This window comes from Dipteris shenzhenensis, chromosome 2, assembly GCF_047967505.1.
Source record: "Dipteris shenzhenensis isolate YYH24624 ecotype China chromosome 2, Dip_SZ_1.0, whole genome shotgun sequence".
NCBI lineage: Eukaryota > Viridiplantae > Streptophyta > Polypodiopsida > Gleicheniales > Dipteridaceae > Dipteris > Dipteris shenzhenensis.
The window spans coordinates 62,382,261-62,454,349 of record NC_141597.1 but is presented as its reverse complement, the minus strand read 5'-3'; the positions used below and the strand labels follow the sequence as shown (position 1 = coordinate 62,454,349).

Genomic DNA, 72,089 nt, shown 5'->3' with positions numbered 1-72,089 from the left:
TGGTCTCGATCCTATAGTAATGACGATGGCTGCACGTAGCCTTGGAAATTGAAAAGCTTCAAAGTTCAGACCCGTAGCCTTCACAAGCTTGCAGCACTCCGGAGTCCCACTGCACAATTGTATTTAGCAGTAGTACTTATAAGAGATTTGAGTAATGTGAGGGAGTTGGCTCTATCTACCGTGCACAGCAACTGCAGCCTGTCTACTTGCTATCGCGCCGATTCGCGAACCCTTCCTCCTATATGCAAGTGACTTCGTTGCACTCAATCAAGCTTCGACTGTCGTGACTTTGCTGTGCTCAAGTACTAGTAGCCTAAGTCCAGTATTACATTCAAGTGTGCATGGTTCTCCATAGCTCATCGTCCTGGGCTGCATCAGTGAACTAATGCTGTAGGTCGCACAACAGTCGACTCTTCATTTCCACTGTAGCCGCGCTCCCAAATCATCAAACTCTAGCTCTAATACCAATGTTAAGTCTCCTCAAACCTCGAGGGCTTCTGCTCATCCTGTTCCACCCGACCACGGATTCCTTTCTCTTGGAGCCTCCTCCCCCTTCTTTCTTTTTTTTGGCTCCCTCTAGAATCCTCCCTCCTAGCCCAATACCTCCCAAGTGGCCAACCCTCATGGTGCCATGTGTCCAAGTGGACCTTACCATTAAATCCCTCTTTAGGTTCAACTAATGCACCCTTCCATTAATTAACTAGGCCTAGGATTTCCCCCTAGACCCTATTAGCCACATAGGTAAGTATTGTCAAGCCCTCATGGTTTCCCCATTATACCGATGTCACGGTATTATAGTTGACGTAACAAGACCATGAAGCATAGCAGAACATGTCCATTATCTTCTTGAAAGACACCATCCCCTTCTCATTCTCCTAAACAAACGCCATGATGTCATCAGCAAACTGTTGGGAAGACAACTGTTTACCTCAAGGCAAACTTACATCCTGCATATCACCTTGTTGAACTATTCTTTGTTGTCTCTGTGCTAACATGGACTTAGGTAGTACACAATGTGTGTCTAGAGTAGTGGCAAAGCTCCGTTGTACTTGCATAAAGCTAGGAATAATCCCTCTTTAAAATCCAACTTGCATGTTCTACATGCAAGTTCTACATACGATTTCTACATTCAAGTTCTACATGCAACTCCTACATGCGAGTTCTACATGCAACTCCTACATGCAAGTTCTACATGCACTCCTACATGCAACTCCTATATGCGAGTTCTACATGCAACTCCTACATGCGAGTTCTACTTGCAACTCCTACATGCAAGTCCTACATGCAAGCTCTACATGCGAGTTCTACATGCAACTCCTACATGCAACTTGCAACTCCTACATGCAACTTGCAACTTCTACATGCAACTTCTATATGCAAGTTCTACATGTAGAGAGAGAATGTCTTACAATTCCTACATGCAGAGAGAGAAGCTCTCCAACTTGTATAAATACCCCATAATGGAATGAAGTCCACACTCTTTGGGGCATTGTGTTGAGTTCTACTTTGGTATTCCAAGCAATTGTCTCAAGTGTCCATGCTTCCTTGCACTCCACATCCAAAAGCATGTCCTAACCTTGCAACTCCTCCTCCCCTCTCCTCCAACCTTGCAACCCATCCTCTCCCTCTCCTCCTCCCTCCTCCTCCTTCCTTCTCCTCCTCCCTCCTCCTCCTCCCTCCTCCTCCCTTCTCCTCCTCCTCCTCCTCCTTCTCCCTCCTCCTCCTCCTCCTCCTCCTCCCTCCTCTCTCTTCTTCCCCCCATGCTCTTACACCTTCTTCCTCTCCCACTCCTATGCTCCCCCTAAACGTTTAGTTCCTCAACCCTTAACCTCCATGATCTACGAGGGAGAAGAGTTCTCCACCATGTACTCTACCCTGAACCTTGGATCCTCCTTCTAACCCTGGAACCTCTTCTAAACTTTAGAACCTCTCTCTCAACCTTGGAACCTCCTTCTAACCCTTGAACCTCTTTTAAACTTTGGAACCTCTTTCTAAACCTTGGAACCTCACTTCTAAACCCTGAACTTCACTCTAATCCTTAAACTCCTCCTAAACCCCCTCAACCCCCAATGAAGTCGAAAGCCTTAATTACCTCAACCATGATGATGTACGATCCTTTTACACATGCATGCACTATGTTTGCTTACCACACTTAAGACTACGTCTCTCACTGGAATATGACTCGAGGTCCTAAGCTACACGTATACTACAAACGACAACCCCGATATATCTATAGGTGACAAAAAGCCTCGGAACCCTACATATTGAGAATACCCTGCTCTTTCTACAGAAGCCGTGGGAAAGAGCCAACATTGAGCACCGTTGCCAAGGAGACTAGCATCTCAAGTAATGAGTAAACATACGCAAGTATGTGTAAAAAATAAACTACTTCGAACTTTCACAAACATATCACCCAAGAGCTAGGAGAGCTAAAATTTTTCCAACTCTAGTAAAAAAATAATTTAAAAAAAAATTTAGTTGAAACTCTTCGTTACCAGTTTAAATGCATGTTTTTTGGAAAAACAGCACCTTAAGTCATAAATCAAACCATGTGATGGTTGTCAAAGTGTAGAGCTTGAAATTTTGAACATTTCTTTTTTTTGTGAAAGCACATTCTGACACAACCACCAAAAGTTATGGGCAATCAATGATTAAAGGTTCTAAATGCCATAACCCAAAAGAAAAATTGAAACCACCTCCCTAGTCAAACGTGGACAAATTCAAAGTTGCACATGTATTTGACTACTCAAACGTGTACAAATGCAAAGGTGCATATATGTTTGACTAATTCTACATCTCCCCCTCCTTCCCTATAAAAGTGCATGCATCCCTCTCATACTTTTTCTTTCACATCTTGCCTTCATCCTCTTCCCCATTCCGAGCCCTATGCAAGACACTCCTCCCTCTCCAACGACCACCACCCTACTCCCATCCTCACACAGTGAGTTACTTTGAGCCCATCTCGTAGCAGCGATAACCTAGCCATCCACCCACCATCCATTTGTCCTCAACAATCCTGTTACATCAAGAAAGACTTGGAGAGCATTCATGTGACCATCTCTTTCTCCCTTTGGATTTTCGTCAAAGTTTTTCATCCGTCGAGTTTTTTTTTCCCCCTCCCCCTCCACCCCACCTTCCACCACCACCCCGTCCCCCTCCACCATTCCCCCCTCCACCCCCATTCCCTCCACCCCTCACCACCTCCACCCCCCCCTCTCCACCACCATTCCCTCCACCCCCCACCCCCTCCACCCCCCCCCCTCTCCACCACCCCCCCTTCACCCCCCCCCCCTCTCCACCCCTCCCCCTCCACCACCACCACCCTTCCCCCCCCCCTTCCATCTCCACCCCCCCCTCTATCTCCTCCACCCACCCACCCCTCCATCTCCACCCCCCCCCCCCTTCCATCTCCTCCCCCCCCCTCCATCTCCCTCCTCCACCACCCCTCTCTCTCTCTCTCTCTCTCTCTCTCTCTCTACCCCCTCTTCTCCCTCTCTCTCTCTCCTCTCTCTCTACCCCCCCTCTCTCTCTCTCTCTCTCTCTTCTCTCTCTCTCTCTCTCTCTCTCTTCCCCCCGTCTCCCCCCTCACTTGCTGCTCACACTCCTCTCCCTACCCTAAATCTAACTAAAGGGCTTTAGCCCTTCTACAAAGCACAGGCTTATAATCCCTTGCAAGCAGCTAGACAATTCGTAGTGATCACCATCGTGACGGTGCCTGTGTGCAGTGCTCGCCTCGCTTGCATACTCTGCCTCCCTCCTCTATAACCTCTACCCCCGTTTTGCTCGCAACCCCTCGCTCAGCCTCCAAAACCCCTCCCCCGCCACGCGACACCCGCCCCTCCTCCCTCAAATTTTTTAAAAAAAAATAATTTAAAAAAACCTAATCTAACCTTAGCATTAACCCTAGATTATATTAGATTACCTTAGTTTAGTTAGTTGCAACCTAGGTTAGGTTAGCACCTTAGGCTAGGTTAGTCTGATAGGTTAGGTTAGTGAACTAGGATTAGTTAACTTTAACCCTTCTAGTTAGTTATAGTTACAGTTAGGTTAGCATAACCTAGGGTAGCCTAGTTACAGTCTGGTTAGGTTAGTTAAACTGACCTTCAGTTAGTAACTAAATACAACTAGTTAGGTTAACCAAAGTAACTATCCAGTTATAGTAACTAGGCAATTGGGCTAATTAGCTAGTTAGACTAACTATAATTAACTTGGTTCAAACCCCTCAGTTGGACTTAAAGTCCATTTACACCATCCTTAAGACAAAAAGGCCAATTTTAATCCTACTTTAACCTTAATATTGTGCCCGTTTGGGACCCAAACTGGACCCCGTTTGAACCAAAAGTTCACACATGGAAACGCCATGCTACTATGCATTTTTCCAACCCATTGCACAACATTTTGGAATCCCTAGCACTTGCTTATTCATGCCCTTGTGTGGGCCTCGTTTTGCATTGATTCGCTCGTATCTTTACGTCGTGACCTTCAATTGATGATCCGTCTGCATCGGCACATTTCCCTACACACGTGGGACAATCTTAGGCACATTATTAACATGATGGTACCTAAAACACTAACACCATTCTAACCCTCCAAACATAAATACATTAACACCCACACTTGCGGTAGAGACACCCTTTGTAACTCTCGCCCAATCTGCATGTAGCTACGCTTCTGGCCAACACTTCCGACTCCAACGCTCGCCAAATCCACATACAACTCTAGTGTAACCACCACCTCCGATAATCCTCCCCCGATTCCCCCCCTGAAATTCAAGAAATCCCTTTAACTCCTCCACGCCACAAGATGGTTGGACGTCATCGTGGTGATGATGATGGGGATATTGACCTCGATGCAAAGGCTAACAATTTCTTTAATCGCAGAAATAATAACAATCAAGGTAGGTGCCCCTTGGGAAAACTGGAACTTCCCAAATATAATGGTAGGGGAGATCCAACCTGTTTCCTCCAACATTTTGATGCCGCATGCCGAGTAGGTGGAGATCAATCAGAGGTTCCTCCTCAATGGCTGGAGGTTCTCTGCCATCTAAAAGCTGCTTTACCCACTTCGGGAATGGCCGTTGCCATTGTGGTTCTGCAGGCTCTTCTTCATCTTCTTTGTCTTGAATCCTCCCAAGCACCATTGGGGGAGTTTGGTCTACTACTGGTGGCAGTACTGGATGGATATCCTAGTCGTGGTTGTCTGGGAAGGAAGCATCCTCCTTCAATTGATGCGGCTATTCTGAGAAGACCACATCACGACTTACAATTACCTTTTTGGTAACAGGGTTATAGAGACGGTAACCCTTCGCCTCTTCACTGTAGCCCAAGAAAATACACTTCTGGCTCTTCGGTTCCCATTTGGTCTTGGAAGCATCAGGGACATGCACAAAACAGTCACATCCAAAAACTCTAAAATGTGCAGCTAAAGGTTTCTTACCAAAAAAGGCTTGCAGTGGAGTCATCCCATTCACAGCCTTCGTGTAGCTACGATTCAGGATGTAAACTGCAGTGTTACATGCTTCAGCCCAGAAAGTCTTTGGCAAATCTTTCCCTTTCATCATACTTCGGCCCATTTCGTAGATGATGCGCATCTTGCATTCTGCTACTCCATTTTGCTGTGATGTATGTGGCGGGGGTTTCTACCTCTTGATTCCGTGACTTTTGCAGTAACTTTCGAATTCAGTTGATGTGAACTCTCCACCTCTGTCTGATCTCAACTTCTTCACCTTCCTCCCCGTTTCTTTCTCGACCATTACATGCCATTCCTTGAACCTACTAAAAGCCTCGTCTTTAGTCTTCAGGAAGTATATCCATATCCTTCTACTGTAATCATCGATCAGCATCATGAAGTAGTAGGAACCACCCAAAGCTTCTGTCTCCATCTTTCCACAGAGGTCCGTGTGAACAAGCTCTAGAGGAGCATTTGGCCTGCTGGCCTCTTTAGGAAAGGGATGCCGATGCTCCTTGCCCATCATGCAAGCTTCACATACATCAGGCAGATCTGAAATTTCGGGTAGGCCTACAATCATTCCACTTTTATGCATCTCCCTCAAAGAACTAAGGTTTAGATGACCAAACCTCTCATGCCACAGCTTAGTGTTCTTCACATCCGCTCGAGCACTGAAAGCTGAGAGTTCGTAAATGTTGTTGTGCTGTGTACCTTTACCAATGACCTTCCCTTGAAGATCCAGAATCTGTGCACCATTCTTATCGAATTGAACTTTGAGGTCCCGATCCGTCATCGCGAAAATGGTCAAGAAGTTCCTCTTGATATCTGGCACATAAGGAACATCAAACAACTGTTTTACAACTCCATCTGACTTGAGAGCAATTGTACCTTTTCCTTTTGCTGGACATTTTGCATCATTGTCGACTGCTACCAGGATGTCATTCGCTACCGGTTGTAGAGAGGTATACCAATCCTTCCGACTGGTCATGTGGCGCGATGCACCACTGTCAATGATCCACGATTCATCCGTAGGTACATGAACTACCTCCGTCCAAATCTCCTCAATTACGATGAATAGCTCTACTGGTACTGCCTGCGCGCTATTGCTGGACTCTTTCTTTACTCCGTTCTTCTCATCTGCAATCTTCTTTCGGCACTCATTCTACTTGTACCTTGCCTTGTTGTAATAGAAGCACTTGATCTTCTTCTCTCTCTTTTTATCATCAGAAGAAGATGGGTTACCAGAGTCCTTACCCTTACCTTTCTTTGATCCAGCATAGAAAGCTGAATCTTCTCCAGTCCTCGTCTTTTGATGCATCTCCTCCTCCAGAAGCATCGCGCTGAAATCCTCAAAGTTGAGGGGCGGATTTTTGTTCTACGTATTCAGCACCGTAACAAGACCGTCGTACTTTGGTGGGAGAATCCGTATGCACCTTCATGCTAGATTCTCGCTGGTGATGGTGATACCAATTGCAGTCATCTAATCACACAGATTCTTCACCTTGGTGATGAACTTCTCTGCCGCTTCAGACTCAGACAACTTCTCGTTCGCGAGTTGAGTCTCCAGATTTTGAATCCGCGTCTGATACGTGGTCTCGTACTGATTTTTCAAGACCATTCACGCCTCCTCCACTGTGGTGACATGTTCAATTAACGCTATGATGGAATCACTAGTACTGCAGACAATAGAACACAGCGCATCTGCATTTCTTATTGTCCATGCAAGAATCTCATCCGCAATTGGTACTATCTGTTGTCTTACATTGGCTAGATCCGGTCTCGCAATTGGCCTTACGCCCACCCCAGTAGTAGTGTTCCAAAGATCGTATGCGCTTAGGATGGTCCTCATCTTGAACTTCCAGAGTGGATAGTTAGAGCCGTCCAACTTTCCACTTTTGCCGAACGGTGGGATTCGCAGTCTTGCAGGCTGGGCCATCCCTCACAATCTGCTCGCAAACAGAAACACACTACCAAATCTTCTTGCTAGAGTCCAGGCTCTAATACCATGTAAGAAAATAATACAACGTCTGTGCTCAACAGATAACAGGATCTCGTACACAAGAGAGAAAACCAGATAGTATGGAGAATCAAAAATTTGATTACTGTAGAACTGATACAATAGATGGCGCTGCCTCCCAACCGTGCACTCCTGTGAAAGAAGCTTCGATGGTGTGCTAGAAACAGTAGAAGATGGAGGCTGGATGCTGGATGCTAAGGAATCAGGGTTGCTATAGCCAGTGATGAAATGGGCGTCACGAGCTTGCTCTTAATAGCCACCAGTTGTAGTCGATTAGGCTCAATTGGGTAACCGACCTAGTCTGCCCAAAAAGGTCGACTAGGGGTCGGTCCCGAAATAGGCCACCGACCATACGATAGAACCGGTGCACAAAACAAAGCAGCTAACCTATGGTTTTCTGTTCGGCCCAGCCATCCGGGATCATTTGAGACTCTAAACGAGCCCCGCAACCCGAGAGTGGGCTACCCCGAGAAATGCTTCATCTACCCTCAGTGTGGTCAGTCAAGAGATGCCTTCCCACACTTGCATGTAGCCTAGTTGGCGGTGTGCCAACTCTATCTGAAGCCATCCAGCCATCAGGCCACACATGGCCCCCATCTGGTGTCCAAACCAGGACCTACCGGATAACCAAGCTACTCAAATGCCTTCTCCTCATATGGGGGGCTTACAAGTAGAGTTAGCTGGTTCCTGTGTAGTTACACGAGAGTGGAGCATTGATATCTAACATGTTCTTGGAATGGTTTCATCTCAATCCCAAATATTCCTATGTGCTTTCCTATCAAAAATGTCAAATCATAACAAATCACCAAAAATTTAAAAGTCTCCATGTGAATATTTCAATTGTTACTTTGGGATAAATCGCATCGGTGATTATCACTGCACACATTCTCTCACCACATTGTTGAAAATGATACACATTCACACGATCAAGATTAAGTATTTGTCCAAAGGATACCATTTTTTTTGTTTCCATATAACACGACATTTTTTTAAAAAAACACGACATTTAAACCCTTTTTTAGAGTGAATACCTATTTTATAAAAAAATGATTAGCAATTGGGGAAAAAATGTAACAAATCTCTAACTTGCATCCCTAACCTTGGAAATCCTCAATTTCTACACAGGTTCCAAAAATAAATCAATTCTTGCAACATGTTTTTAGAAACCCTAAGCTTTTAACATAATTTTAAAAACTATCAAATGTGAGTAGAACGTTAGCTTGCATCCAACTTGTGGCTTGAAAAATAGATCAAGTCTTTTTACCAACTTGTTGCTTCAGTAACAAGTTGGGGTGTAGCACCACCTCTTGCTACAATATTGAGGTTTTGTTGATCTAAGCAATAAGTTTTATTTCACTCCAAGTTGTAGCTTAGTGGCTCAATAGTGCCTTGTACTCATCATAGATAATAGAGGCTTACTATATTATTGAGGTGATTGGGCAAAAAATAACAAAAGAACAAGTGCATGCCCTTTCTTCCCATTCCTTTTTATTTCCTCACCCAAGCTTTTCATTTTAGCCCTTGTGAGTCACTATATGAGGGTAAGAATATGATATAGCTTAAAGAAAAATAAATGGGGTTTTGAAAAGTATAGTATGTTGATTAAGGAAATCCCCTTTCTTCTTTAAGGAAGAAAACAAGTTTTTTCTTTTGTGGTAGAATACAAATGACAATTTGGGACTAAATTCTCAACCTAGACATTTTTAAGATTTATAATTGATAATCTAGGAATAAAATAGCATCGTTCAAATGAGGGGTGACATAACACAAGTTCCTAAGGGCCATAAGAAAATGAAATAGGTCTTAGAATATGAACTCCTAATACTAACTCCTTATATGTGAGGGACTCAAATCCTACTCTAAAATCATTCCTTACAACCTACTTATTCATTTAATATTTGTGAGAATTGACCTTGTCTCTTGGATTGCACATAGGTAGAAAGAAAGGCTGTTTGCTTGCTTAAATATGACAATTTTATAGGTGGTATTTATGGAGATCATGGCAAGCAATATGACATTGGGGGGTGACATTTGAGTCTTTTAAAAGCATCCCATGGAACCTCATTTATGAGAGGGAACAGGGAATTACAAAAAGAAGATCTGACCAAATGATGAAGCTCATATGCAATTTAGGGCCTTGTGTGTTTGGATCAATCTTGACTATCCTTTATGAGAACTTGTTGAAGCTTCACTCTCATTGAGCACAACTTTAATCCTAAGGGTGTGACTCTAGAAGATGGGAGAATAGAGATATTAGAAGATGCATGCAATTTAAGTCCTTAGCAAAGAAGGAAACATCACCTTAGGTGACATCAAAATGGAAAAAGGTGCATAGCTATTATTATCTAGTTAAATATATTTGCCACTAGGATAAAAGTAAAGATTGACTATTTCTTGATTTTAACTTGGTTTGCTCATTTTTAAGGATCTTGCTTTTGAATTAACAAATCATGGAAGAGATCTGTTTATTGAAGGTCATGATGTATCAACCCTCATTAATTGTATTTTAATATAGGATTTTGAAGAATGACACTAGGCAAGATCTCATTTAGTTGTAAGGCACGTCTATTTAAAGGGAATAATTTGCCATTAGATCTAGATGGATTCTAGATTTGTGATTGGTCTACAAGATACTAGAGCAGCAATAACATGAGAAAAGCCAAGTACTCATGTATTGATGATACTTATACAAAATAGGTAACTTTAATTCTCATGGGTGCATGACTAAGAATAATCCCTCAACAAAATTTCCCCTTAATAAAGCCACTCCTCTTTACTTATGAACTAGTGCATTTTTCTAAGATTTGAATTCAAAAACCCCTCATTTTTTGTAATCCTATCACATTTTGTCCTAAAGTTGAATTTTAAAACAACTCCTTTTGAATGCATGTGGTACACTAACATTCTTTAAGGTAAACGCCCCAAGCTTTTAGTTGTAGATATGGTAATGTCTTAGTTCACTAGATGATTGAAAGAGACATGGAACTAGTGTTTAGCAAGTTTGTTGCACAGTCTAAGAGTTGTACAATCCAAACAAAATAATTTCAAAAGGTCCCAGCTCTCATATAAAGCCTTGAAGTTTTTGAACTTGTCTTTTGTCTTGAGAACAAAGCTAGCTTGAGTTCTTGCAAGCAATCAAAGAGGCTTGCACTTTGAGTTCTTCTTCACATGTTGGGGTACTTAAACCTTCCTTCACCTCTAATAGGGATAGAGGAGGAATGGTGGAGAGGAGAAGAAACCACCACAAAAACTAAGATACAAAACTATACACTTGCTTGAGTTCTTGCAAGAAATCAAAGAGGATGGCAATCTGAGCTTAAATCAAGATCTTTGTGAGATACTCAATCCTTTTTCCCCCTCTAGTAGGATAGAGGAGTGAGGAATGAAAAGTGGACAAGTAGCCACCACAAGTCCCAAGATAAAAATAATAGCTTTTCTATTCCAAAAAGCTAACTTACAAGGCATTGGTACTGTTGAAGTCAGGAATTTGGTGAGGTAATTCCACTTCCATTGTATGATTGTATAAGCATTCAAAACTCTATCTTCATTTAGGAAATCATACAATATAGTAGGCCAATAAGATTTGATAAACATTGAATAGAAAAAAGCGCTCATAAGCTCTTTTTCCATGAGTAACACAATGTAGTAGCCCCACTCAATGAGGAAGTGAAAGACGTAACATCATAGAAATAAAGGATAAGGGGAGCAATACACAAATATTTGAATTTAAAATCTCGTTGAACGATCTAAAACAATCAAAACAAAAATTTACGTGTTCACATGCGGATGTAAGACATGTACACTTGAAATGAAAAGTCCATAAAATTTTGTATCTTATAAAACGACCCGTAGATCATGTTAGGTGTATCCCACTCGTTAGTGCATTTAAAGAATTTTGGCATGTGGGCATCCAAAGGTAATCTATATCATAATGGCGAATGTATTGTAAACTATCGGAAATGCTTGAAGGAGAAAAGAGTAGTGTTAAGTTCTTTAAGTTCTTACATAATGGATCCAAAACATGCAATTGAGAATGTATACACATAAATGTTTGAAGGAGAAGGTGAATGATAAAATTGTTAGAAATTTGGGGTTAAATTGTTATATTGAAAAAGAAAAGTTAAGAAATGAATTGTTAGAGGATTGCTCAAAGTCAAAGACACCTAAAATCTTGTTTAGATGGGCATGTGTTACTCTTGCCATCCAAAGATGAATTGTGAATAGGCCAACGGTGCAAAATCATCTCCCACATCCTCAGCACAAACAAAGCCAACCTCAATACGAAACCATCCTTTCACTCTTGTTAAGCCACACACTTTGTTCTACCCTCCATTAACGTAGTGTAGGGGCTAGAGCTTCTAAATTATTGCTCTTGGGATTTCATGTATGAAAAAAATCCTTGTTTCAAAGCCAAAAGAAATGCCCAATTGTCCCATTCTTCTCAGTCCTTCCTTTTTTGAACATGGTGCTAGCACACGTATAAATGGACCCCCTTTTTGTTTGAATCACATTTCTAGCACAACTATTAGGGACTCCTTTTTTTCTTTGAAGAATGGTGCTAGCACACTCCTAAGGACTCCCTTACAATTTCAACACCACCTATGGCTAGAAGGAATCCAAAGCATGAAAACATGTTGTGTGTGTGTGTGCGCGCGCGCGCGTGCTTCATATTGCCTAGTTTGCAAGAATCTTTCAACAACCTCTTTGTCATTGTCTACAATGTATGATCTTCCAAGAAAGGTGGTAACTTCTAACAAGCTATTCAAGATCTAAATGGATATAAATCATCATCATTCTCACCATGTGGCCTCAAAATAGGTAAAAGTTGTGTGCAACCCTATTGAGACTTACATAACTTGTATGTAACAATTTCAATTTTATATTTCCCAAGTTGTTTGATACAATGCTAGTTGTAACAAACCTCTGCAAGCATGAACCTAATATAATTCCCCATGGAGTCTTTTGGCTTGGGATCTAGTGTAATATCTTAAGTCCACATTCAACTTTGACTTTGCACTATGTTTTGCTTTGAGTTTTCTTTGAGCGAGACAAAATATGCATTAGTAGCATACCTTAGAATAAGTATACCATAAGCTTTTATGAAAAATTGATGCCAATACTTAAGCCTCCTCTTTAGTGTCTCATCCATGTGAATCCCATTCACCATGCAATTTTTTACAAGTGAATTTTTATAAGGAAACAACTTCATGGATCTCAAACCATGGACATTAACATTACACATCATTGGGGGAAAATAGAGTCTGGCAGAGAAATCGCAAAGTATAAAAACAAGCCATGCAAAAACATATGTATTGAGAAATACTTAAGCTTGTGGTTAACCCATGCATAATCATAAGCACTCCCATTTTGATTGCAAGCATTATTAAGCAAAACATTGAATGGATATTTTTCAACTAATTGCAAACTACCATCCTTTCCTAAGTGGAAAAATACTATCCATGTCAAACATCATATACTTCAGCCCAACAAATACAAAGTAGCTATCAATGCCCCCAAAAAAAACCAAAGCAAAAAGAGGCACTTGAAGGTGCACTCATGGGGTAATGTCTAGGCCTTGACAAAGCTTGGTATAACTCTAGCTTTTCCAAAGAAACCTAGTGAATGAATTCGTGTACTCCTATTCCAACTGTCAAACAAAAATGAGGCTGATGGCTTTGCAGGGGATGTATACCTCCCTCCTTATCTCCCTTAGGGAGAAATCCATGCAAGAGCAATTAGAGAAGTCCTAACACTTGCAGTGACACATTTTTCAAAGGACCTCTTCATCTTCAAGTAAGAGATGGCATTGTCATGCTTTGTCACCATACTATGAACCTCTTCCTTGTCATTTACTAAAGCACCACATCATGTTTCTATGGCTCAAAGAAATCCAAAGCAGGTAGCCATGCTTCTTGGTTGTATCCTTTCATTCGCCTAGTTTGCATCATGAACTAAGATTGCTCTCCTTATAGCTCTACAACCCATATCCTCCACTTTAGATAGCTAATATTTTGTTTCTTGCTTGCTCCCACCCCCACACACACGTAGAGACACACACTCACCTACATGGGTTGTCATACATGTGCATACTCAAGTCTATGGATAACTTGTTCATGATGCTAGGGTCTTTTGTACTGTTTGTATGTCTCAATGCCCTCTCCTTGCCAGCCTTCCCCACCTATGATTGCTCATTTACAATCACATGCACCACCTTTTAGGGACCCATTACCTTTGTGGTGTAGGTGAATGCCTATTCTTGAAGTATCTCTTACGACCATAGCCAAGGTTCTTACCCATGAGATTAGACATTGCACTCTCCTATTAAATAGATGGAGCCACACTAGATGTATTCACGTCATACAAAGAAACTAATTCCATGTATCCTAACCTTACCCTCATGCTACTGCCTCAAGAGTAGGTATCTTGCCTTCCTTTGCATGACTATATCTCCACCAAACTCTTAGAAATTGCTCATTCTTAGTAGCCTAACCTCCACTTTTGACTTAAGTATGATAAACCATGCTCTTCTCCCCACGAAAAATGAAAGATCTTTTCTGTACCAACTAAAACTATTATTATGTCCCTCCAATTTGCTTGTGCTTCATTCACCATAAACCCATATTCTTCTCATAGCCATCTAAATATTGCAATTGAGCCCTAGTGTTTTCAACCTTAAAGAGCTCTTTTGGCTGCTCCTTTTGGGCATTTCTAACCACCCTACATCATGCATACCTACAACAGCTTATGTGATGGTTTGCCCATTGATGATGCCTAGCCTAGCCATCATGGCTGGATGGCCCCCAAAGGAGAAGTGCTAAAGGATCCTTTGATGGGGGGTAGGGGGCCTTAAATGCCATGAGACGGAATTTTTGGAGCCTCTTTTCATATAATTAGGACAAATGGGGGCCATCAAGGCCTCGCAAGCACTATCAACATATGCTCTCACACATGCAAATCCACACACCTGCACATACTTGAGCATCCATTTATACAAAGGTCTTCGTACAAAGTTTTTGTTGGCACTCCGAAGGTGAAGGGCAAACTTAGCCGTGACAAAGGCTAGCACTAAAGGAGAAGGCTAATAAAAAACTAGTCCACATTCTCTTCATTCAAGCTACAACTACTTGTAATGCTATACCATTCATTTTACCCTCTCCCAAACGAGCATCCATGCAAAAAAATGCTTAGACCATCTAGCTTATAGGGCAATGAACCACTTAAGATAGATAGAATTTATGGCAATATCAGCACGCCGCAACATGGACGAAAACTTCACAAGGTGAAATTTGCATGTCCGCCCAAACTCGTCCTCTAAAAACACAATGCATAGTGCAGTTTCAATCTCATGATAGTCACTCATAAGGCTGAGAACCATAAACTCCATCACGCATAGCAAGGACTAGCTACTATGACACCCCCACTGACGTCATCAGCGCCCAACAGTGGGTGTAGACCGTAGTATAAACATATGCTCTCACACATACAAATCCACACACCCACACATCCTTGAGCATCCATTTATACAAAGGTCTTCATACTGAGTTTCTATTGGCACTCCGGATGTGAAGGGCAAACTCAGCCATGACAAAGGCTCGTTCTCTTCATTCAAGCTACAACTGTTTGTGAAGACTATACGATTTCAGTTTAGTCTCTCCCAAATGAGCATCCAAGCAAAAAATGCTTAGACCATCTAGCTGATAGGGCAACCCACCACTTAAGATAGAAATAATTCATCGCAACATCAATAGGCCGCATCATGGACGAAAACTTCACAAGGCAAAATTTGCAAGCGCGTGCGCATGTGTGTGTGTGTGTGGAAACAAACTTGATGATTTGGAAGAAATTTTAAGGAACATAAGTGAAATTTTAAGGAACATAAGTCTCAAATCCTTGTAAATCTTATACACTTAATTATCATTAGGGCATGGTTCATGGGGGTCTATGCCTGCTTAATGAAGATAATCCTACTTAGCTTCACACACAGGACAGTAATACATCATCCTTGCTGGAGTTCGAGGTACCTTGGTACTCTACTTATAAGAAGTTCTGCCTGCTGTTCTCACCTTCAACTAAGCAGTAGAAATTTGTTAACAGAAGAACCACAAAGTTAAGCCCAGCTTTTGACACACTGCGATTGAGGCCTAGCTTGCCTAGTTCAAGGACATTTAACACTTTGTTATTGACCATTGCCAGGTATGTTCAGTCGCAATCAAACTGCCCTTAAATGTTGGTCTGGCTATAATTATCTGCGCCGGCAAGGCACAACAAGACTAGGACTTGCATCACAGTTGCCTGAAGTAATTGTTTTTTTTTTCTAAGGGCAACAAAATTGGCATAATATTCTGTAAGTTTTACACTCTCACAACAAATTCAGTCCCTACGTGACAACTAAAGGCCTCGGAACTAGGATAGGAAAGGTTTGTATATTTTTACACTTTTATAATGAGAAAATTCCATTTCTCATTCTAAGCTCATCCTAAAACCCACGGGCCATGTAATGGAAATAGCCATTTTTCTCCCAAATTTTCAACCACCATGGGCCATGTAATGGAAATAGCCATTTTTCTCCCAAATTTTCAACCACCACCTAGCGGTCTAGAGGAATCCGTATTAGGAAGGGAAATTTGTGGTTTATCCTGACTCTATCCCTACTGTTCTAAACCAGCTGGTTTAGAGCTTGGAAATAGAACAGAAATTGTAAACCCATCGTTGCTTGCCTTGGAGAGAGTTTTCTATTCCCATCCTAAATCCATCCATGTGCTAAGGCCCTAGCATAATATATTGGTAGCAGAACAGATGCAATTATTAATGCCGAGGAATTTGGTAGAACTTTGAAGCTTTGCACAATGTGAGTTTGAACATGTAAGACCAAAAAAGGCACTTGAAGTATGCATATCAACCCACAGCAACAGACAGGGCTCTTTTTCGCAGAAGTGTGCACCTTTGGACACAAACTACAAATAAAAAGAAATGAGTCACCCAATGAAAGTAAGCATCCTCCACAACCGTGATTTTTTTTCTGTTTGTATGTTTTCATAATTGGAACTTTTGTCCCATGAGAAGACAGCACTCGAATAACTATCTGTGTTCACGGCTATCACTTACACTGTCAGTGCCTTCATCTGAATCCACAGAGCATCTCAACTGCAGTTTTTCATGCCCTCTAAGCCCACCTATGACATGAGAGGGATGGCCACAACTATCATCATCACTCTCACTACCCTCAGAAAAAGCTAAGGACATACCTGCCTCATTTACCATTGGATATTGTACTGGTAACTTGTGTATTCCCACAACAGTTCCTTTCTTCTCACTGCACATATTGCCATCAGCACAAGGAGAAGAACCTTTGGTTGTTGCAAACGCTTTATGATCTCTCACCCAGACATGAGAGCAATTATCATCATCACTTTCACTACCCTCCGAGAAACTTAAAGACATGCGTGCCTTATTCGCCATCAGATTGTGTACTGGTAGCCTGTGTTCTTCCAAAGCAGTTCCTTTCTTTTCATTGCAAATGTTGCCCACAAAGCAAGGAAAATGCTTTTTGGTTGGTGCAACTTTTTCCTTCATACTGCGCCTTTCCAAAGCCGAGAAAATACTTGGCTTGCAGTGGGACTCTTCGATTGTGTTCAGTCCATCTAAGTCTTCACCCCTTATTGCGTTCTGCTCTGCAGGGCCATCAGACCCTGATTTCCTTGAATCTTTCCAAGTTTCCTCCCTCATACAAAATTTCATATCCAATTCACCAATCCTAGGTTGGTCAGATTCCTTTTCTTGGCCAGACAGACCATAGCTCTTCGCAGTAGGTTTTCCTTTGGGCTCTGGGACTATTGCTGCTTGGTCATTAGCATCCGCAGTTGTACAAAAAGACGCAAGAGAATTTGGGATAATGGATGCCGCAACTGCCAAGACCACCCTCGGCTGTATGTCTCCCGAAGCTAAAGAGACAGAACCGTCTGCTGAGTTATGTGCACCATCTGCTTTGCTGTGAAATAGAGCTGCACCATATGCAGTATTTTTACTGTCCTCGTGTGAACTGACCTTCACATGCAAGTTCTTTCCGGGACTTGAAGACACTGACTGAAATCCTTGTCGCAAAGCAGACTCCAGGATTCTCTCTGGACAGATTCTCTTTGAGTCTCGTTGATCTTCCTGGTCGTCTACGTTGTGTACCTGTCTTTCGTGTTTAAAGGGAGATGCAGGATGTTGTGTGCATGACGATAGCGTCGCTGAAAGGGCCTCTGTGACAATGGTCATAATAGATTGCAAAGACTCTTGAAGTGTTTTAAGCGGTGCCATAGTTGCTGCAGCAACCACAGGGATTCCAATGTCTGTGGCTCTGCTCTCCACTGAGGATTCCTTTGCCTTGCTACAGCTTACATCAGAGAGCTTAGATCTTAACAATATTGGGCCTTCTTGTACACAGTCTCGAATGTGACCAGCACACACCTGCTCAGACAATAGCGGAATATCAGCATCCCTGTTATTAAGAGAAGCTTTAGATTGCCATTCAGTCCCTCCCACAGTCGGATTGACCTTGTCAGACTCATGTGATGGAAGATCAGACTGACTGCAAGTCCCATTTGCAACCAACCGCTCAGATACTTTGCCTCCTTTGAAGTCACCTTTGCTTATGAGAGGACTACAACACCCATGATTAGGAAATAGCCTGTCAACATCTTCCATAATTTGATTTGCTTTGTCAGGAACAAGATGACCTTTTCTTGCAATGTCTGACCCCTCCTCAAAATGGGAACCAACCTGGCATGCATTTGAAGCCTGCAATGTGGATTTTACAACTGAGATGCTTAATTCCCTGCTATCCAGACTATTTTCTTCGCTACAACCTTTTGCAGGTAGCTCATCTGAATTGTACGGATAGCATGTTATTGATTTGCCTGCAAGCTGAGGACACTTCAAGCTAAAAACTGATTCATTCAATATTTGAAGAGGTGGTTCTTTTGATGGGCAACCCTTCGGCTTCCCACATTTAGGAACAACAGAGCAACCATCGTTAAAAGCTAATAATCCACAATTTCTACACCAATCAAGGCCATCAGGAAAAGATGCCCTCGCCATTCTCCAATGATGTTCAAAGAATGCCTCATGGACCATCAGTGAGAAGGCACTATTGAAGCTTAGAGAGCAAAGGGAACATTCAAAGAGATTTGCTGAGGGGGCGAAACACAGAGCCTTCAGTGGGTGTGATTTGCCAGCTACTGGGCTCCTTTCTAAGCCATGTTCCTTTAAATGGAGATCCGTTGCCTCTGGACCAGACAGTATCATACCACATCTATGACACCATGCACTCAGTCCAGCAGGTTCCTTTCTCCATCTCCTCCAGCTACTGACACAAGAGTTGTTGCAAGAAAATGTAGCTTGGCAGCCTATTTCTGATATGACAGAAGAACTGCTCTTTCTGGAGGACTGTTTCATCCTTTTTTCAATAGCAACTTTGGTATGGTAGCTATCTAGCAGATGCAACTCCAAAGCATACCAGCTGTTGCACCACACCATGCAGAACATACATGTATATCCTCCTCTACTTACAAGAGATTTCCTTTGCCCTTCCTCTAAAAGAACGTGCACACTTTTCTGCAGCATTGACTGATGTTTGGCACCGCTAAGATGTGCTTCACGGTCACTAGCATGAAGGAAATCCTTCTTACAAACAATGCATGAAGAAGATCTCAAATGAGAAAGGTGTGCAGAAGAAAACATATGTAAGACCAAATCATCAAGACAATCAAACTTCTCACCACAAATGACACACAAAGGGTCATAACTTCGTGTTGATAACTCTACTGGCAAGCCACTGACTGATTTCAAAAGTTCATGCAGTTTTGGAAGGTAAGGAGGCAGCACCAAAGATCCATGTGAAGGCATTGTGCAATGCACTTCGAAGGCAATATCATTTGCAAATGAAATGCCACAACTATGACACGTGAGCCTGTCACTCCTAACAAAGCTGTCTAGCGTAAGTAATTTTGTCTGTTGCTTGTGACCTGGTTCTTGCAGATGAGCTTCTACCAGCTTCAAATCTGACAGACGACATTTGCACACCAGGCACACGCCTGAGAACCCCCGCTCAAAAAATTCTCTTTTAACCTTTTTCAGATGGGGGGTGCTCACCCAATGGAGCACAAAGTGCTTCTGTGAGGAGAAGTCAGCAGCACAAAATTTGCAGGAAAATCGTTGCCCAACAACTTCTTGACAATCCTGTCATACAATAATTACAAAGAGCTTGGGTCAATAGTGAAAGTCCTTTCTCATTTCCATAAATGATCTTCCTAAAACAAAAGGCAAACTTCGCTCAAGTCAGCTACGTAGCATTCTTCTGTTTCATATACAATGCAGTGGCCAAGCATATATATCGATAATAGGATGCACAATGGACATGTTGTGTGTAACCCACTCGCTCATAAAAGACAGCAATTACAGCTCATAAAAGACAGCAATTACACTTTTCATAAGCTCTCCCTCACTCCCTCTCTCTGTAGATGCACTAGGGCCCAGGACAAAACGTCGGGCTGGACCCCCCCGGAGGTTTTTATTCATGAGAGAGAATTCGAGTACACAGTTCAGCGTAGAGCTGCCCATACCAAAATCCAAAACATGAATCCTTACAAGAGCTTCAAGCTCATTTCAAATTGGCAACATGCCACTTGTCTAAAATCTAGACTAAGTCCTATTACATGCCACTAAGGGCCATTCTGGAGTCTTCAAAGCACTTGGTCACACGAACCGCCTCCTAGATGCTTATTAGGCTCCCGTAACACTTAGGAAAATAACTCTTCCTAGTATTTCTTTTGGCCAGGGATGCGGAAAGATATACATCAGTTTGTTACTGAATGCCTTACGTGTCAGAAAGTGAAGTATGATAGACGGAAGGCACCTGGCCTACTTATGCCTCTTCCCGTGCCTCAGGCACCATGGGAAAGTATTACAATGGACTTTATTTTTGATTTGCCAAGATCAAAGTCAGGGAATGATGGGATTTGAACTATCATTCATAGATTCAGCAAGCAAGCTCATTTCATTCCGGTTCGCAAAACCATAAAGGCAGATCATATGGCTAAATTTTTTGTGGCACGGATCTTTAAGCATCATGGTATGCCTAAGTCCATTGTTAGTGATCGAGATCCCAGAATGACCAGTCTATTCTAGGAGCTTTATTTGATAACATGAGGACGAATCTGAATTTTTCTTCTTCTTTCCATCCCCAGACAGATGGTCAAAGTGAAGTAGCAAATTCTACAGCATTAGATATGCTGAAATGCTACGTGGGTGACCAAGGTTCACACTAGGAAAAGTACCTACCATTGGTAGAGTTTGCTTACAATAATACAGTGCACAGCTCTACAGGGAAAGCCCCCTTTGAGGCCATATATGGGAAGGTGATTTTGCTACCTATATTGAGGACCAAAGATGAAATATTTGCAGCTGATCAGTTTGTGAGAGACCTCCAGACAGCTTACAGCCAAGTCCGGACAGCAATCGAAAGGTCTCAAGAGAAACATAAAAGAGCTGCAGATAAGCATAGGAGACAGTTAAATCTCAAGGAAGGGGATTGGGTACTTTTAAGGTTTGAAAAAGCTAGGCTCCCCAAGTTTAAAGGCAAACCAAAAGTGTATGCAAAGTTATCTCCTAGATACTATGGCCCTTTCACGGTTACAGAAAGAATAAATGAGGTTGCATACAGGTTAGCATTGCCAGAGCATTGGAGGATTCACAATGCATTCCATGTGAGTCTTCTAAAGAAATTCCAGGGACCAGAGCCTACAGAACCAGTATCAGAGGATCCACCAGAAGTGGATGAGCTGGAAGAGGTCCTTCAGCCAGAGCAAATTGTGTACCATACTGTACGTAAAGGCCCTCAGGGTAAGGAATTTTACAGGTATCTTGTTAAATTCAAGAACTATACGGCATTAGATGCCAAGTGGATGGACGAAGACATGTTATCCGATCATCCACAACTTTTGGATGTTTACAAGGAAGCTTTTCAGTTGAGGTCAACTGAATAGAAGCCGAGGGGATGTCACCACAATGTAAATATCCTAAGTCAAAATACAGTTGATCATTTATTTGATCATAATTAAAGAGTTTTATATGTGTTAATTATGGTCAAAGAGTTCTTTTAATGGTCAAAGGATTGACTACGGTCAAAGATACTTGACTCTAGTCAAGTAAACCTGACTTCGGTCGGGGAGACTTGGTTTATTACCAAGAGGGTTAACTGCGGTTAACCAAAGAACCACAGAGCTGACTACGGTCAGAGAGTGTTGACTTCGGTCAACAAGACTTGGCATGCGCCAAGAGGGTTAACACCGGTTAACCAAGATGTGCCAACTTCGGTTGGAGAGTTATGCCAACTTCGGTTGGAGAAACTTGGATAAAAGACAGCAATTACACTTTTCATAAGCTCTCCCTCACTCCCTCTCTCTGTAAAATGCACTAGGGCCCAGGACAAAACGTCGGGCTGGACCCCCCCGAAGGTTTTTATTCATGAGAGAGAATTCGAGTACACAGTTCAGCGTAGAGCTGCCCATACCAAAATCCAAAACGTGAATCCTTACAAGAGCTTCAAGCTCATTTCAAATTGGCAACATGCCACTTGTCTAAAATCTAGACTAAGTCCTATTACATGCCACTAAGGGCCATTATGGAGTCTTCAAAGCACTTGGTCACACGAACCGCCTCCTAGATGCTTATTAGGCTCACGTAACGCTTAGGAAAATAACTCTTCCTAGTACCTGCAACAATTAATTAAAGCGCACCACCATGGCACCCATTAATTGTTAGCGCTTTGCATGCAAATAACACACTGTGGACTAATTCTAGTCACGGTGGGCGTCCCCACTGAACACATGTGCACACCTAACAAATATAAAAATATATGTTTATTCTCTGGTTGACCAGAGTCAACACTCTTGATTATAATTAAGGAGCTTTGACCAAGGGTCGAGGCGCCTTAATTATAGCCAAGTCTCTCCAACCGAAGTTGGCACATCTTGGTTAACCGGTGTTAACCCTCTTGGCGCATGCCAAGTCTTGTTGACCGAAGTCAACACTCTCTGACTGTAGTAAGCTCTGTGGTTCTCTGGTTAACCGCAGTTAACCCTCTTGGTAATAAACCAAGTCTCCCCGACCGAAGTCAGGTTTACTTGACTAGAGTCAAGTATCTTTGACCATAGTCAATCCTTTGACCATTAAAAGAACTCTTTGACCATAATTAACACATATAAAACTCTTTAATTATGATCAAATAAATGATCAACTGTATTTTGACTTAGGATATTTACATTGTGGTGACATTGTGTTAGTCCCCTAGCATGATGTAGATAAAACTTTCCAATGTTAAAAAAACTTCCCATTACTACTGCAAGATAGGACCTTGATATGTCTAGACATAGGACACTTTTAGAACTCTTTTAAGGGTGTCACCTCCTCAAAATTCGGGGGAGCTTCTAGCCCCAAAGAAGAAGGAAGTTAAATATATACTTGCAACCAGCTTGGCTACTTCTAGCAAAAAGATGCACACAAATTATACCTCATACCTAGATCACCAGCAGGACAGAAAGTCGTTCCCAAAGAGTAGTAAACAGATAGGACAAGAAAGGGAGTGACCTTAAAGAGGTGCCAAGAAGAAAATAAAGGGAAAGGGGGGGGGGGGGGGGGGGGGGGGGGCGCACTTAGTAGAAACAGAGACAACGTGTAGTCAGAATCCAATTGGCAAAGAAGTTGATCATGAGAAGGTGCTCTCTCACACTGGAAAACTCCACCAAAGCCACTGCAATTGAAGCAGGATTACAATGGCTATTGGTATATATGGCACAAAACTAAGCCAGTGAGGACTTACTGTCTTTTTTTTAAATTGCAGAGAGCACAAGAGCAGTTCAGCAGGACCTGGTCTGTAGGTCAAAGCAGTACCAGCACAAGAAATAGAGCCAGTGACACATCTACCAAATGCAGGCCCAATGGTAGAGGTTCCGAATTCCCTGCCACTAAGGATTTCTGATGCACCCACAATAGCATCTACACCATCCCATACTACGCAGAGCACCCATTCAGATGTTTGTATTCGGTCATATATGATGTAGACCTCGGTAGGATCCAAACATTCAAGTTAACATCTACTGAATCCCCTAAGAGATTCCAGAAATCATCTCCCAGATTTTCTTCTCACTCCCCTCTTTTGAAAAGGGATCCCAGACCTGTCTTTCATAACCTTGGCCTTGTGGGAGAGGTGCGGGTGGAGACTCAGTCAGGTATCCATTGGGCTGATTGATGTCATCCAACATCTCAAAACCCTGTTCATAAGGATAAATCTATTGAGAGTTTTCCCATAAGCCGCCAGAAGAAATCCTCATTCCAAGGATTGTACTTCTTGCATTGCTTCTCTAATAATCATGAATTCTCACTTTGAGAACCCATAATTTCTCTGTGTTCACAGGAACATAGAGTCTTAGATTGTGTTCCCTTCTCGTGCTCAATCCAAGCATAAGCTCAACTTGCTGAGTTCCTTTATCAGCTTGCCACAATGCAAGTGAATCCTCACTTTAGGATATCAAGCATTGAAAGGTCTCATCCAAGATTCATAAAAAGTAGCATGATCAACCATACAGTATTCCTTCAGAACAGTAGGTTGTCAAACCTTTCACTGTTCAAGATTGTTTGCCAAATCCATGGCTAGTTAGTCTAATCAAATCATTCATTGTGCCTTGTCAAGTAAGACTGTGCATCCCATATTACGCAGCCCCAGCCAATCCGGCTATCATTAGGGAGACATGGATCTGAACAGGTTTTAGGACCATAGAATGATTTAGGTTAGGGATACAAGTTGATCTCAATAACAGCTTAATTTGGAACACATATAATATTCAAAAGCAATGGAAATAGCACAAAAGCTTCCATTCAAAAGAGAAGCAAATAAGATATTCAATGCAAGTAGTATCAAACATGGACAGCAAAAGTAATCGTCAATAAAATTTGTGGCATATAAAAACAGAAAATTATAGTTTTAGAGCAAATATACTATGCTCTATTCCACCCTTAAGAAATAAAGTGGTGGTTTACAAACATCAGAATCCAATCCACCTATGGTACCAAACAAAATTGGTGGATGAATACATATAAAAGACCTCATGGACTTACAATCCAATATACAGGCTTGGTTTCTGCTCTATACCATAAGTTCCAAACATCTAATAAAGCTCAAATCTTCAAGCTTTTCCTTAATGCTGGATCATCCAGCCTAAAGATGCCATGTACTTGGAAAGAGCAGTCATATTACTCTTTGCCTTTCATAAGCTGGGTTTCCAATTCAGTAGCCACACGTGAATGACTTTCTTCATTGTCTCTCTGCGGTGCAAAGCCTCCTTTGCTATCTTTCCAGCCAAGGGAGGAACCCCGAAGTAATGGATGGACCTCCAAAACTCTTCCTCCAGGTTCTCCCATTTTCATAGTATCACATCAGGCCGACAAGGAGTCCACTCCGACTGTACCTCATCAAAGGCTCTAGTACTCAAATTGTCTTCTGCCATGGAGCATCCTTCCGAGCAGATTACCGATCCGTACGTTCTCCTTTCTTTGGCGCTACCCGAAGACTTGAGTGTGAGGATGAACAACCAATCCTTAAATTGAGCTTATCGGTTAATAGGCTGGCTAGTTGACTACGATTCCTTGAATCACGGGTCTATTGCAGAAAATAAGGGGACGCCAGTCCAAATCTTTGAAGGAGAGGGTTGGCTGCAACTATTCTTTGCAAGGGGGGAAGAGGGGGGGGGGGGGGGGGGTGGGATTGATGGCTGACGCTGGAGATACCTTGCCAAAACAGCCACTTCACTATAAAGCCATCGATTCACCTCATGGCTTTTCCCAAAAGCCACTCCCCAAATCGGGAAAAGCACTACTAAAAATATAATACTTTTGTCCCAAAAAAGCCACCCTTCTTGAATTCGGACAATGAGGCCTCTATTAAGGCCGTCAGCATTTTTAAACAATTGCTTATTTTCTTCTGCCATGGAGCATCCTTCCGAGCAGATTACTGATCTGTAGGTTCTCCTTTCTTTGGCGCTACCTGAAGAGTCAAGTGTGAGAATGAACAACCAATCCTCAAATTGAGCTTATCGGTTAACAGGCTGGCTAGTCGACTGTGATTCCTTGAATCATGGGTCAACTGCAGAAAACAAGGGGACGACAGTCCGAATCTTTGAAGGAGAGGGTTGGCTTGGGGGTATTTGATGGCTGACGCGGGAGATACCTTCCCAAACCAGCCACTTCACTATAAAGCCATCAATTCACCTCATGGCTTTTTCCAAAAGCCACTCCCCAAATCAGGAAAAGCACCACTAAAAAAATGATACTTTAGTCCCAAAAAAGCCACCCTTCTTGAATTCGGACAATCAGGCCTCTATTAAGGCCATTAGCTTTTTTTAAGTGATTGCTCTTTCTCCCCGAATAGCTCAAAAAGCTATTCCAGAGGCAAAACAATCTCGGACAGGCTAATGCCCCAAGACATAAGTTCGAGGATTGCAAGCCAATCTCTACTCCAGTGGACCCTGGCTTCAAATTTTCAGCTCATGATGGGAGCCCACCATGTGATATCGCTCTTTACCAGCAGGCTGTTGGATGTCTCATTTACTTACGTCACACCAGACCTGACTTACAGTATGCAGTATCTCAGCTCAGCAGATTCATGCACATGCCCAGTTCACAGCATTGGCAGGCAATGAAGAGAGTTTTCAGATATCTCAGAGGCACTCAGGATTTAGCTCTCTTCTATGGTGATCAGGGTTCACTTACCATGCATGCTTACACGGATAGTGACTGGGCAGGTTGTTCCTACTGGAGCTGCAGCCAAAGTGTGAGGCACTAAGTGTATCTCCCTGCTGCTGGGATTGCAGCCAAGAACTGAGGTACCAAAGTCTGAGAACTGCCCCCAGTCCAGGGGCCCTTTCATACGGCTGGACTGCCCTAAGAATAGACCGATCAGATCTGCAGACTGGCCCCACCAATACACTCAAAGTACGAGGCACAACAATGTTTCACCAAAGCCCATGCGGGCCTTTGGCCCTGAAACATCAATACTTAGGGTTCCATCCAATTAGGAGTGGCTTTGATACCAATGAGACAATCCTCGCCAAGCCTAGTCAACCTTAGACCCTGGTGGGGTATCCACGTCAGCTCCATAACTAGAAACCCTATCAGAACATAGGCCAAGCCTACAAGCAACCCATCCGGGTCAGGGCATCTGCTCTAGACTCAACCCACAAGGGTTGGCACTAGCAGCTCACCTCCTAGCCGTAGGTTCATTCGAGCAACCCCCAAGCTAGAGGTCTAAACCACTTGGATACGAGAGTCAGCCAGCCTCAGGATCCAAACTTGTGTCCCATACGACAAGCCCTTCACCCAAGCTGCTGCCCTCTGCCAGCAGGTCCTGGTCACTGAGGAACGCATCCTCATGATCGCTACAATTGAGCCCCTAGCTTATACGTATAAGCTAGGTATCCTACTTTATTGGTTTTAGCCATAGTTTTAGCTAGGCTACTCTAAAGCAAGCATTCCTTGCTTTATGCTCAAGCCTCAGCCCAATCTGGCTTACCCCGATTTGGCTAGCACTCCACTGCCAAGAATAGCAAGCTAGCTCACTCCTAGTGATCTAGACCTCCACTACTAGCTTAGGTCTATCCTTAGGTTAAATCCTAAACCCGGTTAGACCCCATGCTGACTAAATGGCCAACAGCACCACCATCTCCAAGGAGCAGCCCTAGACCTCCGTATGAGCCTCTCACGTACCCGAGCCTCTCACGTACCATACCACCCAGGTGCTTCCTCCTCCTTGCTATTTTCCCCAACATGCACGTAGGGGAGGGTTTGCATTTGGAAGGTGCCACGTGGCACCCTCTTCCATTTGCCCCTAGCCCCCTCTAGTGGGGCTCTTTTAAGAGCCATACCAATGGCCCAACTTGAAACCTAAGGGTACTTTGTGCCCTTCTTGGTCCAAACCACTAAGTCCCCCCAAGGCCGTAATTCCTAGGGACCCTTACGGCCCTGTGTGCTTTATTTCTTAGGGCCTAGCCCACATGCAAGCCCAAAAACTCATGACCTCGTGACACACAGCCTCATACATTCAATTGTGGCACATCACCCTCAAAATTGAGAGTCCACAGAACTTCATAGCTGTGACCGTTCACGCTTAATGCCTCAAGTGTGGGTTATGCCCTTGAGATTACGCATGGGCCCCTTGCAAGTCTCCCAAGATGCAAGATGCAAACCGGGGTGGATATTACACGTGTTGACTTTCCCAATTGATCAGACGCCATGTGACGGACTTCAACCACTACCTAAAACGACAAGGTTTATAAATACCCTTCATGGGTAGCTGGAGCCAGCAGAGGATTGAAATGGGAAGCGAGGTATTTATCACTATATGACTAGTACGAGTTCAAAAATGCCCAAAGCAAATGAGACCCCCAATCAAGAATATTGAAAAAATTCAAAGAATGAGGGGAGAGAGAAGAGGAATGTGGTACTGCTGAAACCTTTCCAAATGGACCAGCTAGGATGGATAGTCATTTGAAAGTGGAGTCCTTCGTGAAGTAGCGTAAACATTGGATAGGCGGCTAGGAAGGCAAACCAGGGGGAGTAGATAACTCCCTCATCAACTCTCAAGTTCAAAATCGGAGTAGGAACGAGAACAGGTAACCCAAGGGTTGGATCCTATATTGGGAACCATAGGGCAAGTCCTACTTCTAGAGTTTCTTAGAATGTTCTCCCACACAAGCCTATGAAAACTACTGAAAGCCTGAGGTTTCCCGTTGAAGCAATATATCTATGGGATGGCAACGATCATTGATCAGCTCATGGATTTTCCAAGGTCGGCTTGCATAGTTCTACTAAGACACCAAAGGCGAGGAAAAATGGCATACCACTGGGATTTTCCCTCACAATCATCCCCTTATCTTATCGGTTGTGTTTGCTATTTATTCACTCCCTATCAACTTAAGATCACGAGCCATATGCAAATGTCATGCTACATGTGTGCCAACTTATCCATTGTAGCCATTGTCCTCTAAATGTTGCACGTTTGCCACATGTGGTTAGTAGACCAACAAAGTCTCGAGCTCTAATACCATGTTAAGACATAAGGACCTCTTGGTAGTTGCCACATGTCATGCTCTAGGCCGTGTGCCAATTAGACCACCTAGCCACCCTAAATCCTCCCTTAAAGGGAGCCCTAGAGTTATGAAGGCTTCATGAACTCATAGTGACAAGAGACCCTTTGCATGTGGGAGTAAAGCCATGTATTATCATCCACGACCGCCCCCATCGTGCACAACTTGCAAGTTCGCTGCTTTTTGGGTATGCGTGCAGCTCTCCCTGCCTCGATCCTTAGCTGATGGGATGAGACCCGCATCTGTCCGATGGCAATCCTCTGTGCGTGTGAGACTCCTCTGTCCTCGAGATACTGAGGTCTAATAATAAGCCCATCCTCCTAAACTCTCAGAAAGTGGTCATAGTAGAGCTGGGTCTTGGTGGGGAACTCCTAGTCCCCCCCCCCCAAGTGCGAGATGTGTGGAGCTAGAGGAGATCTAGCTGTATGATGCCGTTAATCTCATCCCGTGGGATCAACTTGAGCGGGGCATCCATGCTATACTGAAACGGGGGAAGCCAATCCATCTAAATGCCGTGATTGGCAAACCATGCGGTGATGCGTGCGAACCATGCTGTACCTATCCCACTCTCTGCTAGTCGTATGGAGGACTCTAGTGCCAGCCTCGGAAGTCTCTCGCAAGGTAGGTCCCAAACTCTGTGGAGGAAAGTCACTGTTTGAAAAATGGTATCAACCCGGAGGGGGGTCATGGGAAACTCTGCCTGTACTATCTGATGGGGGGCCAAGGGCTTACTCCGAATCATCCTAGAGCCCATAATCACCTATAGCCACTCAAATCTCCTCCATTCTGCTGCTGAAATATCACACCCCCAAAAAGGTGCCGCATACATGGCAGTTGGCCTCACTAGAGTGTCGAAAAGCCAATACTTCGTCGGTGGATCCTGGAAGTGCGCCTGGAAGCATTGTCGCTCTAGTCGGGCCAAAGCACCGTGCCCTCGTGTGAGTCGTGCTCCGGCTGCGTGGGTCATCGTGAAAACTGGCCCTGTGAAAACTGCACCCAAATATGTGTAGGACTGCACAATCTCCACTCGCTGACTCCAGTATGTAAAGCTATGTTGGTGGAGCACTGTGTAAGAGGTGTTGAAGATCATGACCTTGGTCTTCCCAAGGTTAACCATCAGGTCTCTCTCTCTGCAGAACACGTCTAGGGCATCTAGATGTCACTGTAGTCCCTTTGCCGAAGATGACAGGAGGACTATGTCATCCCCGTATAGTAGAATCTGTATCATCAAGTCTGCTAGTGGTGCTCCCTCGCCTTCTAGACTGTCTATGAAAGATGTAATCTCATCAATGTAGAGCCCGAAGAGAGTCGGTGAGAGAGGGCATCCCTGCTTTACTCTGATCGTACTCTCAACCCAGTCTGATAGGCCTCTTGGGACACGAACTCTCCCTTTGACGGACTCGTATAGGCTCACCACTCTGCAGATCAGAACCTCTAGAATCTGCATATCCTGTAGATCATGCGGGATCGTGGGACAGTGTTGAAGGCCTTCCGAAAGTCTACAAAACAAGCGTAGACTTTCTTGCGTCTTGACCTCGCCTCCTCAATGATAGTCCCTCAGGGTGGAGAAGTGGTCTAGAGTGGAGTGCTGTCTTCGGAAACCTGCCTGCCCTAGAGCACGCTGCCCATGTGCCTCTGTATGGCTGCTAATCTCCCTCTCTAGTATCGATCCATAGTTCTTGGCCAGTGTGTGGCCAATCATGAGGGTGCGATAGTTCCCAGTATCCATGGGGTCACCTGCCTTGTGTATCGGTACTGTGGTGGTGGTACTCCATGAGGGTGGGAAGCCGTGACATATGGCGTGGTTGAACATCTGTGCTAGTACCGGAGCCAAAACCTCCTGTCCATAATCGAAATGCTCAGTCTGTAGCCCCTCATGGTTCTGTGCTCTCCGGTTATGAAGCCGGCTGAGTGCAGCCTGCACATTTTGTGCAATGAACAAGTGGGAAGTGGTGGGCCTGGGCATAGTGGACATATCAGGTGGTGCCTGCATCGGGACATCATAAAGAGAGCATGCATAAGTGTGCCAAACATCTGGGTCTGTGATGGGTATAGAAGGCTTCACCTCTGATAGAAGCCCCCAACCAATGGTGGGATCCCTCCCTCGAAAAGAACTGATCACCTCATCCATTCTCTGGGTGAGGAAGGCCCGCCGCTTACGACGTGTATGATAATCCAATCCCCAATGGAAACTTCAAGAATCTGTGGTGAACAACTTCAAAATTTTAACTAATAATCAAGGCTAGTACATTACAAACATCTAAAAAAGATATCACAATCAAGACAGTAGTTGGATATAGGAATGCTTTCATATGCAAAACCACCATGATTGATCAAACCCCCAACATCATAGATCAACCACTATTGTACCAATAAGAGGGTCATAGCTTAAACTTTTCTATTTATGTAAAATTACTCAATTTTGGGTTCCTCTCACTTGACGTCAGATGTTACTCCGTGGCACGAAGAATTGATTATGGCTTGAAAACAAACCCTCTTGCTTTATAGTATACTGCTTGACAATCAAGTCTTCTACAAACAAACAATACTCCTTTTGCACCCACCTTGCATAATTGGGTTAAGCCCATAAGTCTAGCAAAACTTTTCATTTTGTCTTAGGACTAACATTCCACTGATCAAATAGCAAATTTGCATAGCAAACAAGTCAGCTTGCCATCACAGCACTTGAATGTGACCCTATCATGTGTCACGTTCATGCTCATTAGCCATGCATGCTGAATGGTGAATTCAATAAAGAAGAATTAGGCTTTTTGATCGGTTTTTGGGTTGCCGGACTGTGACATCATGATACCCCCCTCAACATGACCAAACTGAATGCCCAAATTATAGTGGAGCTGTCCCATGTCTGACATTTCAAAAACCTGCTGCAAATCAACCTTGAAAGCTGCAATATGCTGAGTATCTGGGCCCGTGATGAGCATATCATCCACATATAAAATCAGCACTAAAAAATCAGATCCACTCCCACGGACATAAAGAGTGGGTTCTGTGGAGCTATTCTGAAAACCAAGGGATAGTAAGTGTGCATGAATTTTGGCATACCATGCCTTGGGTGCCTGCTTCAAGCCGAGTGCACACTCAAGAAAGTGACCATGCATCTGTCTATTCCTTGCTCTTGTCCGGGCAGCAAAAGGCCGATCTTTTTGCTGTCCCTCAATGTATCAAGAAGCCATCTGGGAACTTGCCTTCGTTGTCTATTGACAGCTCTTTCTTCAATCACTGCATCATGAATAGTGGGATCATTTTGTGCTGGAAGAGAAACCTGCAAATCAGCATGGGGCACTAGCTGATCATTGCTTGTTGGAGGGCCTGCAGGAGGCTCATGTTGCTGGTCAAAGTCCAACTTCTGGTTTAGCTTTGCAGTCCACAAGAGGAGAAGCCAAATGTTCAGCAAAGATTACATCTCTACTGACAATAATCTTCCCAGTATTTGGTTGGTATAACCTATACCCTCTGCTCTCCTGGCTGTAACCAATAAATATGCATTTGATTGCCTTGTCATCAAGCTTATGTCTCAGCTGAGATGGTACATGAACATATGCAAGAGACCCAAAAACTCTCATGTGTGAAAGTGAAGGCTTCCTGCCTTTCCATGCTTCATAAGGTGTAATAGTCTTCAATGCCCTTGTAGGTGATCTATTCAGCACATAGTTGGCACACATTACTGCATCAAGACAAAATTTATTGGGCAAGGACTTAGCCTTTAGCATGCATCTGGCCATCTCCATAGTGGACCTGTTCTTCCTCTCAAGAACATGATTATGCTGAGGAGTGTAAGGATTAGTGCATGAGTGAACAATGCCCCGTGAAGACAAAAATGCATCAAACTCCTTTGACATATACTCTCCCCCCCTATCTGTGTTGAGGGTGACAAGCTTGCATCCTGATTCATTCTCAACCATATTCAGCCACCTTTGAAAGCATGAGAACACTTCACATTTAGCTTTTAAAGCATATACCCAACAATATCTTGTGAAGTCATCAATGAGAGTCATAAAATATTTGTACCCCCCCAATGGCATTTGTCTTCATTGGGCCACAGACATCACTGTGCACTAGCTGCAATTTCCTTTGTGAGAGTTTTGGACAATTCTTTTGAAAAGGAAACCGATGCATCTTACCCAAAAGACAACCCTCACACACATGTTTGGAAACTGTGTGAGTTTGAGGTACATCATTTGCCATGTCTTGTGAATGTAACTTGGCAAGAGCTCTATAATTGAGATGACCCATTCTCTCATGCCAAAGATGAGTTTCAGCAAGCTGTGAATCTGAAATAGCAAATGCTTCAATAGAGAGTGCAGCTGAGTGATCATCAAGGTGATAAAGACCCTTTTTCAAAGTGCCAGTGAGAACTATGGCATTGTCATCACAAAGATCATATACTAGGCATCTGTATCCATCAAAAATCACTCTGAAACCTGAAGTGGCAATTACTGAAATTGAAATCAAGTTGACTTCAATTCCAGGCACAAAGAGAACATTTGTCAAAGTGACAGGATGGCTTGAAATGGATGTGAGTTGCACATCTCAAATTCCTTTCACAGCATAGGAGGCATTATTAGCACATGTGACAATTCCCCCACGAGGTGCATTAGCTAAGGAATGAAACAACTGTCTGCAAGATGTGACGTGCTTGGAAGCACCACTATCAAAATACCAAGACTGAGCATCATATGTGCATGTGAAGCATCTGCTAGCTCGTGGGATTCAATTGCATGTGTGGCATTAACTGTCAATCCTGCTTTCTTGTTCTACCAAGCAATGCGCTTACTACATTCTGAAATGTCATGTCCACGCTTGCGACAATAGTTGCATCTATTCTTCTTTGACTTATCTGCTGTATTTTTAGATGCATTGGAGGAATTGCCACTGCTATGCGCAGATTTAGGCTTGCCCATGGGCTTGGAAGCCTTGCCTCTTCCTGTCTGCTGTGAAGCAAATGCATGATCAAGAATAATAGCTTGTCTATTAGCTCGACTTTGCTCTTCCTGCAAAAGCAAAGTGACTAGCTGATCAAAAGAGTAGTGGTCTGGATTACCCATGGCCACTAATCTAAGGGTTGTAGCAAACCCTTGATTGTATCTGGCAGTCCATTCAATGTGGTACTGACAAGCTGAGAATTGGGCACCACCTCATCAATATTGGCAAGTTGTTCCATGAGGTCCTTGACCTTTGTCAGGTATGCATCCATAGAGTCACCTTCATTCATATTGACTTCCTGCAATTGCCTTCTTAAAAATGCAACACGTGCCTTATTGCGAATCTGATAAAGAGAAGCCAATTTGTCCCAAGCATCCTTTGCTGTCCTGTAAGACCGGATGTGTGGAATAATGATTCTCTTGCATGATAAAGCAATACAAGAACATGCATTTGCATCTCTTGCATCCCATCTTGATTGTTCCTGAGTTGGGGGAGCAACAACAGGGGTGCTAAAAGATAAGGCATCAAGAGGAGTACCCTCTGCAGAGGGACCAGCAGTAGAGGCAACCATTGTAGTATTGGCTCAACCCCAGAAACAATATTCCAAAAGTGCCTTGCAACAAGAATATGTTTCATGAGATAAGACCACATCGGATAGTTGGTGCCATCCAACTTATCATCTTCACGAAGAATGCCAAATAGATCATGATTGTTGCCAACCATTGCAAATGGGATACCCTGAAAAAGACCTGAAAACCCAAAAGCCTCAAGGCTATCACTGCAAAGAGCTGGCTGTCCAAAAATGACAGCAAATATCTGCAAATAAATGTTCTGCAAATTTCCAACCCAAATCAAAGGGCAAATGCAGATTTGACCCAAATGTGACTGTGTCAGGCAATGTTCACTGCAAAAAAACAGCAAATATGGCAAAAGCCCCAAATTTAATGAGGGCAAATAGGCCAAAAAGAGGGCAAATACAGAAAAGCCCCAAACTTTTGCTGAGATTTTTGCAAATGTGACCCAATGTATGATAATCTGACCCAATGTCCTACAAATGTGACCCAATGTACTGCAATCAAACAAGGAATTGCAGACAAAATCCCAAAACTCTAGTGTTCTTGCAAGAAGTTGCAACTAGAGGAGATGAAAGGTATTAAAAGCCCCAAAATTTTGCCAAAGTCCTGTAAATGACTTCACACGTGCCAAACCTGTACGGAACTCCCGGAACAAGTACGGGTTGTACGGATAGCTTCTATGTACGAACGGTACAAGTGTCCAATGTAGGGTGTACGTACAACGTACGAAGCAAGTACTATGTACGATGTGCGACACAAGTACGACATACGGTGAAAGTACGTGGCTGTATGGAATGCATGTGCGAAGCAAATACGATGTACGAAGTAGATACGTAACTGTACGAAACGCAAGTACAATGTATGAAACATGTTCGAAGCACAGTACGAAGCAAAGCGTACGGCTGTACGGAAAGTGTACGACACAATACGGAGCAGGTACAAAACCTTCTGTACGGTTGTACGTCCTGTGTGCAGGCTGTGTGTACGGGCGTCCGTATAGTCGTACGGGCTATACGAATGAAGGAGTGGATGCAAATCCGGGGGTAGGATACAAGTCGAACCAAGCTCTGATACCACTGTAGGATCGATAAACGAAAGTAGAGCAAGTACAAGGTACAAGAGTCGATGGATATCAGCCGGCACGTCAACTAGAGTAAAATGAAAAGAAGAGTACATAGTACTTGTAGCTAGACCCTAGGACTAAGTGTCCTAGGTGTCACATAGGACTAAGTGTCCTATGTGGCATAAGAGGCACAAAATAAACTAAGTGCCTATAACTATGCCTACAAGGCACATACCAGGGCCCATAGGGCATCACTAGAACTGGGAGAAGATGGCCTACAGCTAGCAGAGATCCTAGTGATCAATAAAAAATCTACACCATACTATCCTCAAGCCAATGGGCAAGCAGAGAGCATGAATAAAATCCCATGTAACATTCTGACTCGATTTGTGACACTAGTCGCTCCAATTGGGAACATAAATTGACAGCTGCACTGTAGGCATACCGCACAGCCTACAAGGCAGGGACAAATAGCACACCCTTTAGCTTGCAAGGTCTATGGGGCAGAGGAAGTAATGCCTACAGAATATTCGGTGCCAAGCTTGAGAATAGCGGTGTGAGAGGAAGGCTGTCGAAAAATGCTCTTGCCGAGAAGCTTGTCACTTTATGCAGGCTGCCATGAGAGCATCAGATATGTCTGCATGGAAGGGCTGCCTTGGAGCAGAATAGGGCCTTGGAAGAGGGCTGGATGTTTAGACAACAACAGGCCCTGCAAGGGCAGTCAACATGGGCTGCCAGGGCCACTTTATAGGCGGTGGCAGCAGCGACTGCCAGTCGGCAGTCTGCAGCATCAGGACAGGGCAGCAGACTGGTTGGCCAGTCACATCCGGTGTATTGGTTGGGCCACTCTACAGTCTGCAGATCTGGTCGGTCTATTGTTAGGGCATTCCAGCCCTATAAAAGGGACCCTGGATGGGGGCAGTTTCAATATTTGATGCCTCAGTTCTTGGCTGCAGTTCCAGCAGCAAGGAGGTGTGGTAACAGTGAGCCTTGTGACTCACGATTTGGCTGCAGACAGGAGCAGCAAGGAGGTCAAGGATCAGGGCTCACCATTGGCTGCAGATTGAACTAGGACACATCTAGGCAGCATCATATGTGCTAGATGGTGGCACATTGTGCACACTTTTGTACAAGGTTTTGTCCATCTTTGAAGTTTGGAGTAATACATATTTACTGTTTCTACTCTCATGAGCATGGTTCATTAACTGTCTAAATCTATCCCTACTCACGTGTATGCATAATAAAGAAAAGGAGTGAGATAGGAGTTAGCACTGAGTGATTTCTGGGTATGTTTACACATCTTGCGCTGCCGTAATGGATATGTAATCTATAATGGGTGTCACAGCTATTTAGAGATCATATGGTGGAGCTATGTCTGGTTGTTCCCATAGATCCTGTTGGGTCTCTGAAGGATATTTCATCTCATAGAAACTGCACGAATCACATCTAGGTGAGCAACAGCATGTATGGATCGGAATAAATACTCAAATTCAACTAGTCCATGATGTGCCAAGTTTCTAGTCTTCCGTTCCATGTTCTCTCCCAATATCTAAACATTCACACTAAAGCTTGAATACTTGTAGAATTCATTCTACAACCAGAACACAGGCTAGTAAACTTATCCATGTGATCAACCTTTCATCGGAGCAAGTACTAGCCCAAGGTATACCGTATAGCTATATGTGCTGCAATAGAGGGCATCTTGCAAAGTAAAATACTTGCTCCGAAAACCTTCCCTCCACCACACTTATCTTTGATGACAGGCAAGAAAGATGAGCAAGCTTAGATTTCTTAAGCTCAAGTCCAAAAAATCCAAAAGCGGTACAACTAAAGGAATTATGGGCAATAGGCTTGGGAAAATGGCAAAGACCATCAATCTTTTACGGTATGAAGGCAAGCTTCATCCGTTGAAAGCACAAGTGTAGACTTCAGCGCTTAGGCAAGGTACACGGTCTGTATCTAGAGCTGCATTTCGAAATAGACACACCTACAACAACATAAGCCGTCTCCAAAAAAGAGAGAAAAACATACAGTCCAATCTAGAACAAGCACACAATCTACCTAATATAAGAATCCAGCTCTAATCTCAGAAAATTGTTAAGGTGGTCCCAAAGGTAAGGGTCCTTATGCTTGAGGCATGTCCTCGAAGTTTTCAAAGTCATTAGAGGCAATGTCTTTTCTTTTCTTTTTTCTCTGCTAAAGAAAAAGAGAAATGTTATAGTCGTTTCTTTTCGTGTTTCTTCGTTTAAGAGGTGAACCTAGGAAGTTAACGTTAGGGCAGTGCAAAGAACTTTGGAAAAATCTTTCTAGATTTGAAAAAAAACTATTTTGGAGGGAAGCGAATTACCTCTAACATGTAAGAAGCATCCTTCACAACCCCCGCCCAAACGAAAAAGAAACAAAAGGTGAAGACTCTATCGCATAAGAGGCGTCCTAGAAAGACTTAAGGACGCAAAAGACACTTCTGGTAAGTTGGGACTCTTAAGAGTCCTGTGCTAACAGTAACTTAGAAACACAAGGAAAGTTAGCTCCAATTTCAAGAAATATAAAAAGGGTACTTAGAAGCTGGTAGCTACTATAGTGTAGGCCATCCTCTGGTGGTTCTAGTGATGCCCTATAGGCCATGGTATGTGCCTTGTAGGCATAAATAAAGACACTTATAGTGTTAGTGTCTTTAAGGCCACATAGGACACTTAGTCCTATGTGACACCTAGGACACTTAGTCCTAGGTCTAGGTACTTGTACCTTGTACTCCTTTGTTTTTTATTATCTAATCCAATTTTTACATGACGGCTAAGGCTTGTGCTACGTTTTGCTATCTGTACTCTCTCTCTCTCAATCGATCCTACAGTGGTATCAGAGCCACGTTCGACTCGTCTTCTGCCCCCGGATTTGCATCTGCTCCCTATACCTTCATCCGTACAGTCCGTACGACTGTACGGACGTCCATACAGATCCTACGTCAAAATCTGTACGTTCTCCACCCGTGGCTTCCATACTTAGTTGCGTCGTACAATCTACATTAGACGTCCGTACATTGGACACTCGCCGTACGGAACATCCCGTACCTACTCCGTACTGTCGTCGTGCACCTTCCGTACTCACAACCTGCTCCGTACATGCGTCACCGTACAATCGTACTTGCTTCGTTGTATAACCGTACAGATTCGAGTATGCATCGCCGTACATCGTACACCGTACAGTTTGGTACTTGCATTTCGTACACCGTACAGCTACATACTTGAGCAATTGTACAAATCCGTACCTGCACTACGTATCTATTTCGTACAGGATACTATACTGCTCTCCGTACCTATATTCCGTATAGTCAGCATGCATGTCTGTACTGTGCTTCCGTACACTGTACTACGTAGTACCTGCATCCGTACGACCGTACATTGGATTCAGTGCTGATATATGTACTGTTCCGTACATCAATTCAGTACACGCGTTGTACGTTGTACTTGCATTGTACTTGCTCCGGGATTTGGTGCACTTTTGCAGACAATTTGTGGACAGTAGTCCTAATTTTGCAGTTGCAAGCCTTGAGGCTATTTTCTTTGGGATTTGGTCTGCAATTTCTTGTTTGTTTGCAGTACATTGGGTCAGATTGCAGGACATTGAGTCACTTTTGCAAGACATTGGTGAACATTACCTGCCACAGTCACATTTGGATCAGATCTGCATTTGCCCTTTGATTTGGGTTGAAAAATTGCAGATATTTGCTGTCATTTTTGGACAGCCAGCTTTTTGCAGTGATAGCCTTGAGGCTTTTGGGTTTTCAGGTCTTTTTCAGGGAATCACATTTGCTATGGCTGGAAACAATCAAGATTTATTTGGAGTTCTTCGTGAAGATGATAAGTTGGATGGCACCAACTATCCGATGTGGTCTTATCTCATGAAACATATTCTTGTTGCAAAGCATTTGTGGAATATTGTTTCTGGGGCTGATCTGAGGCCTGAGGCCAGCCAATGCTACATTAGTTGCCTCTACTGCTGGTCCTTCTGCAGGGGGTACTACTCTTGATGCCTCTTCCTCTAGCACTCCTGCTGCTGCTCTTCCAACTCAAGAACAGTCAAGATGGGATGCAAGAGATGCAAATGCACATTCATGCATTGCTTTATCAATCAAGAGAATCATATCCACACATCCGGTCTTGCAGGACAGCAAAGGATGCTTGGGATGAATTGGCTTCTCTCTATCAAATTCGCAATGAAGCTCGTGTTGCATATTTGAGGAGGCAATTACAGGAAGTCAGTATGAATGAAGGTGAGTCTATGGATGCATGCCTGACAAAGGGCAAGGACCTCATGGAACAGCTTGCCAACATTGATGAGGTGGTGCCAAATTCACAGCTTGTTAGTACCACATTGAATGGACTGCCAGATACATATCAAGGGTTTGCTACAACCCTTCGATTAGTGGCCATGGGTAATCCAAACCACTATTCTTTTGATCAGCTAGTGACTTTGCTTTTGCAAGAAGAGCAAAGTAGAGCTAATAGGCAAGCCATTATTCTTGATCATGCATTTGCTTCACAGCAGACAGGAAGAGGCAAGGCTTCCAAGCCTATGAGCAAGCCAAAATCTGCCCATAGCAACTGCAATTCCTCCCATGCATCTAAAAATACAGCAGATAAGTCAAAGAAGAACAGATGCAACTCTTGTCGCAAGCCTGGACATGACATTTCAGAATACAGGAAGCACATTGCTTTGGAGAAAAAGAAAGCATGATTGACAGTTAATGCCTCACATGCTATTGAATCCCATGAGCCAGAAGATGCTTCACATGCACATGCTCTTCAAGATGATTGGGCATGGGCTGTCCATTGCTCATTTGATCCCTCCAAAGCTGATGCATTCTTTACTGCTAATGATGCTTAGTCCTAGTACTTTGATAGTGGTACTTCCAAGCATGTCACATCTTGCAGACAGTTGTTTCATTCTTTAGCCGATGCACCTCAAGGGGGGGCTGTCACATGTGCTAATAATGCTTCATATGCTGTTAAAGGAAATGGAGATGTGCAGCTCACATCCATTTCAAGCCACCCTGTTACTCTGACAAATGTTCTTTTTGTGCTTTTGTGCCTGGAATTGAAGTCAACTTGATTTCAATTTCAGCAATTGCCACTTTAGGTTTCAGAGTTATTTTTGATGGCTACAGATGCCTAGTTTATGATCTTCGTGATGACAATGCCATAGTTTTCACTGGCACTTTGCAAAAGGGGCTTTATCACCTTAATCATCACTCAGCTGCACTTTCTACTGAAGCATTTGCAATTTCAGATTCACAGCTTGCTGAAACTCATCTTTAGCATGAGAGAATGGGTCATCTCAATTATAGAGCTCTTGCAAAGCTACATTCACAGCAAATGGCAAATGATGTACCTCAAACTCACACAGTTTCCAAACATGTGTGTGAGGGTTGTCTTTTGGGTAAGATGCATCGGTTTCCTTTTCAAAAGAATTGTCCAAAACTCTCAAGATATTGCTGGGTATATCCTTTAAAAGCCAAATCTGAAGTTTTCTTATACTTTCAAAGATGGCTGAATATGGTTGAGAATGAATCAGGATGCAAGCTTGTCACCCTCAACACAAATAGGGGGGGAGAGTATATGTCAAACGAGTTTGATGCATTTCTGTCTTCACGGGGCATTATTCACTCATGCACTACTCCTTACACTCCTCAGCAGAATCCTGTTTCTGAAAGGAAAAACATGTCCACAATGGAGATGGCCAAATGCATGCTTAAGGCCAAGTCTTTGCCCAATAAATTTTGGCTTGATGCAGTAATGTGTGCCAACTATGTGCTGAATAGATCACCTACATGGGCATTGAAGACTGTTACACCTTATGAAGCATGGAAAGGCGGGAAGCCTTCCCTTTCACATATAAGAGTTTTTGGGTCTCTTGCATATGTTCATGTACCATCTCAGCTGAGACATAAGCTTGATGACAAGGCAATCAAATGCATATTTATTGGTTACAGCCAGGAGAGTAGAGGGTATCTGTTATATCAACCAAATACTGGGAAGATTATTGTCAGTAGAGATGTAATCTTTGCTGAACATTCAGCTTCTCCTCTTGTGGACTGCAAAGCAAAGCCAGATGTTGACATGTTTGATGCCTTTGAATCTTGGTTACCTCTGCCATCATCAGAAGAGAATTTTGACAAGCAACATGAGCCTCCTGCAGGCCCTCCAACAAGCAATAATCAGCCACAACCTCATGCTGATTTGCAGGTTTCTCTTCTGGCACAAAATGATCCCACTATTCATGATGCAGTCATTGAAGAAAGAGCTGTCAATAGACAGCAAAGGCAAGTTCCCAGATGGCTTCTTGATACATTGAGGGACAGCAAACAAGATCAGCCTTTTGCTGCCCGGACAAGATCAGGGAATAGACAGCATGGTCACTTTCTTGAGTTTGCACTCCTTGCTACAGCTTGCAATGAAGAGCCTCCGTGCCATAAAGATGCTTTTGACAGCAAAGAGTGGATGGATGCAATGAGAGCTGAGTTACAATCTATTGCCAAAAATGATACATGGGAATTAGTAGATCTCCCTCTCGGCAAGCATGCCATCGAAACGCGGTGGGTCTACAAATTAAAAAGGAAATCTGATGGCAGCATAGATCGATACAAAGCCTGTCTTGTTGCAAAAGGGTATGCCCAACAACAAGGCATTGACTTTGAGGAGACATTTGCTCCCACATCCAAGATTACTACCATTAGATGTGTCATTGCCATTGCAGCCCATCATCATTGGCAAGTGCACCAACTTGACATCAAAACTTCTTTTCTTTATGGGGATCTGCAGGAAGAAGTCTATGTCACACAACCTCCTAGCTTTGAGGTTGTTAATTCTGAAAATAAGGTATGCCGGCTTAGAAAAGCCCTTTATGGTTTGAAGCAGGCACCCAGGGCATGGTATGCCAAAATTCATGCACACTTACTATCCCTTGGTTTTCAGAATAGTCCCACAGAACCCACTCTTTATGTCCGTGGGAGTGGATCTGATTTTTTAGTGCTGATTTTATATGTGGATGATATGCTCATCACGGGACCACATACTCAGCAAATTGCAGCTTTCAAGGCTGATTTGCAGCAGATTTTTGACATGTCACACATGGGATGGCTCCATTATTATTTGGGCATTCAGTTTGCTCATGTTGAGGGGGGTATCATGATGTCTCAGTCCAAGTATATTGAACAGCTCCTTGATCGTTTTCAGTTTGAGGATTGCAAGCCAATCTCGACTCCAGTGGACCCTGGCTTCAAGTTCTCAGCTCATGATGGGAGCCCACCATGCGATATCACTCTTTATCAACAGGCTGTTGGATGCCTTATTTATTTATGTCACACCAGACCTGACTTGCAGTATGCAGTAGCTCAGCTCAGCAAATTCATGCACATGCCCAGTTCACAGCATTGGCAGGCAGTGAAGAGAGTCTTCAGATATCTCAGAGGCACTCAGGATTTAGCCCTCTTCTATGGTGATCAGGGTTTACTTACCATGCATGCTTACACGGATAGTAACTGGGCAGGATGTTCCGACACCAGAGTGTCACATACTGGCAATTCTTTTTTTCTTGGCAATTCATGTATCTCTTGGCTCAACAAGAAGCAACCAACAGTTGCCACATCTAGCTGTGAGGCTGAGTACAGGGCAGCTTTCACCGCTACAGTAGAGTGTGTTTGGCTTCGACGATTACTTACAGATCTTGGTATTCGCCAAACATCCTCCACTATTGTCTACACTGACAACCAGACTGCTTTGGCCATTGCGCGTAACCCAATGTTTCATGCGCGTACCAAGCATATTGAAGTTCACTATCATTATGTTCGGGAGCGGTTGTCAGCAGGAGACATAGAGTTGTCCTATCTTCCCACAGAGGACAACATAGCAGATATGTTTACAAAGGCACTTCCTCGTCCCAAGTTCGAAGTCTTTCGACAGGCTTTACACTTAGTTCCCTTTGTTACATGATCTGACATCCCTTGTACATTCATAGGTAGCTATATCCTTTTGGATGAACATGTGCCACCATGACTAGAAAATACCAGTTATTCTGAGACGTTTCCAAAGTACTTCAACCCATCCCATGGAGGGGGGTTTGCAGGCCATCCCCTAGTGGTTCTAGTGATGCCCTATAGGCCATGGTATGTGCCTTGTAGGCATAAATAAAGACACTTATAGTGTTAGTGTCTTTTAGGCCACATAGGACACTTAATCCTATGTGACACCTAGGACACTTAGTCCTAGGTCTAGGTACTTGTACCTTGTACTCCTTTGTTTTTGATTACCTAATCCAAGTTTAACGTGACGGCTAAGGCTTGTGCTATGTTTTGCTATCTGTACTCTCTCTCTCTCAATCGATCCTACATATAGGACTTCTTCGCTCAATACATTTGTTACCTTCCAAGTTGTCAAGGGGGCAACCAACACATTGTAGTCGCTGAATATGCAAGTGCAGAATGTAAAAGAACAAGAGTTTTGATGTACATTGGAAAAATAAATCTCTTTGAAAACCCTAGGTTGTTGCTTTTGAATCAACTATGGAAGAAGCTAAGCTCATCAATAAGAAGGTATTGCTGCACTCAATGCCTATTAGATTAAAGCTATGACAAAGGCAAGACGGTACGTTTGGTGAAACTTTGTGGATGGACTCAAGGCTAAAATTATAAGACTCCACTAGGAACGTTAGCTTCCTTACGCACACACGTCACTAGCTACAAAATGATGAGGCCTACATGTGCTTTAATGAAACAAATAAAGACGCCAAATGTTCAAGAAATAAATGGCAACCAATGCCCCAAGGAAACGAATTGGAAAATGATTTCACTACCCATCCTCCATAAGGATACATCCAATGCACATTCTCCTACGCTGGCATCATCATGTGGAAGCATTGTTTACAGGCCCATTATCGTGAATCCTCTAGTACAGGAATCTCGAAGAAAGTGCACACAGATACAGGCACGCGCTTTTGCTTATGCGAAACTTCCAGCTAGCCGACCGTGAGATCAGCCAGCCCAGCGCTGATCGCCCTCACGAATAGACAACACGCGAGTGCGCAGCATTGATTTCCAAAAGTGTGGAAGAAGGGGATCGTTGCAAACAACTGTCCTCCAAAATCAAAATTAAGAAAGGAAAATCCCATTTGCAAGAAAGAAAGTGAATAACGACCACAAACTCGAGCACAGGAAGCTGGATTACCATGAAGAACTGTCTGGTTCGTCCAAGTCGAATCAAAGAAGATAGTAGAGGGGCAATCCGACTAGAACGTTGACTCAATCTGATCCTCAAACGATCAAACACGAGAGGATGAAGCTGTGTTCGCCTCCTCCCTGCTCCTGGTTGTGGCACTACCCAACAAGACACTCATCTTTGAGGTACGAGCTCGAGAACGTTAAAGGATCTCCACGTAACGCAGATATCAAAAGCCAGACTTCTTTTAAGTGGTTCATCGTGGATATCTAGATCAGTTTCCCTGGCCCTAGGCTAGCTGCAGGTTGACGAGTTTAGCATGTCCTGCAAATGCCCTCTTAGGGCCTCAGCACATGGATGGGGCTAGCATGGGTTTAGGCTGGGAATCTTTTTGTCATCATTACTCCCATCCTACACCAAGTGGTCTAGGATGGATTTAGAATGGGAGTAGCCACTTTTTCTCCCATCCTAGACCATGACCTCTAGATCTTGGCAGCCAGAATGGGTTCCCATTTTTTAGGGATTCAAAAACATGCAAGGATGACATGTATCCTTGTCCCCAAGTGGTCCCCACCTCCTAAACACATGAAATGATGCCATGTGTCCTCTTCCTCCTAAACCCATCCCTAGTTCTTTTTTTGTTAGCACATGGTAGGATGGGAATAGGATAGAAATACGTATGGGACCACTTGGGACCACCTTTTCCCATTCCCATCCTATTTCTTCCCATGTGCTAAGCCCCTCCGTAGCTTCTTGGTTTTATGCACTACACTCGATGTGGTCTATTTGAATTGTGGTCGAATAGGAATAGATAGGACCCCCACCCCAGAAAAAACCGTCATTAATTAATTTGTCTCCGAGAAGGGGGGGGGAAGGCCTTTGAGCGTTGGAATTAAGGCAATTCTCCATACGATGAGCGCTGATAGATTGATTAATGCAGGTGGGTAATCAATATCAGCTCGGTGCCTATGCAGAAGCTTCTACTATAAAAGCAGGCGTGGGTGAGGGGAGGAGGGTAGAGTAGGAGGAGGGCTTGTAAAAAGGCTCTCCAGGACTGAAATAAGAGAGAGCAAAGGGAGGGAGAGGGAGAGAGAGAGGCGAGGGTTGAGTGGAGTTAGAGGGGGGGTGCAGAGGGCGGGCAGGAGCAAAGGGAGGGCGAATACACAAGCAAGGAGAGAGGGTGAATACATAGGTTAATTGAGAAGTACACCTAGGTTCATTGAGAATGAGAGACATGATAGAGTAATTAATTATTGCGAATAGGATCAATATGCGAATTAGGTGAAAGGAGGTGGATGTGGTGAGAAGCCAAAAAAAAATTTTGTAATTGTATAGATGTCGTGTCATCATGTTTGTATTGAAGCGAATGTCGAATTTTAAAAAAAGTTAATTGAGTTGTTTGTTTCAAATTGCCATTTATGAATTATCCTACAAAATTTGCAAAATCACTTGCTTTATCTTTTGCATCCAAAAGTGTTGGCTTTACCACTATATTAAGTAAGAAAAAGTGCTCACAAGTGGTTGATAGGTTTAATAAATCGCGTGAAATTTTTGAGAAAGTTTGAATGTGACTCTGGCTTTAGAGATTTATTATTTGACCACCATGAGATGGCATGAGAAACTATGAGACTAGATGTATCCTTGACATTGCAAGAGGCAAACCCTTGAGGGGGGGTATGTTGGGATAAGTGTGATCAAGGGGTTGCTCTATGGTGCATGTGTGCATCCAGGGGAGTCACATGTGTGTGTGTGTGTGTTGTAGAGGCACATCAAGTACTATGATGTGTCTAGTGTGTGACCTAAGTGATGATGTAAGCCAAAGGTCCCCACATGGGAGGTTTCTTTGATTTAGGCCAGTCCCACTGATGTAGGGGTTGATTGCCACTGATGTAGGGAAAGTGCCTTTGATCTAGGCCACCTTCTCCCCATTTCTATAAGAGAGAGTCACCTCTCTCACAATCTGGAGTGAACAACATTTTTGCTTACATCTTGTGCTCTCACTCCTCTTCCAAGATGCATCTATTCTATCCCACGTGTTTCTACACTCTCCTCCTCCCTCCTCCTCCTCCTTCCTTCTCCTCCTTCCTCCTCCCTTCTCCTCATCCCTCCTCCTTCTCCTCCTCCTCCTCCTCCTTCTCCCTCCTCCTCCTCCTCCTCCCTCCTCTCTCTTCTTTCCCCCATGCTCTTACACCTTCTTCCTCTCCCACTCCTATGCTCCCCCTAAACCTTTAGTTCCTCAACCCTTAACCTCCATGATCTATGAGGGAGACGAGTTCTCCACCATGTACTCTACCCTGGACCTTGGATCCTAAACTTTGGAACCTCTTTCTAAACCTTGGAACCTCCTTCTAAACCCTAAACTTCACTCTAATCCTTAAACTCCTCCTAAACCCCTCAACCCCCAATGAAGGCGAAAGCCTTCATTACCTCAACCATGGTGATGCACGATCCTTTTACACATGCATGCACTATGTTTGCTTACCACACTTAAGCCTACGTTTCTCACCGGAATACGACTCGAGGTCCTAAGCTACACGTATACTACAAACGACAACCTCGATATATCTGTAGGTGACAAAAAGCCTCGAAACCCTGCATAATACTGAGAATACCCTGCTCTTCCTACGAAAACCATGGGAAAGAGCCAACACTCTTTTAATTAGATTAATCAACGGGACCGTGCTAATAGTGAACAGAAGTGGGGCAATTGGACACCCCTGCCTGATACATCATTTCAGGTCAAACGTATCTGCCACACCACCATTCAAACACAAAATACGCAAAGCCCAACTTGGTCATCACCGAGATGATAGATCCCAGTGTACTCTATCTATGCTTTGTCCATGTCTAAGGCATAAACTATACACCTTTGACTAAAAGCACAAGCATAATAACCTCATGCTAGCAAAGGTGCCCAAGGGTCAAGGTTCACAAAAATGGTATAGACCAAACACGTATCACATGGCCTACATCATATGGTGACCAGAGGTGATTTACAAAAGACAAAACATATGACATTCTTTTTGGAGTACTACTCCAGGCAAAGAACCTCAAAACTTGACCAAGTGATGATAAACAAAAAATCAAAGACAAGTTGCTCAAAAGGCAAAGTCCTTGTCTTCTACTTGGATGCTTCTTTTGTTGTTGATGGAGTTTTATCAATCAAACTTGCCTTGGCATTCTTTATAAATGCTTGATCATCTTCAAGCTTTCCAGTGTCCAAAAGTGATGCCTCTTGTAAAAAAGACTTATAAGAAATATGAGTATCATTCTTCATCTTGAAAACTTTGAGGAAGCCTTTTATGTTGATCTTGACATCCATATACATTTTGTCATTTGCCAAAGAGGTTGACATGAAATTCAAATGTGAAGAGAGTAGATCTTGTTAGATATCAATGCTCCACTCTCATGTAACTACGCGGGAACCAGCTAACTCTACTTGTAAGCCCCCCATATGAGGAGAAGGCATTTGAGTAGCTCGGTTATCCAGTAGGTCCTGGTTTGGACACCAGATGGGGGCCATGTGTGGCCTGATGGCTGGACGGCTTCAGATAGAGTTGGCACACCGCCAACTAGGCTACATGCAAGTGCGGGAAGGCATCCCTTGACTAACCGCACTAAGGGTAGATGGAGCATTTTTTGGGGCAGCCCACTCTCGGGTTGCGGGGCCCGTTTGGAGCCTCAGATGATCCTAGATGGCTCTGGGCCGAACGGAAACCATAGGTCAGTTGCTCTGTTTTGCACACCGGTTCTATCGTATGGTTGATGGTCTATCTCGGGACCGACCCCCAGTTGACCGTTTTGGGCGGACTGGGTCGGTCACCCAATTGAGCCTAACTGACTACAACTGGTGGCTATATAAGAGCAAGCCCGTGAAGCCCATTTCATCACTGGCTACAGCAACCCTGATTCCTTAGCATCCAACCTCCGTCCTCTACTGTTTCCAGCATGCCATCGAAGCTTCTTTCATAGGAGCGCATGGTTGGGAGGCAGCTCCATCTATTGTATAAGTTCTACAGTAATCATATTTTTGATTCTCCATACTATCTTGTTTTCTCTCTCACGTACGAGATCTTGTTGTTTGTTTAGCACAGAAGTTGTATTATTTTCTTACATGGTATCAGAGCCTGGACTCTAGCAAGAAGATTTGGTAGTGTGTTTCTGTTTGCGAGCAGATTGTGAGAGTTGGCCCAGCCCGTAAGACTGCGAATCCCACCGTTCGGCGAAAGCAGAAAGTTGGACGGTTCTAACTATCCACTCTGGAAGTTCAAGATAAAGACCATCCTAAGCGCATACGAGCTTTGGGACACTGCTACTGGGGTGGACGTGAGGCCGGTTGTGAGACCGGATCCAACCAATGCAGGACAACAGATAGTACCAACTACGGATGAGATTCTCACATGGACAAGAAGAAATGCAGATGCACTGTGTTCTATTGTCTACAGTGTTAGTAATTCCATCATGGTGTTAATTCAACATGTCACCACAGTGGAGGAGGCATGGACGGTCTTGAAAAATCAATACGAGACCACGAATCAGACGCGGATTGAGAATTTGGAGACTCAACTCGCGAACGAGAAGTTGTTTGAGTCTGAAGCGGCAGAGAAGTTCATCACCAGGGTGAAGAATCTGCGCGATCAGATGACTGCAATCGGCATCACCATCACCAGCGAGAATCTAGCACGAAGGTGCATACGGATTCTCCCACCAAAGTACGCATAACAGAAATCCGCCCCTCAACTTTGAAGATTTCAGCGCGATGCTTCTGGAGGAGGAGATGCGTCAAAAGACGAGGACTGGAGAAGATTCAGCTTTCTGGACCGGATCAAAGAAAGGTAAGGTTAAGGACTTTGGTAACCCATCTTCTTCTGATGATAAAAAAGAGAAAGAAGAAGATCAAGTGCTTCTATTGCAACAAGGCATGGCACAAGCAGAATGAGTGCCGAAAGAAGTTTGCAGATGAGAAGAACGGAGTAAAGAAAGAGTCCAGCAATAGCGCGCAGGCAGCACCAATAGAGCTGTTCGTCGCAATTGAGGAGATTTGCCCGGAGGCAGTTCATGTACCTGCGGATGAACCTTGGATTATTGACAGTGGTGCATTGCGCCACATGACCAGTCGGAAGGATTGGTATACCTCTCTACAGCCGGTAGGGAATGACATCCTGGTAGCAGTCGGCAATGATGCAAAATGTCCAGCAAAAGGAAAAGGTACGATTGCTCTCAAGTCAAATGGAGTTGTAAAACAGTTGTCCGATGTTCTTTATGTGCCAGATATAAAGAGGAACTTGTTGTCCATTTCCGCGATCACGGATCGGGACCTCAAAGTTCAATTCGATAAGAATGGTGCACAGATTCTGGATCTTCAAGGAAAGGTCGTTGGTAAAGGTACACGGCGCAACAACATTTACGAACTCTCAGCTTTCAATGCTCGAGCGGATGTGAAGAACACTAAGTTGTGGCATGAGAGGTTTGGTCATCTAAACCTTAGTTCTTTGAAGGAGATGCATAAAAGTGGAATGATTGCAGACCTACCAGAAATTTCAGATCTGCCCGATGTATGTGAAGCTTGCATGATGGGCAAGCAGCATCGGCATCCCTTTCCTAAAGAGGCCAGCAGGGCAAAGGCTCCTCTAGAGCTCGTTCACACGGACCTCTGCGAAAAGATGGAGATGGAAGCTTTGGGTGGTTCCTACTACTTCATGACGCTAATCGACGACTACAGTAGAAGGATATGGATATACTTCCTGAAGACTAAAGACGAGGCTTTCAGTAGGTTCAGGAATGGCATGTAATGGTCGAGAAAGAAATGGGGAGGGTGGTGAAGAAATTGAGATCAGACAGAGGTGGAGAGTTCACATCAACTGAATTCGAGAGTTACTGCAAAAGTCACGGGATCAAGAGGCAGAAACCCCCACCACATACATCACAGCAAAAATGGAGAACGCAAGATGCGCATCATCTGTGAAATGGACTGGAGTATGATGAAAGGGAAAGATTTGCCAAAGACTTTCTGGGCTGAAGCATGTAACACTGCAGTTTACGTCTTGAATCGTAGCTACACGAAGGCTGTGAACAAGATGACTCCACTGCAAGCCTTTTCTGGTAAGAAACCTTCAGCTGCACATTTCAGAGTTTTTGGATGTGACTGTTTTGTGCATGTCCCTGATGCTACCAGGACCAAATGGGAACCGACGAGCCGGAAGTGTATTTTCTTGGGCTACAATGAAGAGGCGAAGGGTCACCGTCTCTATAACCTGTTACCAAGAAGGTAATTGTAAGTCGCGATGTGGTCTTCTCAGAACAGCCGCATCAATTGGAGGAGGATGCTTCCTTCCCAGACAACTAGGACCAGGATATCCATCCAATACCACCACCAATAGCAGACTGAACTCCCCCAATGGTGCTTGGGAAGATTCAAGACAAAGAAGATGAAGAAGAGCTTGCAGAACCACAACGGCAACGGCCATTCCCGAAGTGGGTAAAGCAGCTTTTGGACGGCAAAGAACCTCCAGCCATTGAGGAGGAACCATCCGAACACCACCGCTCCAAGAGATTAGAGGAGCAAAGAAGGGCACAGGAACACTTGGTCATCTATGCTTTGATGACAGAAGTGATCCGTGCTGATGAACCTAAGTGTCTTGAAGAGGCACAGGGCGATGATAGGTGGATGGAGGCTATGCAGTCGGAGTATGGCTCCATAATGAAGAATGACACTTGAGACCTTGTGGATCGACCACCAAAACGCAAGGTAATCGGAACCAAGTGGGTGTACAAGACCAAGTACAAGTCCAACGGCATGTTGGATAAGTACAAGACCAACGGCATGTTGGATAAGTACAAGACCAAGTACAAGTCCGACGGCATGTTGCACAGGTACATGGTTTTGATTATCAAGATACTTTTGCTCCCACAGCTCGACTAACCACAATTCGCAGTGTTTTGGCTTTAGCTGCCCAGGGAAGTTGGCCCGTGTTTCAAATGGATGTGAAATTCACCTTTCTGAATGGAGATCTCAAGGAGGAGGTATACGTGGAACAACCATCAGGTTTTGAGATCCCCAGTTCAGAAGGTAAAGTCTACAAACTGAAGAAGGCACTTTACGACCTGAAACAGGCCCCACGAGCGTGGTACCAGTGAATTGATGCCTACTTTCTGCAAAACGGGTTCAAGAGGAGCCCATCTGATGCAAATTTGTATATCTTCAGAGAAGGAGGCAGGTGTATGATCGTGGTCCTTTATGTAGACGACCTTGTCATAACAGGGAACCATAAAGAGAAGATCTCGCAGACGAAGCATTTGCTAGGAAGAGAGTTTGAAATGACAGACCTCAGACTGATGCATTTCTGTTTGGGGATTGAAGTTTGGCAGGAGCCGAAACAGATCTTCATTTCACAGCTGAAGTATGCTAGAGAGATACTGAAGGCATTTGGCATGGCTGAGTGCAAGACAGTTGGTACCCCTATGGAGGTTGATGCGAAGCTCTCAAATGAGGATTCATCACCACTGGTGGACGAAGCAAGTATAGAAGACTTGTGGGCAGCTTGATTTACCTATGCAACACACGGCCGGACATCAGTTTTGCGATTGGTGTACTAAGCAGGTTTTCCAATAAGCCTCGGGAGAACCATTGGAGGGCAGGGATGCGGGTGCTGAAATACATCAAAGGCACACTTGATTATGGCATCACCTATACCAAGGGCAACATCTTGACCGGATTCTGTGACTCGGATTGGGCAGGAGACGTGGACAGCAGGAGATCAGTGACAGGGTACTGTTTCTCACTTGGATCTAGAGTTGTGTCATGGGTCAGCAAGAAGCAACCTACAGTTGCTCTTTCTTCTACCGAGGCCGAGTACAAATCTGCATGCTTTGCTTCTTGCGAGGCAGTGTGATTGAGGAGGATTTTGGGAGACATGGGTGTAGTGCAGAACAAGCCTACGCAGTTATCATGTGACAATCAGAGTTGCATGGCGATTGCAAAGAACTCGGTGTTCCACGCTCGCACAAAACACATTGAGATTCAATATCACTTTGTACATGAGCTCATCATGGATGGAGAGGTTGACTTGGTGTACTGTCCGACTATAGAGAATGCTGCGGACATCTTCATGAAGGCTCTTGGAAGAGACTTGCTGGAGAGGCATCTTCATCGACTTGGCATTGGGCCGAAAAAGTAAGTTCACTTACAGGTGGACATTGAGGGGGGGTGTTAGATATCAATGCTCCACTCTCATGTAACTACGCGAGAACCAGCTAACTCTACTTGTAAGCCCCCCATATGAGGAGAAGACATTTGAGTAGCTCAGTTATCCAGTAGGTCCTGGTTTGGACACTAGATGGGGGCCATGTGTGGCCTAATGGCTGGACGGCTTCAGATAGAGTTGGCACACCGCCAACTAGGCTACATGCAAGTGTGGGAAGGCATCCCTTGACTGACCGCACTGAGGGTAGATGGAGCATTTTTCGGGGCAGCCCACTCTCGGGTTGCAGGGCCCGTTTAGAGCCTCAGATGATCCTGGATGGGAACAGAGAATGTAGGTTAGTTGCTCTGTTTTGCGCACCGGTTCTATCGTATGGTCGGTGGTCTATTTTGAGACTGACCCCCAGTCGACCGTTTTAAGCGGACTGGGTCGGTCACCCAATTGAGCCTAACCGACTATGACTGGTGGCTATATAAGAGCAAGCCCGTGAAGCCCATTTCATCACTGGCTACAGCAACCCTGATTCTTAGCATCCAGCCTCCGTCCTCTACTGTTTCCAGCACGCCATCGAAGCTTCTTTCATAGGAGTGCACGGTTGGGAGGCAGCGCCATCTATTGTATCAGTTCTACAGTAATCAAATTTTTGATTCTCCATACTATCTTGTTTTCTCTCTTGTGTACGAGATCCTGTTATCTGTTGAGCACAGACGTTGTATTATTTTCTTACAGATCTCCCTTTTTCAATGATAGCACCAAGAATATATCATCATCAAGAATGTTGTACTTGAGAAGTACAAAGTATTTCCAACAGGAAACATACTTTGAAACATAGTCATCAATATTTGCATCCATTTGTTCACCACTATGTGTGATCATAAACTTCGTGATTGTAGAGGACAATTCAATAAAGTTTGTCTCACCATATGCAGTCCTGAGCATTTCAATTTGTCTTTGTTGTTGATGAAGGTCTTCATAAGATTTTTGAAATATTCATGCTTCATATTGGGCATTTGATCATATTGTGATTCATAAGAGAATGTCATTTGAGTAGTACTTACCTTTAAATAAGTCAGTTTCTATACTCTTACAAGTGGCTATGTATCATCATAAAACTCTCATAATCCTTTGAAAAATAATTCCCAAATGATGTTTATACTCAACGAAAGTTATGATCAACTAAAAAACTCAGTAAATGAGAAGTAAGACTAAAACACCCCATCACATAGTTGACTGGTCAATCATTATCATCAGAAATCAGTCAAAAATTTTCAACTATCAAACTGAAAATTTGGAGCCCAAGATTTGCACATCTCGTAGTAGCAGATTTCAAGGGGCTTTCAGTGCATAATGAAAGCTTACATATCAACTTGAATCCACACTAGAAGAATCGCGCAATTGTTTGTCATGTCGCCATAGAGAAGCTTAGCAAAATCGACTAGTTTTTCGTCTGTTTCTCCTCCAATACTTGACCAAACTAGCTCAAACTTCATTAGCAACTTTCTTGTAACGTCACCCAATTGTGGCTAGAAGCAATTAAAGATCTTTCTTCTTTGTCAACAGAATTGCACGAGTATTCGACAAGTGAAGGTTGTGTCAGCATTGTGCGTACAGGCAATATCTGGCTAATTGCTTACAGCTGGAGGGTCGCCCATATTCAAGGATGCTTGGTCTGAAAGGGCTCTGGGAATGGTTTATTGTAGGTAGAGAACAAGCTCACACAAAATTTTGGAAGGAAAGAGGAAAATGGAGATGATGAGAGGAATCTTTGAAAAAACTAGTAGTTCATGCTAAAGAGAGCATCTAATGCTAGGCTAGGCTAGATCTAGAATCTAAAGCTCTAATACCAAATGTAGAAACACGTGGGATAGAATAGATGCATCTTGGAAGAGGAGTGAGAGCACAAGATGTAACCAAAAATGTTGTTCACTCCAGATTGTGAGAGAGGTGACTCTCTCTTATAGAAATGGGGAGAAGGTGGCCTAGATCAAAGGCACCTTCCCTACATCAGTGGCAATTAACCCCTACATCAGTGGGACTAGCCTAAATCAAAGGAATCTCCCATGTGGGGGCCTTTGGCTTACATCATCACTTAGGTCACACACTAGATACATCATAGCACTTAATGTGTCTCTACAACACACACACACACACACACACACATGTGACGTGACTCCCCTGGATGCACACATGACCATAGAGCAAGCCCTTGATCACACTTATCCCAACAGAGAGGGAGAGGATGGGTTGCAAGGTTGGAGGAGAGGGGAGGAGGAGTTGCAAGGTTAGGACATGCTTTTGGATGTGGAGTGCAAGGAAGCATGGACACTTGAGACAATTGCTTAGAATACCAAAGTAGAACTCAACACAATGCCCCAAAGAGTGTGGGCTTCATTCCATTATGGGGTATTTATACAAGTTGGAGAGCTTCTCTCTTTGCATGTAGGAATTGTAAGACATTCTCTCTCTACATATAGAACTTGCATATAGAAGTTGCATGTAGAAGTTGCAAGTTGCATGTAGGAGTTGCATGTAGAACTCGCATGTAGAACTTGCATGTAGAACTTGCATGTAGGAGTTGCATGTAGAACTCGCATGTAAGAGTTGCATGTAGAACTCGCATGTAGGAGTTGCATATAGAACTTGAATGTAGGAATCGTATGTAGAACTTGCATGTAGAACATGCAAGTTGGATTTTTAAGAGGGATTGTTCCTAGCTTTATGCAAGTACAAGCGAAGCTTTGTCGCTACTCTACACACACATTCTGTACTACCTAAGTTCATGTTGGCACAGAGACAACATACTCTCGGATCCATTTTATTATGTGTCCTTGAGTTATGGCTTATTGCGAGTGTAAAGAATAAGGGAGAGAGATAGGAGACTCAAGTTCAGCTTTCTTCACAACACACAAAAGAGAGAGGACACAAGGTTTGAGGGTGAAGCCTTTCTTCACTTTTGCACACAACAACAAAACAATAGAAGAGGGAAATACCCTATATGTCAAAACCTAGAATACGTGGTTCATATGTGAACCCAAACCAAAACATACGTGGTAGTCTAACTACACCACGAGTACAACTAACATAGGCGGTGACATAAATGATAGTCATCCAGGAGATATGTCGGGGATAGAGCTTGATATCTCAACACTCCCCCTCAAGCTCAAATCCATCTCACGTACACCAAGCAAGCTCCTAAATCTGCGAAGCTTCTCGGTACCCAATGCCTTCGTAAAGATATCAGCCACCTGCTCCTCAGTGCTGACATAGACAAGATCAATCTCACCAGCTAGAACCTTCTCTCTCACAAAGTGATAATGCACCTCAATGTGCTTCGTTCTAGCATGATAAACTGGGTTATTAGCAAGCATGATGCTGCTAATGTTGTCACAATGAATGACAACTGCTGCATGAACTGACTGTCCCATATCTGCAAGTAGCTTCCGTAACCAAGCTACCTCACATGCAGCCATTGCTGCACCCCTGTACTCAGCCTCTGTGCTCGACAAGGCAACTGTTGGCTGCTTCTTACTACTCCAACTGATGGCACCACTCCCAAGGGAAAACATAAAACCACTAGTAGATCTCCTGTCTGAGACACTACCAGCCCAGTCAGCATCTGTGTATCCATGTACCTGTAATGCACACCCAGCTTCATAGAACAGTCCATAATGCAATGTGGACTTCACATACCGCAGTATGCGTCTAGCCGCATCCAAATGTGGCTTCCTTGGTGCCTGCATAAACTGACTCACCAGCCCCACAGCATAGCTCAAATCTGGTCTGGTTATAGTCATGTAAATCAAGCTACCTACTATGCGCCTGTACATAGTAATATCTTCAAGAAGCTCACCTGACTCTGCATTGAGCTTCACATTCTGCTCCAATGGAACAGAGATAGGCTTACAGCCTGTCATCCCATATTTGGACAGCATGTCCAAACCGTATTGCCTTTGCAACAGCCATATCCCACTCGGGGATCTAATAACCTCAATGCCCAAGAAGTAACGCAGCTCTCCCAAATCCTTCATCTCAAATTTCTGCTTCAACAGCAGCTTCACTTCATTAATGTCTGCATCACTATCACCTGTAATAATCAAGTCATCAACATAGATGACTATAAGCACAATCCCTCTGTTTGTCCTTTTCACATAAAGTGAAAAATCTGAATTGGAAATCTGAAATCCAATAGTGACAAGATATTGCCTATCTTGTCTGACCATGCCCTCGGCGCCTGTTTTAAGCCATACAAGGCTTTGCGCAACCTGCATACAAAATCGGGATGTGCTTTATCCTCATAACCTTCTGGCTGCATCATATAAACCTCTTCCTGCAAGTCACCATGCAAGAAGGCATTTTTCACATCCATCTGATGCAAAGACCATCCCTTTGCAGCAGCCATAGCAATTACTGCTCTCACGGTTGCCATCCTTGCAACTGGGCTGAAAGTTTCCTCATAGTCAATTCCATATGTCTGTGCAAAACCTTTGGCAACCAATCTTGCCTTGTACCTGCTAACAGACCCATTAGCATTGTGCTTTACTTTGTAAACCCACTTGCAGCCAATAGCCTTCTTATCATGAGGCAAAGGCATCAAATCCCAAGTGTGGTTTGCATCCAAGGCAGCCATCTCTTCATCCATAGCTGCTTCCCAATTTTTATGCCCTGCTGCATCCTCAAAACATGTGGGCTCTGGCTCCTCTAGAACCTTGACCATATAAGCATAGTGATGTGCTGTATACCCATCATATCTCAGCCTGTCAACTGGATACTTAATACGAGTGGACCTCCGTACAACTGGATCAGTTGCAGGAGTCTTTAAATCATGCCTGCTTTTCCTTGCACCAGGTGTAACAACAGAAGGAATCCCAAGTTCCTCATCAAGGCTCATTTCAGAGCCGCTTGACTCTCCATCAACATGAGAGCTACCTGCAGACACATCAAACACTGGAGCATGGTCCACTTTTTCTTTTCCCTTATGTGATACCTGCACAACACTATCAGGGCTGCCATGTGACGATTCACTAGATCTCAATCTCCCTGTCCATGCATTAGATCCACTAGTAGAGGACTCTCTGGGTCCACTCAAGGCTTGAGATTGCTGCTCTGCATTTATTGCAGCATTCCCATTTCCTGCATCTGCATCTCCTACCATAACAGTTGGTGCATACCAGCTGCTCATTTCATCAAAAACAACATCTCTGCTCACTTGCATTGCTCACTTGCATTTTGCGGGTGGAAGGGTTATAACAGCGATACCCTTTCTGGTGCTGAGCATATCCAATAAAGATGCATTTTTCTGCCTTTGGATCCAGCTTTGTTCTCTTCTCATCAGGAACATGAACATAAGCTATGCAACCAAATACCTTCAAGTGAGAAATATCTGGTTTTTGGCCTGTATACATTTCTTCAGGCGTCATGCCATGGACAGCTGCAGTGGGGGTTCTGTTCATAATATAAACAGCAGTTGCTACTGCTTCAGCCCAAAAATAATCAGGCATGTTTTTCTCATTTAGGATCGCCCGTCCTACTTCTGCAATATGCCTGTTCTTCCTTTCTGCAACCCCATTCTGCTGAGGGGTAGACCTGCATGAGTACTTCCTTTGAATTCCCTGTTCTTTCAGATATTCACAAAATTCTTCTGAAAAGTACTCTCCCCCTCCATCAGATCTTAGCACTTTAATATGCACACCTTTCTCTTTTTCAACCATGGCCTTAAAAGCCTTGAAATGGCTGAACACTTCACTTTTGTGCTTCATAAAATAAATCCACACCTTCCTAGTGTAGTCATCAATAAACGTCACATAATAATGGCATCCACCAATAGAAGCAGCTTTGGTTGTCCAAACATCTGAATGGATCACTTCCAAAGGTCTTCTGCTCACCTTAGCATTTTTGGGAAATGCATGTCTGGCCTGCTTACCCATTTGGCATGCTTCACATACCTTTTGCATTCCCTCAACTCTGAATTTAGGCAAACCTGCAACAATGTTTTTCGTTTGCATAGATTTCAGCCTTTGTATATTCACGTGCCCAATGCGCTTGTGCCATATCTCAATATCTGCAATGACACCTCTCCCATGTGCAAACATAGCAGCTTTCACCTCAGGCATATCAGCATCCAAGGTGAACATTCTTCCATTTTTGTTGCCTTTCGCAACCAAGCGGCATTTATTTTTCAGGTCTTCAACAAAGCATCCATCAGGATTAAATCTAACCTGCAGACCTTGCTCAACCATCTGGCCAACTGAAACCAGGTTCTTAGTGATTTTTGGAACATGAAGTACATCTGCCAAGTGCTTCGTTTTGCCATCCTGCATAGCCAATGGCACTTTACCAACCTGCGTAATTGGGTGCGCAGTATCATCACCTGTTTCAACATAACCTGGCTTATCCAAATTTCTGACATCATGAAACCACTCACCATGACTGGTCATGTGGTTAGAGGCACCTGAATCAACATACCAAACATCATTGCAAGCTGCAGCATCTCCTGACATGGAGTTAACCATATGCTGCATCACAAAAAGGTGCTCATTTCTGTCGTCACCATGCCCACTTGATGATGCATAGTTGCTTTGCTGCAACTTTCCACTTTTGATGTCATTCTGCTTTTTATAGCATGTATTCTCCTTGTGTCCAGGCTTTCCACAATAATAGCATTCTGTGCTGCTATTTACTTGCTGGTTCCTTTGCCATGAACCACGGCCTCTTTGGCTCCCCCTGCCTCTAGAACTACCACGTCCTCCTCCATAGGACTGGTTTTCCTGTTGTTGCTGTTGGTTCTGATTTCCTGCACGGCCACCAGAACGGCCTCTTCCTCTACCCCTGCCTCTACCTGTATTCGAGTAGAAAGCAGTCTCTTGAGAAGTTAAGGTGGCTGAACCACCATTCCTTTGCTCTTCACTCAGCAAGAGAGCAATAAGTTCCTGAAAATCACGAAATGTTTCACGGACTCCAATGGATGTCCGAAATTGTGCATAATCTTTCCCAAGACCATTCAAGGTCACGGACACTAAGTCCTCATCATCAACAGGTGCTCCAATGGAGGCAAGAGAATCTGCAAGGCCTTTCACCTTCAAGGAATACTCATTTATATTCAGATTTTTCCTTTGCACATTGTGCAACTCCTGCTTTAGCTGCATCTTTCGTGTTTTGGTATTTGTGCTATACAGCTTCACCAATGTATCCCATGCCTCCTTAGGCGTCTCTAGATCCTGTATATGCACAATCATAGAATCTGAAATGCTAACGGACAGCCAATACAGGCATTTTCTGGCTTTTTCATGCCATTCTTTAAAGGTCTTCAATTCAGCAGGAGTGGGAGCAGCACCCAAAACTGGTTCTGCAGTTTCACCACTGATGTAATCCCAAACTCCCTTTCCCATAAAGAAGTTTGTCATCCTGAACTTCCATGCTTGGAAGTTGTTCTTGTCAAGCTTCTCACTGACAATGGTAGACAGATTCTCAGACATTTTACAAATCACGAAATGCAACAGCAACCTGTAAACACAGCAAATGCCTCAGAAGGGCAAATAGCAAAACTTCTGCAAAGAGCCTCACAGGGGCAGATCTGCAACACTGACGAAAGTGGTATTTCACCACACAGTCACTTCCTCGTGACGATTTTGCATCAACAGGCAACAGGCATGAATCTGCAACTCCCAATATCTCTGCACATAGGCATACGATGCAATGTCTGTGGCACCTTTCCACCGACTAGCCGCGCGGTGGTCGCACAGCAAAAACAGGGCCTTTTTCTGGGTGCCTGCGAAGAACTTCCGCCTTCAAAACGGGCCCCGAAACGGCCTCAGATCAGAAAAATAAAGTCACCAAGGGCTTCGCCCGGTCCCGCAGCATATACTGTGCTCTCGCCGCACCGCGAAGGGCCTCTCAATCTGAGGCAGTGCACTCCTGCACTTCTGGCTGTGCTACCTGCAAAGATTTGCTCCCAAACTCGAAGTAGGAAAGCAACACTGGTCCTCTTACCAGGACACCACAAACTTGGCTTTCTTTCTTGAGCTCCTTACCACGAACAAGGCTCTGATACCATGTAAAGAATAAGGGAGAGAGATAGGAGACTCAAGTTCAGCTTCACAACACACAAAAGAGAGAGGACACAAGGTTTGAGGGTGAAGCCTTTCTTCACTTTTGCACACAACAACAAAACAATAGAAGAGGGAAATACCCTATATGTCAAAACCTAGAATACGTGGTTCATATGTGAACCCAAACCAAAACATACGTGGTAGTCTAACTACACCACGAGTACAACTAACATAGGCGGTGACATAAATGATAGTCATCCAGGAGATATGTCGGGGATAGAGCTTGATATCTCAACAGCGAGCACGTCACTGGATTGCCATGCCTTTAGTCCAGTGGCTATGGAACTATGTCATGCTAGTTGATCCTGTTATAAAGCGTTGGCACCATACAAATTTTGTTCAGTTTCCAGGTAGCCTGTATCCACCATTTGTTCGAACAGAGATATGTGGCATGCTTCTAAGAAGATCACTCTTTGATAGAGTCAGCCTGTAATCTCAGCATCGACCCGTTCATTGGGATTGAAACTAAGTGGAGGCAAATGGGTATCGAGGTAACATGGGACCTCCAGAATGAATTCCAATGTTTTGCAGAAGATAGCACTTAGGCGAAGGAAGAGATCAATGTTGCCACGCATTATTTGCTCAGGCTTGCTCAGGCTGCTGAAGTGCTCAGATCATTGTGCCTTGGATATTCCATTCTACACCAGAGTATGGTTCGATCATTGGCCAATTAATGGTGCGATATTCATCCAAAGTGTGTATGTTGGCTTCCCATTTTTTATGTCGTGGAACTGCATAGAACTTGGGATGGGTTCTGAGACAGGGAGGGGCACGTAGGTACTCTTTCAAGAAGTCAAAGAGCTTGGGACAGCGCCAATCAGGTTGTGGATCCAACTTGCTTATCCAACCTTCACTAATTTGACGCTAACGAAGGTTGGTAGGAAAGTTGTCCGGGTTCCATCCACCTCGAGTCTTCATATCAAGATATTTGCTCCAAAATTCCTTGATGGGGTTAGTGGGAAGTGGTATCTCATCAAAATCATACCCATCATTGGAACTTGGCATGGGAGTACGAATTGGATTATCCAGATCCTAATATTCAAAATCAAATACTGTCATTTTTTGCTGATGGAAGCATAAGTAGTGTTAGAGGTGATGACGGGGCAGGGAGAGAATCTGGGGACATGGGGGAGAAATATGAAAGAGTGTTAGTTGTGGAAGGGGGAGCAGAGGGGAGGGGGGGAAGAATTGGGCAAATGGTTTGAGCAGCTTGGTAATCTTCAAGGGTAGGATTAGCAAGGGAAGGGAAGACGCTAGGTGTGAGGGCTCGTAAGTTTGTGACTATTGGGTTAGTTGAAAATGGTGAGAAGCATGAGCAAAGAGACGATGGAGGGAATAGATATTAGGATGGAGCTTAGGGAAGGTTAAGAGGTTGGTAGCAGCAAGGGTAAGTGAGGTTATGAGGTTGGTAGAGAGAGTGGTTAGATATGGGAAGGAGATAGGCCCTGTCATCTTCCGACACTTCTTTTTGCTGGTGCGATGGGATCATCAGCTGCATGGGTGGGATGTCGGTTATGTCATGCCTTGTAAATAATAGTGATGGCTTTTGTAGCAATGGCAACAAACCAGCAATAACCATGAGGGGAGGACTACCATGAGGCATACATATGCAATGAAAGCATCCGTCCTGAGTGCTATAAACCCGGCATGTGTAGACAGGCAAAATATATTTTTCTCATCTTCAGACAAGTCTTGGCAAATTATGCGCAAAGTTTTGGTCCCTATGGAACGTTCCCATTTGATTGTTGGATGAGCAGGTACGATCCTGATTTGGAGTTGCTTCCATTGGATAAGCATGCATGCATTGAGGTGATCTTCCACTTGTAGAGCAGCCACAAGCTCTTGGTACACCACCGTTGTGCATTGTAGTGGGGCTTCATTAGTGTTGTCTTCCATTGCCTCATTGTTGTGCACTAGCAATTGGAGTTCAAGCTTGGAGATGATTATCTTTTGGGAGTGCATCTCATTCATTTTTTCTTTGTATTTCTAGTAGATGGTTGTATATGCCTCCTTAAGCTTTCTCATTTGCAAGGTGACCTTTGCCTCTTGAGGAATGTCTTCAGTGGTATTGGACCATTGGTCCAAGACTTGTGCTTGTGAAGTGTTGGTCTCTTTAGCGGTAGCAAGTTGGTTCTTTAAGATTCTGCATTCTCTTGTAAGCTCGTCGATGCTGAAGGCACGTACTACCAAAGACTGTTTCATGTCTTCAAGCTTGTCTTTGCAATCTTGGAGCTCTTCTTCTTTATGAATTAGAGTGAGTCGAGCTTGTACCACTACCTCCGTCTGCTGAGCATGTGCAGAGGTCAAGGAGTTATAGTAGGTCTATAGGATTGCCATTGCTTGTACTATTGTTATCAGTTGTGTTTAACTTTGGTGGAGGTTGGAGGTCACATCCCTCACTACCTTCTCTTGAGCTTGGAGAGCTTGGTTCATGCGCACTTCTTCTACTTCCTTCTCATCTATTGACGCTTGAAGTGCCTTGACCTCTATGGTGATTGCCTAGAATTGGTCTTCAAAATCTATTGCAATATGTCTGTCCAATTCTCTTGCATATTCTTCCTTGGCCAAGCTAGTGAATAGTTCTGACTTTTGGATCATTTGGCTAGCTTGATGTTGGAGAATGACAGACGGTGATGAGGACTAGCAATATTGCTGATACAAGTGGTGCCCATGTAGCCATCCTTACGATTCTGTAGTATTTGTGGGAGGTTGTTCTAATGGTATTTCAATCACTTGTGTACAATAGTTATACTATTGATTTGGCACTAGCTCCCCTTGTGGCTCATTGATTGGCATGGCGTCGATGGGCAGTTCTAGTGCTAATGTAGCCTCAGGCTCTAGTGCCAATCTTTCCTCAGGCTCTGGTTGCTGCTGTTGTTGGAGATATATTAGTTGCAATTGCGCACCGAGTTGTAGCATCTCGTGGGGCAATTCCTCAATTCCGACCTCTAGAATAGATATTTCTTCTAAGGCATCTGCACTTGCCAATGTGATAGTAGGAGATGTTGGTGACGGTTCCCATACTGGTGAGAAGGGAATGTCCAACTCCTCAATTGGTTTTGGTTTTCTGAACCTGTATCCATGTGCATGTGGTGTACCATTGATCATTAGATAAGTTGGCATGTAGGTATGACCATTGTGTGTGTTTGTGAGAGATCTTATTTTTATACATGCTTTGAGAGTGTGGAATGAAAGTGTGTGGCACAGTTATTCATGCAATCATCTATGTCTCTAAGCAAAAGCGTGTGAGTACACGTGACCTAGTTAACGGAGAATCGGAGTGAGTAGGGAGTAGAGAGACTCACTGCACTCACAATAGTGGGGATAATCACAATGAGTGAGTGGTACCTCCCCAAGTACACACATATATATCTATTATGGATAAGGTAGTAACCCTTAAGTACATCTAAGTACAAATGTGTACATAGTGTACTTAAGTGTCCTACATTAAAGTACAACATGAAGTACTATTTACATAGGGTGGCCAGTGCCTTTACCCCAACAACCTCCCACTTAAAGGCAGTGTGCCCTCAAGGAGAGAAAGAATATTGGCCTCAACCAATACCCATAAGAGATCTGCAGTGTGCAAACCTCTCTGCAGCTAACCCTTTGGTTAACAGATCTGCCGGATTGTCATCTGTATGCACCTTAACAAGCTTAATTTGCTTGTTTTCAAGCACCTCCCTGATAAAGTGATATTTCACATCTATGTGCTTAGTCTTTGCATGAAAAACAGGATTACGTGCCAACTGTATGGCACTCTGACTGTCACAATGCAACAATGGAATCTCCAATGGATAACCCAAATCTGTCACTAGCCGAGATAGCCATATAGCTTCCTTGCACGCCTCAGTGGCTGCAATATATTCAGCTTCTGTAGTAGACAAAGCAACGCATTGCTGCATTCTAGATACCCACGACACTGCACCTCCAGTGAAAGTGAAAACATAGCCGGTAGTAGACTTCCGGGTATCAGGGTGGCCGGCATAATCAGAGTCTGTATAACCCTGCACTTTGGCATCTTGACTGCCGAAACATATACACAAGTCCTGTGTACCCTTTAGGTATCTCATGACACCTTTCACTGCATTCCAATGCTTCTTGCCAGGTTTAGCCATGTATCTGCTAACCACTCCCACTGCAAACGCAATATCGGGCCTGGTTGCAACCATAGCATACATGAGACTGCCACAAGCTGATGCATACGGAATCTTTGACATCTCAGCTCTTTCAGCATCTGTCTGAGGGCTGTCCAAAGCACTGATTTTCACATAAGGAGGTAATGGAGTACCAATACTCTTCCCCCCCTCCATGTGAAATCTCTACAAGACCTTGCCAATGTATTCCTTCTGAGATAAGTATAGCAACCGCTTTTCCCTATCCCGAAGTATGCGCATACCCAATATATGGTTTGCATCACCAAGATCCTTCATATCAAAGGTCTGGTGCAATCTCTTTTTCAAGGCATTCATCTCCTTATGAGATTTTCCAGCAATCAACATATCATCCACATACAAAATGAGGATAAGTAAACTGCCATCTGAAGCTTTCTTGGTATATAAGCAGTGATCAATGTCACTTCTCCTGTAACTTTGGGTTCGCATGAATGTATCAAACTTATGATACCATTCCCTAGGTGCCTGCTTTAGACCATAAAGACTTTTCTTCAGTCTGCATACAAGCTTCTCTTTGCCCTTCACTGTAAAACCCTCTGGCTGCTGCATAAAAATTTCCTCATGTAAATCACCATGAAGAAATGCTGTTTTGACATCCATTTGGACCAAATCCATATCTGCATGTGCAACCAATGCTAATACAGTTCTGAGTGTTGTCATCTTGACAACGGGAGAGAATATCTCCTCAAAGTCAACACCATATTCCTGCTTGAACCCTTTGGCAACCAGTCTGGCTTTATGCCTTGGCTTTTCACCAGGTGTGACTTTAAGTCGATAAACCCATTTGCATGGAAGTACCTTCTTACCTGTAGGCAAGGGTACCAATTCCCAAGTGCCATTTTTGTGAAGACTGTCCATTTCAGACTTCATAGCAAGATCCCATTGAACCTTGTCTGCCCTCTGCTTAGCCTCTCTGTAGCATGAAGGCTCTCCACAATCAGTGAGCATCAAATAATCAAAGCCGGGAATGAATCTGTCTGGTTGCCGTGATGGTCTAGTTGACCTTCTAACTTGATGTCCATCATCATCATGAGGTGGCTGTCCAGCCTGTTCATTACCCTGTTCTGGCTGCATTTGCATGTCAGGAAGATCATCTAACTGTGGTACATCCATTTGGATATCATGTGCCATGTCTGGCTGTCCATTTGGACCTACTGCAGCATCATTTAGTGGCTGATTATGCTGCTGTAATGGCTGATTTACAGCCCTCCTGTGTTGCCCATGATGCCTGTCATCATCAATAGTTACTTTTGAAGGTTCCTGCTGTACAACAGGCTCCTTGAACATGATGGTTTCATCAAACACGACATCATTGCTGCGTATAAGTTTTCTGTTTGTGGGATCCCATAATCTGTAGCCCATCTCACCTTTGTCACCATATCCTAGGAAAATGCATTTTAGAGACTTTGGATCCAATTTAGTTCTGTCCTCTTTGCGTACATGCACATACACAACACAACCAAAGACCCGTAGATGTTTGTAAGACGGAGGCTTGCCCGTCCATGCTTGTTCAGGCACACCACCACATAGTCTCTTGTTTGGTGACCTGTTAATAAGGTGCACAGCTGTCTTTACAGCTTCAGCCCAAAATGTGTGGGGCAATGCAGCATGTGACAACATGGATCTGACTTTCTCTTGAATGGTCCTGAACATTTTTTCAGCTGTACCATTCTGTGGAGGATCATATGGTGCAGACAACACCCTTTGGATACCCTTTGCCTCACAGAATTCTTGAAATTCTTTGGACAAGTACTCTCCACCATTGTCAGATCGTAAGGCTTTCAGTTTTTTGCCTGTCTCATTTTCAACCAGTGCAACAAACTTAGTGAAAGCCTTGAACGTATCACTCTTCTTTCTGAGAGTGTAAACCCACACTTTGCGGGTGGCGTCATCTATGAATGACAGTATGTACTTTGAACCTCCTAAAGAGAGTGTAGGCATCTCACACACATCTGTATGTACTAGCTCCAAGAGCTGTAATTTCTGATTTGACCTTCTCTTATGAGGTATTTGTACTTGACGACCGTAGAGACAAAATTCACATTTCTGCAAATCTGAATATTTTAGACTCGGCAAGTAACCAAAATGAGCCAATTGCTCCATTCCCTTAATACTCATATGGCCAAGCCGGCTATGCCACAATGAAATCTTTGGCAGCTCGGTGGCATTTACATTAGAATGCGGACAATGTCCAGCATGAAGTGAGTACAAAGTATCAACCTTAGGACCCCTGGCAATAGCCATTGCCCCTTTGCTGATTTTCCATTTCTGATTACCAAAGGTGGTAAGATAACCATCATCATCCAACAACCCTGTGGAAATCAAGTTCTTCTTCACCTCAGGAACATGCCTGACCCCTTTAAGCATTAACTGCTGGCCATTTTCAAGAACAAGCCTGACATCACCTATACCAATGATAGAACATGCATGGTTATCACCAAGAAAGACAACTCCCTTCTGCCCTCCTGCATATCTGACAAACAGATCTCTGTAGGATGTCACATGAAAGGAAGCACCTGAATCTATAATCCAGGAAAACATATCTGATCCATCACCAGCATGAAGTGTATGAGCCTCCAGTGAAGAGGTGAAACATATCTCATGTCCACTGTCACTGTCACTAACATAAGTAACATTCAGCTCCTCTTTTTCTTTGCCCTTAGACTTGCCTTGAGCCTTGCCTTCTTTGGCTCTCTGGTCATTCTTCTTTTGAAAACACTTTTTCTCAATATGTCCCTTCTTGCCACAATAGTTGCATACAAGATCACTCTTAGAGCGGGACTTGCTCCTGTCTCTTTCTTTGTCTTTTCCACGTGTTTTGGACCTGCTGCGTGCATTCAAAGCATTTGACTTCCCAATAGCATTGTTCTTTCTGTTCATCTCTTCCTGTAGAAGAGCACTCTCCACATCTGCAAATACCAGAATGGTTTTTGAGTTGCTGGTAGAAGTCCTGAATGTGTCCCATGACTCAGGTAGAGAACATAGGATGAGTGTAGCTTTCAGCTCATCATCGAGCTTCAACCCCTGGTTGATCACCTGGCTGAATATGCTGTTAAACTCAATAATATGAGTGGACATAGCTGTCCCCTCCTTCATTTGAAGACCAACAAGCTTTTTTAGCCAGTAAGCTTTTCCCGTGGCACTTTTCTTGGCATAAGTATCCTCAAGACGTTGCCACATCTCCCACGCAGTAGGTTCATCCCTGATGCCTACAACCAGTGAATCAACAACTGTAAGCATAATGGTCGACCTGGCCAAGCCGTCCATCTTCTCCCACTGCTCATCAGTAATGTTGGAGGGCTTAACACCCTTCTCCTTTATAGGTTTGTACTGGTCCTTCTGCATCAACACATTGTAGCACTGTGTCCTCCATATGTCGTAATTTTTAGCTCCTTCGAGCTTCTTTATCTGGAACAAGGACGACACGTCGCTGCTGGAACTCATGGTAAAGTGATAAGAGTTTGTTCCTTGATGGAACTGCCTGACTCCCTGCGAGCACTAGTCACTCCAACAAAATTCTCCCGCAGCGGAAGTACGATCAAAAGTGAACTTTGTACTGTTTCAGTGGCACAAAACCAACTGAATATTGTTCTCCCACTTGCTGCAGAAACAGGACAGCAAGCTGATTTTACTGTTTTCAGTGGCGAAAATGCAATACAACTGCGTATAATCACTCTAGAAAAATTTCAGAACTGATATAATATTTTACAGCTGCAATATTTTGCTTTCTGATGGTCAAAATAGGTCAAAACAGGCTGTTTGACAGTCCCGGACTGTCAAAAAAATGTAATTTTCTGATTTTTGGATGAAATCCCTGATTTTAGACCTTCAAATGACCTCCAAATACACCAGTAACTTCCCCCCCAGCTGAATATACAGTCTAGAGTTGAAGTGGCTCAAAAGCCCTCTGAATCATAGCATCATAAGCACATAAAATGGCTGCATATCCCATGCATTAACACGGTAAGTGTCATCAACAACTGTTGCTCACAAGGCATTTGAATACATATCCATTTGGGTTGCATCCAACATAGCATACACTGTAAGTATCAAGCACAGATCTGCCCAATGCATATACTCAGTGCCAACATTGACATACAATCACTGGCCAAGTGATAAGACCTGTCTCGACACTGTTTGCGGCATAAGATAAGCCTCAGTGCGAGTAAAAGGCCCTGCCACAAGTAGAACACCTGCACCTGTATGTGTATATTCACAATACAAGGTACAAGGAAAAGAAAATGGCAGGAATGAAAGATGACAATGCAAGTAATACAGAGTACCTGGCTCAAATGCCAAATGAGCCACGGTTATGCCAGTGGGCTTCACACCGTTGTGTATGATACCTGTAGCTTACGAGCAGGGCCACAATCAAGAGAAGATGCTCGCATGAACAATCCTCAGCATCAGTAGATCAGCAGTAGCGACTCGGGCAGCACAAGCAGCAGGCTGGGGTGCTCCTGGAGAAGGTAGGACTGCTCCAGCACTTGCTACAGCAGCAGCTCTAGTACAAGCGGTAGCAGGGGAGCTCCAGAAAGAGGTCGGGGTGCTGCTACAGCAGGTCGTTTTGCTACAGGGGAGCTCCAGGAGCAGCTTGGGCAGCAAACAGCAGCTCGTTTTTGCTATGGGGAGCTCCAAGAGCAGCTCTGTGTCGAAGAAAATCAGCAGCAGCAGCTCCTGAGGGTGTGCTGAAATAGTGCGCAGCAGAAAATCAGCCCGCAGCAGCTCGTTTTTGCTCTGGGCAGACCCGGAATGGCCTGGAGCAGCTCTGGGTAGACCCGGAATGACCTGGAGCAGCTCTGGGTAGACCCGGAATGACCTGGAGCAGCTCGGAGCAGCTCCGTAGAGGTGCTCAGGTGAAAAACGACCTGCACAGGGTAGGCTTCCAGCTCTCTCAGCTCAGCAATGAACTCCCCCAGCACACGAACTAGCAGTAGCAGCTCGCGGGAAGAGAGAAGGGAGAAGCAGGAAGTCTCCTGCAGGGTATGGCTCTGATACCAGTTAACGGAGAATCGGAGTGAGTAGGGAGTAGAGAGACTCACTGCACTCACAATAGTGGGGATAATCACAATGAGTGAGTGGTACCTCCCCAAGTACACACATATATATCTATTATGGATAAGGTAGTAACCCTTAAGTACATCTAAGTACAAATGTGTACATAGTGTACTTAAGTGTCCTACATTAAAGTACAACATGAAGTACTATTTACATAGGGTGGCCAGTGCCTTTACCCCAACACTAGTAGCAAGGTAGGGACTAACTGTATGCTTTTTTTGTTGTTTTGCTGGGATTTCATAGGGTAGCTAGAACTCAGGCATCACTTCTAAGCCCTAGGTTAAAATTGATTGATGCTATCTATATGTGTAAAGATGTATATATGCAAGTGAGTGCTCGTGATACAATCTAATCCTAACTAAGGAAGACTTGGTTTCCCAAATCTTCATTTTTGTCGGGGATGGCTTGTGCGTTGAAGTAGTAGCGCTTCAGTCGGCTCCCATTTATTGTTGTGTTGAATTGGACTCCATCCAATGTTTCTAGCAGCACAGCTCCGATGGGATTCATATTTCTTACTCGGTAGGGTCCTTGACCTAGATACTTCAGTTTCCCCCTGTGTACTTTGGCATTGTATAACAAGACCAAGTCACCTTCCTTGATGTCTTTAGCTTTAAGATTTCTGTCAAACCATGCCTTTCTTCTGCGTTTTCTATTGTCATGGCATGGTAGGTGACTAGTCTTGTCTTTGTATGCTTCTCCAACTGATAGAGTATTTCTTTCAATGATTCATGGTCTCCCATGCATTCTTGTACTGCTATGTGTAGGCTTGGTATTACAAATTCTAGTGGGACCACAACTTCAAGGCCGTACACCAATTGAAAAGGTGTGTTTCCTGTACTGACCTTGAGTGTGGTTCTGTACGCCCATAAGACTGCATTCAGTTTCTCTGCCCAATCAAAACATTGTGATTCTACTACCTTGATGAGGATAATGCATAATATTTTGTTGGTGGATTCGGCCTGTCCATTCCCTTGGGGGTAGTAGGGTGTGCTTTTTCTATGGATTACCATAAAGCTAGACAAGAGTTCTTGGATTACCTCATTGACAAAATCTGTGCCTCTATTTGACACAATTTCAATGGGGCATCCGAATCGGGTGATCACATTTTCATATAAGAACCTTGCTGTGCTTCTGGCATCTGCCTTTCTGACTGCTTTAGCTTTAGTCCATTTTGTAAAGTAATCAATGGCCACAATGATGTAGCATGCCTGTGTTCCTTTTGCTGCTGGATGGATGGGACCCACATAGTCAATCCCTCATTTTTCAAATGGTTTTTGTGGAACAACTGTTGTTAGGGGATTGAGGTCTTTGTGTTGTGGTTTAGTAGTCCGTTGGCATACATCACAGCCTTTTACATATTCATAAGCATCTGTCCATAGTGTTGGCCACCAATAGCCTGTGAAGAGGACTTTTCTTACTGTGGCTTCCCCTTGGAAGTGTCCTTCTGCAATGCCTTCATGGACTTCACTTAGGATTGGCATGATCTCATGAGGCATTACACATCTTCTTAATACCTGGTCCTTGCCCATCTTGTACAATTGTCCTCCAATGAGTTGATAGGGTGTAGCCTTTAGAATTAGTTTTTTGGCATCTACAGCTTTCATTTTAGGGGGTGGTCTTCTTGCCATTAAGTACCCAATGATATCTCTACACCCATCTGGAATAACATCTATCTGAAATAGTGTGGCATCTGGCAAGTCGTCTTCTACTCCAGTGGCTTCTTCTCTCGACCTGACACGAGACATGTGATCAGCAATGTTGTGTTGGGCACCCTTGCAAACCACTATTTTGAAGTTGAATTCTAGCATCTGGTTATTCTTCCTATTGTACACGGACGGTTCACAAGATAAAGCAATGCTTGATGGTCGGTGTAGAAGACAAAATCATTTGTCAGTAGATAGTGCCAAAATTTCTTAACACTATACACCATTGCTAGGGCTTCTCTTTCTGTGGTGGTATAGTTAATCTCTGCATCATTGAGTTGTCAACTGGCAAAGTAGAATGGGTAGTCTTTCTTATGTTCACCAGGTGGACAAAGCACACTCCCAATTGCATACTTGGATCCATCAGTATGAACATGAAAATCAATATCCCAATTGGGAGATATAAGGATGG

The 72,089-nt window shown here is 43.8% G+C and overlaps 1 protein-coding gene across 4 annotated transcripts; it reads right to left on the bottom strand.

The window, feature by feature from the left end:
* Positions 1–16,391: 16,391 nt before the first annotated feature.
* LOC147905126 (uncharacterized) lies at positions 16,392–44,769 on the bottom strand. Of its 4 annotated transcripts, none has more exons than XM_087390313.1 (3): positions 44,445–44,769; positions 19,601–19,687; positions 16,392–19,132 (listed from the first exon to the last, which is right to left on the bottom strand). In XM_087390313.1, the coding sequence occupies exons 1-3, from the start codon at positions 44,445–44,447 to the stop codon at positions 16,544–16,546; spliced, it is 2,679 nt and encodes an 892-aa protein (XP_087246439.1). In that variant the 5' UTR covers positions 44,448–44,769; the 3' UTR covers positions 16,392–16,543. The 4 variants fall into 4 exon arrangements, with proteins under 4 accessions (XP_087246439.1, XP_087246446.1, XP_087246432.1 ...); XM_087390320.1 differs by having other exon boundaries at positions 16,392–19,129; XM_087390306.1 differs by having other exon boundaries at positions 16,392–19,687.
* Positions 44,770–72,089: the final 27,320 nt, after the last annotated feature.